General features: G+C 42.3%; 4 protein-coding genes across 5 annotated transcripts in view; 3 read left to right on the top strand and 1 right to left on the bottom strand.

The window, feature by feature from the left end:
• Positions 1 to 48,834: 48,834 nt before the first annotated feature.
• On the top strand, positions 48,835 to 53,360 carry LOC133715537 (putative disease resistance protein At1g50180). The gene is made up of 3 exons (XM_062142070.1): positions 48,835 to 50,256; positions 50,675 to 52,606; positions 52,725 to 53,360. The coding sequence occupies exons 1-3, from the start codon at positions 49,209 to 49,211 to the stop codon at positions 52,793 to 52,795; spliced, it is 3,051 nt and encodes a 1,016-aa protein (XP_061998054.1). The 5' UTR covers positions 48,835 to 49,208; the 3' UTR covers positions 52,796 to 53,360.
• A 1,365-nt stretch (positions 53,361 to 54,725) lies between these two features.
• On the top strand, positions 54,726 to 56,054 carry LOC133716501 (probable LRR receptor-like serine/threonine-protein kinase At3g47570; the record flags this gene model as incomplete). The annotated part of the gene is made up of 2 exons (XM_062143205.1): positions 54,726 to 55,311; positions 55,407 to 56,054. Coding segments are annotated over 2 exons (948 nt in total), but the record flags the coding sequence as incomplete, so codon positions are not given.
• Positions 56,055 to 56,386: 332 nt separating this feature from the next.
• Positions 56,387 to 61,069, bottom strand: LOC133717804 (protein TRIGALACTOSYLDIACYLGLYCEROL 4, chloroplastic). The gene is made up of 5 exons (XM_062144545.1): positions 60,743 to 61,069; positions 59,186 to 59,435; positions 58,144 to 58,525; positions 57,223 to 57,539; positions 56,387 to 56,842 (listed from the first exon to the last, which is right to left on the bottom strand). Exons 1-5 carry the CDS (start codon positions 61,012 to 61,014, stop codon positions 56,645 to 56,647), a joined length of 1,419 nt encoding a protein of 472 aa, XP_062000529.1. The 5' UTR covers positions 61,015 to 61,069; the 3' UTR covers positions 56,387 to 56,644.
• A 9,541-nt stretch (positions 61,070 to 70,610) lies between these two features.
• The window catches only part of LOC133717152 (putative invertase inhibitor), a 1,658-nt gene continuing 458 nt past the window's right edge, over positions 70,611 to 71,810 (top strand). Inside the window, exon 1 of one of the 2 annotated variants that reach the window (XM_062143809.1) lies at positions 70,611 to 71,257. In XM_062143809.1, coding sequence (XP_061999793.1) covers positions 70,718 to 71,257 — 540 coding nt within the window. In that variant the 5' untranslated portion in view covers positions 70,611 to 70,717. The remainder of the gene's footprint in view (positions 71,258 to 71,810) is intronic. The other variant, XM_062143810.1, reaches the window with a different exon arrangement.

Raw genomic sequence — 71,810 nt, 5'->3', positions numbered from 1 at the left:
GCGCCATTTCCTTAGTAAAACTCTGTTTAGGAAAGTTTCCATTCTTTGATTGGGAAAGTTCCTATTTGTAGAAAGTTTCCATTTTTCTTAGTTTCTATTTTCCATTTTTAGAAAGTTTCTATTCTTGCAGTTTTCATTTCTCATTTCTGGCAAGTTTCTATTTTTCATTTTTAGTAACTTTCTATTTTTCATTTTTTAGTAAGTTTCTATTTTTCAAATTAGGAAAGTTTCTATTTCTCATACTAGTTTCTATTTTCAGGACCTCCGAGCTAAAAAGTGGAAATGAACGCACGAATGGAAAGAGGAGCCTGCGAACATCAAGACGAACAAATATGAGAGATAACGGTCCACACAATTGAGCAGAAATGACGAAACAAGCTTTCCTAGTGCAACCAGGAAACCCTGCGAACTGGAGGAGAGCTTACCAATGAAGTTTCCAACGCAACTATGAAAAGAAATGAAAGAAATGAAGTGTTTTGCGTTGGAAAATATGAAGGCTTGAAGATGAAGCAACGTGGCCCAAGAACTCTCAAGATTGAAGTGGATTTTCGGCAAAATGGATCATGGCCCATCAAGGCCCAAGGGATTAGGGTTTGTGACGCATGGAATAAACCCTAGGGGAGTTTTGCCGTCCAAAATGAAGAGAGAAACAAGGAAGTGGCGTCCAAAAATCAGAAATTAAAGGGAGATTTTCTAGGGAGATTTTCTAGGGCTATTTTTATGGAAATACATCAAGAGATAAACCCTAGAATATCTTTTGCCGTCCAAGCCAAGAGGAAAAGGAGGAAGTTGCCGTGATATTCATGAAGAAACCCTAGAGAATTCGGCAAAGAGAGATTCTAGGGGAGAGTTTTAAGGAAAGCCAAAGTGTGGAGACCAAGAAACGGCCAAAAAGGAGTCTAGATACATTCCTACATCCCCTAAAGAGTTTTGGCCGAATTTAAAAGCAGAAAATCAGAAATTATCTCAAGAATTTCGGCCAAGATTATTTAGAGAATTAAAGGAGAATTTTGTGATTGGTTGGAACACCTCATAGGGCTGACTTGGCAAGATTCTATTGGAGGAAATTATGTGGAGTTAGCACATTGTTGCCGTGAGGATTCTTAGGGTTTACACGGCCTTGGAGACCAAGTTGCCGTCCCCTATATATTCTCTACTCTTCTCAACGCAAAAGGTTCCTCTCCTCATACAATTTACACTTTGAGAAAAATTTAGAAAAGTCTCTAGCCTAGCCGTGCTCCTCTCCATCCTCTAGGGCAACCACGAAGTGCAAGCAAGGCCAAGGAAGAAGAAGACAAGCCGTGAACACCATCCATCCTCCACCTTGAAGATTGCTTTCGAAATTCAAGAGACCACCACATCAATCATTCATCACCACCTCCATCTCTTGGTGTAATTCGATTCTTCCTTGTAACTTTGTTTGTATTTTCGTTGGTTATGCCCTAGTTGACACATATGTTTGAACAAGTATTGTTTTCTGAAATTTTATGATTAATTGTTAATTTTCAGATTCATGTTTTGCGATTTATGGTTGCTTATGTGTGAGTGTTTGATTAAATTTGCATGATAGAAATCTTTTGTATGTTAATCTTAAAGGGTTCGAAACTTTTAGGGTTTTTATATAAATGTTGCTACGAATTTAAGAACATGAATCAACTTTTTGGTTTTGTGTTCTTGAATCAATAAGTAGTAAAGGTTTTGTACAAAAACCGAATTTAATCAAAGAAGATTGCAATTAGGTGGACTTTTTCATACTAAGTTGCACATTTGAATTGATAGCCTTTCTAGATGCTTATTGCGTTAAACATGTATGATTGACTAGCTTTCTAGGGCTTGAATGCATGTTTGATAGGATTAGTCTATGTGCTTTCACTTAGATTAATTAGCGTTGAAAGTAAAATATGGGAAATTGTTTGCTTTGAACGTTTCACATGATCAATTCCTCTTGCATGACTATGATGAACAATGATGAACTTGAATCAACTTTAATCATGAGTTTCGACTTTGATCTTTGTTCTTGCATTCCATTTGTATTTTTATGTTTTTGCATTTTAATTATTTTGTTAACTTAGTTTTATTTTCAGAAAAACCAAAATCAAAAACCCCCCTTGAATTCGTAAATAATGTGTATATGTGTGAATATTATACTTTGTTTTAATTTTAATTGTTTAATTGTTTGACAATGACAGGTGTACCCTCAATCCCCGGAATAGAACGATCCCTATTTACTTTATATTACTAACGACATTTCAGGGTTAAATTATGCGCTTGCTTTGAGCGTATCAATTTTTGGCGCCGTTGCCGGGGATTGAAAAATCATTTGTTATATTGTGAATAAATGTTTTGTTTATATTGTGACCGAAAAAAAAAAAAAAAAAAAATTACTTGTTAATTATTTGTAATTGTCGAAATTTACGTAGATTAATTATTTAGGTTGTTATTTATATTATTGAACACGAGTTTAATTGTTAGTTGTAAATTAAAGAAGGAATAGGTGAAGTCGTGTTTATTAATATTGGCCTAAACCCCTTATTGGTACCTAGTTCAGGTCCCTTAAGGTTGAGGGTGGCCTTTATTAACATTCATTGAACTGTCTTCACACTTAGGACCTTTTATATCCAAGTAAGTATAGCCTATGTGGGGTGGTGTCTAGGAAGGGGACAACGTTCATAACGGGTTCTGGATTCAGAAGTGCTTACAAATGGGCGTAAACCTCAATGAGGGAGTAGCCTATGCCAAAATGGATCCTACCTCTTGTGTTCGCCCTCCCCTACCTGGCCATTTCAGTAAGGTTGCCCAAAGGATGTAGGAGGGACTTAGTGTCTAGACGATTATACTTGGGCCGCACGTCCACTTGATTTACCGCTTGGAATTAAATTTGATATCAATAATATTTATGACAAACGAAAATGTAAGAAATTGTTGTGACACTTCAGGTATATTGGATTAAACATAATCTCGGAAAGGAAGCTGTTACAGCCCATTGCACTCTGAGATTCCCTGTTCCCGTACCTAAGTGTTGAAAATAATTTTAAAAATAAAAGAAGAAAAAGAGAAAAGATTCAAAAAAAAAAAAAAAAAAGATAATTAGATGTGAATAGTGACGTTTTGTACTTGGTGTGAAAGTTTTGTGTTGTGTCTAATTATACTTGTAAAGAAACAGAATTAAAGATAATAAGAAAAATGGAGTTATAAATTTTGTTAATTACTTAATTGTTGTGAGTGTGTAAAATCGTATGAGTAGACAAGGGCCCTTTTGTTAATATTGGCCTTAACCCTTCATTCGTACCTTTGTAAGGTCGTATGAGGTTGAGGGCGGCTTTATTAACATTTGGAGAACAGTTTAACACATGAGTAATTTCCAAGCTGAGTAAGGGGCATTACAGATGGTGTCTTAGGTTGAGACCCTGGGTGATGGGTTCAAATTGGATCTCAGAGATACTACAGACTGTGCGTAAACCTCAATGAGGGAGTAGCCTCCGTAGTATCACCAAAATGAGTCCTCCCTCTCACTTACCTCTTAATCTGGCTATCTGGCCTTCTGAAACAAAGGAAAGTGACTTATGTCTAAGCGACTATCCCTATATCGTAGCTCACCAATAGTAGTGGTTTCTATTGGGCTCGACTTACAACTTGGAATCAATTGAGTTATTAACTTTGTTTATGACATTTCCATGACAAAAATAAAATACTCGTACATAACTTTCATTTGTAAATTGGTCTGTTTTCTTACTTCTCTTACTTGTACAAAATTTGTAAGTCTCTTTTGTTGCATTGTGAATAGTGACGTTTTTTGTATGAAAATATTAACTTGTATTTTGTTTATTTTCGTAAGTTACTCACTTTTGTACATCTTAATGTTGTTCAGGAATTCCATGAATGTCCGAGTCCTCTAAAATCCCTTCCATACAAGAGATTGAAGAAAGGCTCGCTCGTTTGAAAAATCCTCCTACACTTGAGTACAGAAGACCTTCTTCCTTGCAATTCAAAGAGTACAAGTTTAACGAGCAAGGGAAGAGAATCTATCCTTCTGAGGAATCTACATCACCTACACCTACCCCATCTCCTCCTTCACGTTCACCTTCACCTGTGGTTTCGTCTAATTCTACACCACCTTCACCACCACCTGAAGAAGTTCAAGAAGAGAGAATGGCATCCATTAGGGAACTATCCACAGCAACAGTTGAGGGAGGACCCCCTATAGGTATTGTGTACCCTGCCCCTGCTGCAGGAAGAAATGCAGAGTTTGAGCTGAAGAGTGGATTATTGCACCAACTCCCTAAGTTTCATGGGCTTCCTATGGAGGACGCCAACAAGCATCTTAGAGCATTTCAGGTTGTGTGTTCTAACATGCAACCACAGGGAGCAGATGAGAACATTCTAAGGATGAAGGCATTTCCATTTTCCTTAGCTGACAGAGCCAAAGATTGGCTATATGAGATTCCTGCTGGACGTATCACCTCTTGGGACACAATGAGGAAGGCTTTCTTGGAAAGATACTTCCCAGCTTCCAAGGTCATCACACTCAGGAAGAAGCTTAGTGGAATTGAACAAGCTCCAGATGAGTCCTATTCTGCCTATTATGAGAGGTTCAACTCCTTACTTGCTCAGTGTCCTCAACATCAGATGAAGGATGAGACTCTACTGACTTGCTTCTATGAGGGACTCTTACCCTTAGAGAGGCAAATGCTTGATGCTGCAGCTGGAGGAGCTTTTGTGGACAAGTCACCTGCAGATGGAAAGGAACTTATTGAGAATCGTGCCCTCAACAGTCAACAATATGAGGGTATAGGGCACTCCATTCGAAAGGTACATGAAGTGGGCAGGAATAATGCCATTGAGGATCAACTGAATAAGCTCACCTTGCTCATGAACCAAGTCATAAGTTCCAAAGGACCTAGTGCATCCATAGCTTGTGGGGTATGCTCTATGCAAGGGCATGTTACTGATCAATGCCCTCAACTCAATGAAAATGGAGGATGGGAATCTGCCAATGCTATTGGAGGATACCAAGGAGGATTTCAAGGAGGATATCAGGGAGGACCTCAACGTCCTAGACATGACCCTTATTCCAATACTTATAACTCAGGATGGAGGGACCATCCCAACTTCAAGTGGACCAACAATGACAATGTTCAGAATCCTCTTGGTCGGAACTTTCAACGTCCTCAAGGGCCTACTTTTCAACGTCCTCAAGCTCCTTACATGCCTCCTCCTCAACAGAACTCTGGGAATTCCAATTCCCATTATGATAAGACGTTGGAGGCCTTGATTGCTTCTACACAAGCCTTGACAAACTCTACTCAGGCTTTGATCCAAGGACAACAGACCCATACTAAGGACATTGCAGAACTCAAGAAGCAGATGGGCCAAGTTGTGGATTTCATGAGCAAGATTCATGAGAATGGGAAACTCCCTAGTGTCACAATACCTAATCCGAAGGGTAATGTGGAGAATGCATCAGTTGTGACTACACGGAGTGGAAGGCCATTTCTGGATCAGCCCAAGCAACCCAAAAAGGCCCAAATGAGCATAGAGATTGAGGAAGACCATGAACCCACAAAGTTGGGTATTGAAAAGGACCCTGCAACGTCCAAGGAAGAAGTCAAGGCGTCCTCACCACCAAAGGCAAAACCGGATATTCAAGGTATTAATTCTAACTTATCCAATTCGGTTATTACCAACCCTTCTTCTTCTTGCATGCCCTTTCCACGCAGGTTCGCCAAATCCAAGAAGGATGAAAGTGACCAAGCTATCTTGGACACTTTCAAGAAGGTGCAAGTAAACTTACCCCTCCTTGAGGCCATCAAGCAAGTCCCTAAGTATGTCAAGTTCCTTAAAGAGCTTTGCACTACTAGGAGAGTAAACCGTGAAAAGGAGGTGGTAAAGGTAAGTGAGAACGTTTCTGCCTTGATTCAGAGGAAGATTCCTCCAAAGTGTAAGGATCCTGGAAGCTTTACTATTCCATGTACTATTGGTAACTCCAGATTTAAGAATGCCATGCTAGATCTAGGTGCATCTGTTAATGTTATGCCCTACTCTGTTTATGAAACCCTAGGTCTAGGGGAACTTAAATCTGATAATGTTATCATTCAGTTAGCTGACAGATCCAATGCATACCCTAGAGGTTTGTTGGAGGATGTGCTTGTGCAGGTTAACCATCTTATCTTCCCAGCTGATTTTTATGTGTTGGAAATGGAGGACTCCCCTGTGAGTACCACTCCTTTGCTTTTGGGACGTCCTTTCTTAAGGACAGCTAGGACGAAGATAGATGTGTATGCAGGCTCTCTCACCATGGAGTTTGATGGTGACGTTATTGGCTTCAACATTTTTGAAGCCATGAGGTATCCTCTTGATATAAATGATTGTTATTCTATTGACATTTTGGATGACCTTGCCCAGAAAATGTTTGAGGCCATGAATGAGGATACCCTAGCCACAACACTCGAACAAGGAGTAGGGTACACAAAAGGTGGTGCCATTATCTCAGAGGAGGAATTGAAGGACACTTGTGAAGGAAAGATAATTGAAAACGTCTCCTTCCTTGAAGCATCCCCTTATGTAGGTAAGTCTAATTCTCTTTTGTCCATTCAGTTATCCACTAACAAGACTTTACCTTCAGTGGTCCAGGCCCCAGAACTTGAGCTTAAACCTCTTCCAGACCATTTGAAGTATGTCTACTTAGGGGACAAGGAGACCTTACCAGTGATTGTGTCCTCTGCACTTACGACTCCACAAGAAGAGAAGTTAGTGGAAATGTTGAAGCAACACAAGACCGCCATAGGATGGACATTGGCGGACATCAAGGGAATTAGCCCTACAACTTGCGTCCATAGGATACTTCTAGAGGAGGGGTCTAAACCCACTAGAGAGGCTCAACGTCGTCTCAACCCTCCAATGATGGAAGTTGTGAAGAAGGAGGTTATCAAACTCCTAGATTGTGGGGTGATCTACCCCATTTCAGACTCCAAGTGGGTCTCCCCAGTTCAGGTTGTGCCCAAGAAATCTGGGGTCACTGTGGTGAAGAATGCTGAGAACGAACTGGTGCCACAAAGGACAGTTACTGGCCACAGAGTTTGCATTGATTACAGGAAGCTCAACGCAACAACAAGGAAAGATCACTTTCCTCTTCCATTCATTGATCAGATGCTTGAGCGTTTGGCTGGCCATGATTACTACTGCTTCTTGGATGGCTACTCAGGCTACAATCAGATTGCCATAGCCAATGAAGATCAAGAGAAGACAACCTTCACTTGCCCCTTTGGGACGTTTGCCTATAGACGTATGCCCTTTGGCCTTTGCAACGCTCCAGGTACCTTTCAGAGGTGTATGGTAAGTATTTTTTCAGATTATATCGAGAAAATCATAGAGGTATTTATGGATGACTTTTCAGTCTTTGGAAAGAATTTTGATGATTGTCTTAATAATCTGGAAATAATTCTAAAACGTTGCATGGAAACTAACCTTGTACTTAATTGGGAGAAATGCCATTTTATGGTTAAACAAGGAATAGTTCTAGGACATATTGTCTCTGCTAGGGGAATAGAGGTTGATAAGGCCAAAGTGGATATTGTGCGTTACTTACCCTCTCCCACTTCTGTGAGAGAGATTCGTTCTTTCCTTGGCCATGCAGATTTCTACAGGAGGTTTATCAAGGACTTCTCCAAGATTTCGAGACCTCTATGCCAACTACTCCAGAAGGATGTGCCCTTTCACTTTGACAAGGAGTGTCAAGATGCTTTTGACAAGCTTAAGGAGTTGTTGACGTCAGCCCCCATCATGCTACCTCCAGATTGGTCCTTGCCCTTTGAGTTGATGTGTGATGCCTCTGACTATGCAGTTGGAGCTGTTTTGGGGCAAAGGAAGGACAAACGACCCTATGCCATCTACTACGCCTCAAGGACTCTGAATGATGCACAAATGAATTATTCCACCACAGAGAAAGAGCTCCTTGCAGTTGTCTTTGCCCTTGAAAAGTTTCGTTCCTACTTACTTGGTACCAAGGTAATTATTTATACTGACCATGCAGCTTTGAAGTACTTGATGACCAAGAAGGAGGCGAAACCAAGGCTTATCAGATGGGTCCTACTCTTACAAGAGTTTGACGTTGAAATCAAGGACAAGAAGGGTAGTGAAAACGTGGTAGCTGACCACTTGAGTCGTTTGGTCCATGCAGAAGACCCTCTCCCTCTGGTGGAGACGTTTCCAGATGAGCAGCTCTTTGGACTTCAGGTAAGTGAACCATGGTATGCTGATATTGTGAACTATATTGTTTCTAGGAAGATTCCTGATACCATGTCACGTGCTCATAGAGATAGGCTAAAGAAAACTGTTAAGCAATATGTTTGGGATGAACCTTATTTGTGGAAATATTGCTCTGATCAACTGATTAGGAGATGTGTGCCTGAACATGAACATAATGCCATACTTTCTTTTTGCCATTCTAAAGCATGTGGAGGTCACTTTGGGTCTAAAAAGACTGTTTTTAAGGTGTTAGAGTCTGGGTTCTTTTGGCCAACGTTATTTAAGGATGCACATGCCTATTGTTTAACTTGTGATAGATGCCAAAGAACCGGAAATCTAAGTTCTAGAGATCAAATGCCATTGTCTAATATCATAACTGTTGAAATATTTGATGTCTGGGGCATAGATTTCATGGGACCTTTCCCTTCTTCTTTTGGGTTTCTATATATCTTACTTGCAGTGGACTATGTTTCCAAATGGGTGGAAGCAAAGGCCACTCGAACTAATGACTCTAAGGTTGTTGCAGATTTTATCAAGTCTAACATCTTTAGCAGGTTTGGAATGCCTAGAGTTCTCATTAGTGATGGTGGATCCCACTTTTGCAATCGGACGATTGAGGCCTTGTTGAAGAAATATGATGTTACACATAAGGTTTCTACACCTTATCACCCCCAAACTAGTGGGCAGGCTGAAGTCTCAAATCGTCAGATCAAGGGGATATTGGAAAAGACTGTGAACCCTAACAGGAAGGATTGGTCCCTACGCTTGGAGGATGCTTTGTGGGCCTACAGAACTGCATACAAGACTCCCATAGGTATGTCCCCATATCGCATTGTCTATGGCAAACCTTGCCATTTACCTGTGGAGTTAGAGCACAAAGCTTGGTGGGCTGTGAAGCAGTTCAACATGGATATTGATGAAGCTGGGCTTCATAGGAAGCTGCAGTTGCAAGAGTTAGAGGAGATTAGGAATGATGCTTTCGAAAGTGCCATCATTTATAAAGAAAAGACTAAGGCATTCCATGATAAAATGATTCGAAGGAAGACTTTTGTTGTGGGTCAAAAAGTTCTTCTCTTCCATTCTCGTCTCAAACTCTTTCCAGGTAAACTTCGTTCTCGTTGGATTGGACCTTTTGTTATCACTAATGTGTTTTCCCATGGAGCTGTGCAGATAAAGAGTGAACAAACAGGTAACGAGTTCAAAATGAATGGCCATCGCTTGAAGCCTTACTATGAGGCCTTTGTGGAACACGAAGTGGAGGAAGTACCCCTCCAAAACGTTCCACCTCTTGAGGATTAAATGGAGGTACAAGTCTAGGCTGAAAGACTATAAACATTAAGCGCTGCTTGGGAGGCAACCCAATTCAGAAGTAGCTGTGGAGGAGCCTTCAACGCAGATTTGCTCTTTTTCCTCCCTCCTTCTTTATTTTATGCTTTTTGTTTTTCTTTGAACTTTCTTTTCGTAAATTTCATCCCTATATGCTTAAGTGTTTCATTGCATGCTTATGATTGATTACATTGAGGACAATGCAATATTTAAGTGTGGGGGCAGGGATTTATATTTTGAGTCTTTTATTTTTGAGTCATATATTGAAAAAATACAAAAAATCGAAAAATGTCAGAAAATAAAAAATTTCGTTGTTTTTGTTTTGAGTCTTAGGATGCCCTTTCAACTGTCTAGGATGATTCTATATCTCTGAAATTATGGCTAAAAGAGGATCACAATATTGAGATGATTTTACCATGGTATTCTTTGGTTAATTGAGATATATGAAAAATGTATGCATGTGTAGTGGATATGGATTTCGAAACCTTGGTACAGAATATGAGCATGTTAAGATGAGTTTTGATTTAATAAACCCATGTGAGATAATTGTGCCCATGTCCCTTTTCTTGGAGTGAAATGAAATATATTCTTAATTTCTTGGCGATGTTTTGATGATCTCATTATTCTTTCATCTTGATTGACTACTTGCCATAGATTAAGTTTGATGGACTAGAGAATGCTAGAATTCGCTCTTGTGCTTGTTGAGACGTTATATCAATACATGGCCCTGATTCTGGAAAGGATAGAGGCACCCTAGGAATTACCACCATTGCCAAATGAACCTGTGTCCCTAATTGTGCCCGTCGTGGGACTCCCCTAGATAAACCCCTTTGAGCCTACGTTAAGCCTTTTCTTTCATCACCCTTACAACCTTTAACCTAAGCCTTAGTATAGCTATAACCCTACCCTTTGTCCTAAGGACTTAGTGGAGCTAAATTGAAACTTTACTTGAAGATTTTTGGCGTCAATATTGAAGAATAAGAAGAAGTGAATGAAAAATGTATGAAAAAGCCGAGAAAAAGAAAAAGGAAAAAAATGAAAATATGTAAACGGCTAAGAGAAAGAAAAGAAAGAAATATCTATGGATTTTAGTCCCCCATACTTAGTGATTTCGGAGTTTACTTTAAATTGAAGGCCCACTACAGAAAAATTTGGCCTTTGTCCATTTCACTAGAGTTCAAGGGAAGTTTACAATGAAGATTGGGCCCAACATGAAGACATTAGGCCCCTTTATAACACCCCCATGGGACTGTGACGTTTTTGGCATACTTGGAGGATTTCGAGAAGTCTCTCTACACCAACAGGAGCTCTACTAGGTTTTTAGGACACTTTGTTAATTTCCTTACCCTTCGTTTCTTTAAACCTTGAGCCATGGCCCCATTACAACCCTTGAGAAGACCTTCTTGATCCTTAAGATGGGACAGCCCTTGATGTGGAGATGAGTTGCAAGAGTTGAACCTATGGCTTGGGTCCATCTGTGCAAGTAGTTAATATCCTTCATGAGATCTTTAAAGAAAATTATACTTGTGCTTTCGTTTCTTGCATTATGTGATATACTTGCTATCTTTCACATATGATTGAGTGTATAAGCTTTTAAGCATTGCCATGATCTGAGAGAAGAAAGAGTGGATATACCTTGTGAGGAATTGAATCAAACTTGTTTGAAGCATGCTTAACAGAAACCATCACCATTGTTCCAACCAAGTCCTACTTGTGTATATGTGAATTATGTGTTTTAATTAACTCTCGAATGCCTAAACATTGATTCTTGGTGAAATGCTAATCTTGGTGTTGTGAAAGTAAGAGATTGCTGAGACAAATAGTTGAAGGGCAATAGAGTCTTTGTTTGTTTGAGTCTTTAATTTTCGTTGAGTCTTAGTGTGTGTCTTTGTTTGATTTTGCTAAGGGACTAGCAAAAGCTAAGTGTGGGGGAATTTGATAGGAGCATTTTAATGCGACGTTTTAACTGCATTTCCTTACATTTCTTGCGCCATTTCCTTAGTAAAACTCTGTTTAGGAAAGTTTCCATTCTTTGATTGGGAAAGTTCCTATTTGTAGAAAGTTTCCATTTTTCTTAGTTTCTATTTTCCATTTTTAGAAAGTTTCTATTCTTGCAGTTTTCATTTCTCATTTCTGGCAAGTTTCTATTTTTCATTTTTAGTAACTTTCTATTTTTCATTTTTTAGTAAGTTTCTATTTTTCAAATTAGGAAAGTTTCTATTTCTCATACTAGTTTCTATTTTCAGGACCTCCGAGCTAAAAAGTGGAAATGAACGCACGAATGGAAAGAGGAGCCTGCGAACATCAAGACGAACAAATATGAGAGATAACGGTCCACACAATTGAGCAGAAATGACGAAACAAGCTTTCCTAGTGCAACCAGGAAACCCTGCGAACTGGAGGAGAGCTTACCAATGAAGTTTCCAACGCAACTATGAAAAGAAATGAAAGAAATGAAGTGTTTTGCGTTGGAAAATATGAAGGCTTGAAGATGAAGCAACGTGGCCCAAGAACTCTCAAGATTGAAGTGGATTTTCGGCAAAATGGATCATGGCCCATCAAGGCCCAAGGGATTAGGGTTTGTGACGCATGGAATAAACCCTAGGGGAGTTTTGCCGTCCAAAATGAAGAGAGAAACAAGGAAGTGGCGTCCAAAAATCAGAAATTAAAGGGAGATTTTCTAGGGAGATTTTCTAGGGCTATTTTTATGGAAATACATCAAGAGATAAACCCTAGAATATCTTTTGCCGTCCAAGCCAAGAGGAAAAGGAGGAAGTTGCCGTGATATTCATGAAGAAACCCTAGAGAATTCGGCAAAGAGAGATTCTAGGGGAGAGTTTTAAGGAAAGCCAAAGTGTGGAGACCAAGAAACGGCCAAAAAGGAGTCTAGATACATTCCTACATCCCCTAAAGAGTTTTGGCCGAATTTAAAAGCAGAAAATCAGAAATTATCTCAAGAATTTCGGCCAAGATTATTTAGAGAATTAAAGGAGAATTTTGTGATTGGTTGGAACACCTCATAGGGCTGACTTGGCAAGATTCTATTGGAGGAAATTATGTGGAGTTAGCACATTGTTGCCGTGAGGATTCTTAGGGTTTACACGGCCTTGGAGACCAAGTTGCCGTCCCCTATATATTCTCTACTCTTCTCAACGCAAAAGGTTCCTCTCCTCATACAATTTACACTTTGAGAAAAATTTAGAAAAGTCTCTAGCCTAGCCGTGCTCCTCTCCATCCTCTAGGGCAACCACGAAGTGCAAGCAAGGCCAAGGAAGAAGAAGACAAGCCGTGAACACCATCCATCCTCCACCTTGAAGATTGCTTTCGAAATTCAAGAGACCACCACATCAATCATTCATCACCACCTCCATCTCTTGGTGTAATTCGATTCTTCCTTGTAACTTTGTTTGTATTTTCGTTGGTTATGCCCTAGTTGACACATATGTTTGAACAAGTATTGTTTTCTGAAATTTTATGATTAATTGTTAATTTTCAGATTCATGTTTTGCGATTTATGGTTGCTTATGTGTGAGTGTTTGATTAAATTTGCATGATAGAAATCTTTTGTATGTTAATCTTAAAGGGTTCGAAACTTTTAGGGTTTTTATATAAATGTTGCTACGAATTTAAGAACATGAATCAACTTTTTGGTTTTGTGTTCTTGAATCAATAAGTAGTAAAGGTTTTGTACAAAAACCGAATTTAATCAAAGAAGATTGCAATTAGGTGGACTTTTTCATACTAAGTTGCACATTTGAATTGATAGCCTTTCTAGATGCTTATTGCGTTAAACATGTATGATTGACTAGCTTTCTAGGGCTTGAATGCATGTTTGATAGGATTAGTCTATGTGCTTTCACTTAGATTAATTAGCGTTGAAAGTAAAATATGGGAAATTGTTTGCTTTGAACGTTTCACATGATCAATTCCTCTTGCATGACTATGATGAACAATGATGAACTTGAATCAACTTTAATCATGAGTTTCGACTTTGATCTTTGTTCTTGCATTCCATTTGTATTTTTATGTTTTTGCATTTTAATTATTTTGTTAACTTAGTTTTATTTTCAGAAAAACCAAAATCAAAAACCCCCCTTGAATTCGTAAATAATGTGTATATGTGTGAATATTATACTTTGTTTTAATTTTAATTGTTTAATTGTTTGACAATGACAGGTGTACCCTCAATCCCCAGAATAGAACGATCCCTATTTACTTTATATTACTAACGACATTTCAGGGTTAAATTATGCGCTTGCTTTGAGCGTATCAGCGACTTGTCAACTCTATGTTTGAGGAGGTTATCGGTACTATCATGGAAGTTTACGTGGACGATATGCCGGTAAAAAGTTTAACTCCGGAGGACCACGTAACCAACTTGTCAATCGTCTTCACCATCATATTACGCAATGGTATGCGGCTTAACCCGCAGAAGTGCATCTTCGGGGTCGAGGTAGGAAAGTTTCTCGGGTACATCATTAGCCACAGGGGAATCGAAGCCAAGCCGGAGAAGGTGCAGGCTATATTAGACATGGTATCCCCAACCTACCGGAACGAGGTTCAATCTCTTACAGGCAAGGTGGCCGTCCTGTCCAGATTCATCTCCAGGCTGACGGACAAGTGTACTCCTTTCTTCAAACTGCTAAAAACCCAGCACGTCGAGGTAATAGCCTGGACAGCTGAGCACGAGACTGCTTTTATTGGCTTGAAGGCATACTTGTCAGAGGTACCTCTACTTTACAAACCTGTTCCAAGAGAAATGCTCTACATATATCTGGCAGCATCTTCAACGGTTGTAAGCTCAGCTTTAATTAGGAAGGACTCCGATTGTGAGTACCCGGTGTACTATGCTGGAAAAAGGTACACTGGTGCAGAATCCAGGTACCCGGACATTGAAAAAATAGCACTGGCCCTCCTGGTATCGGCCCGGAAGCTTAGGCTTTACTTCCAAGCACACTCAATCACCGTTTTCACTAATCACCCGCTGAGGCAGGTTTTGCAGAAACCAGAGACATCGGGCAGGTTAATTAAATGGGCCATCGAGCTGGGAGAGTTCGATATCAAGTACCAACCCCGGACAGCTATTAAGGGCCAGGCAGCGGCATATTTTATTTCTGAGGCGATTCCCTCCCATAACCCGTCCCTGGAATCACCTGAACCACTAGCCCCGGATCCACCCTCACCAAGCACTTGGCGATTATATGTTGATGGCGCATCCAACAAAAAAACAAGTGGAGCCGGTATCCTGCTAATTAGCCCGGACGATCAAGTCTACGAGTACGCCCTCAAATTTGCCTTCAAGGCATCCAACAACACCGCAGAGTACGAGGCACTCATAGCAGGTCTGCAGATCGCCCGGGAACTAGGGGTGCAGCACCTTAGTATATTCAGTGATTCCCAGTTAGTCGTAAACCAGGTCAGCGGTAACTTCGAGGCAAAGGAGCCCCACATGTCCTCTTACCAGGCTCTGGCTCGGGCATTAGTGCAGAGATTTACCTCCTACATTTTTACCCAAATACCAAGGGCAGAAAACGACAAGGCAGACGCCCTTGCTAAGATTGCATCAACTTCCCCAAGTCCTACCTATGGAGCCACTAAGGTCGAAATACTCGAGAGACCTAGCACTTCTAAAACGGTGTCAGAAATATTCGCTGTGGATCACACAGCTTCGTGGATGGACCCAATTTTGAAATACATGGTCGACGGCCTAGCACCGGATGATAAGGTCGAGGCCAGAAGACTGCAGTTAAGGTCAGCTCGATACACGATCATGAATGGCAAATTATACCGGAGAGGCCACTGCTTCCCCAGTCTGAAGTGTGTAACGCCGGAGGAGGGTCACAAAATAATGAAGGACATACATGCTGGTGTATGCGGTAACCATGCCGGAGCCCGATCCCTCGCACACAAGACCCTTAGGGCAGGATATTTCTGGCCAACCATGTCGGCCCTAGCCCAAACAATATCCAATTCTTGCCACAAGTGCCAAATGTATGCAAATATCCCAAGGGCACCGCCCATAGCCCTCTCCATCCTCCTTGCACCATGGCCGTTCTGTCAGTGGGGTTTGGACTTGATTGGTAAACTCCCCACAGCAGTGGGACAATTCAAATACGCCATCGTCGCTGTGGACTATCAAACAAAGTGGGTTGAAGCAGAACCTCTTGTCGCCATCACCACGGAAAAGGTAAAAAAATTCCTGTGGAAGAACATCTACTGCAGGTTTGGAGTCCCGGACACTATAGTCACAGACAATGGTACCCAGTTTGATAATGATGAATTGAGGGCTTACACAGAAAACCTGGGCACCAAGATCCTCTATGCATCCCCGGCTCACCCCCAGACCAACGGTCAGGTCGAAGCTGTCAACAAGATAATCAAGAAAATACTGAAAAAGAAGCTCGACGAGGCCAAAGGCCTTTGGGCTGCTAAACTCCCGGAGGTGTTGTGGGCTATCCGGACCACGGCAACAGAGGCCACCGGAGAGACCCCTTTCTGCATGGCTTTCGGATCAGAAGCGGTACTCCCTATTGAAACACAAATCCAGAGTCCCCGGATCGAATACTTCGATGCGGGTACCAACTCAGAAGGCCTACAGCTCAATGCTGATTTACTCGAGGAACGAAGGGATGTGGCACACATGCATAACTTGGCTAACAAGCGGAGGATAGCCCGCTATTACGATGCCAAGGTACAATCCCGGACACTGAAGTTGGGGGACAGGGTCATGAAGCAGGTCTACCCAGAGCCCCGGGGACTGGATCCATCATGGACAGGCCCTTACGAGATCATTGAAGAGGTAGGCCCCGCAACCTTTTTCATCCGGGACATGAACGGGGTTGTTTCCAGGCATCCATGGAATACCCAGCGCCTGCGGTACTATTACAAGTAGCTCCGGGAGCATCTTGTCCAAGCTTTTGCTTTTTGACCATACAGCTATGGCAAGCTACCCATCGGGTACTCATTTTGTATTTAACCACCATGTGGTATTTGAATGGAAAAATGAATTATTCAGACCATTTCTAGCATTTTTTTTTACCTACCCCGGACATTCCCGGACATAGCTATTGTCAGTTACTCTATTCCGGTAATAAGTGATGCAAGTAAATGCTCAAGGTACAAAATCCTAGAAATTTTAATTCCTTTCCAATTCCCATTCAAATTCAAAAAAATTTAATCCACAAAAGCCTGGACTACCAGGCACAGGAATCAAGAATTACGCCTTTGTTCAAGACAAGGATAACTTCTACTAAAAAAAATATATATATATATATCTATATATAAAAAGAAAGAATCCAAATACTACTGCTCGCCACCGGTACTCTGGGAACCACCTGCACCAGACCTGGCTGCCGCCTCCTTGTCTTTCTTCTTATTCTCAAGAAGGCCCCGCCTGAATTTGGCTTCATCCAAGTACCCGGCCGCCACCCATTCCTTGAACTTCATGATAACAGCCTTGTCTTGGGCAGCAGCCAGCATAGCAATGAGCTCTTCGGAGGCCTTGTACGCCTCTACGGCCTCGTGCTTCTCCACGGGAAGGCGCTCCTCCAGGTAGTCTGCTTTCTCCTTCCATGATGTGGCAGACTCCGCAGCCTCTTTTTCGGAGTCCCGGGCACTTTTCACCTCTTCCCGCGCTTCAGAGATTTCACCTTCAAGCTCCGCGATTCACTGCTTGGCCGCGTCCATCTCGGCAACCATGGGAGTCAAGGACTCAATCTTCTTCTTCAAGGAGTCTCGCTCCTTCTCCAGCTTGGCCTTCTCGCCATGAAGATACTTCACCTGCCCGGAGAGATTGCTAACCTCCTCCTTCAGTTGAGTATCTTCCTCGCTGGCATCCACCGCGTACACATTGAAGAGTGCCTGCAAGCGCACCGATTAAAATGTATATATAGTAATAACCAGCTACAAGGGTAAAGCAAACCCATACCCGCATCATGGATTCCCGGGCAAGACAGCGATTCTCTTTGGGAGTATTGTCCTTGGCCCGCACCCGGTCGAGGTCAATGTCCTTCAGGTCACTAAGCATGGACCGCACGAACTTCTCATCAGCAACCCCGTACTCACTCAGCAGCTGCTTGATGGGCTTCTTGGGGATTACCGGAAGGGCAGGAGACAACAAGGCAAGCGAATGCGACGACTCAGGTCCCGGGTGATCCTTCTTCTGTCTCTTCGCACCAGACCCCTTAACGTCCCGGCCGGTATACGTCACCTCATGCTTCTCACTTCGGTGCCGATGCCTGTGAGATCTCTTCTTCTCACCTGGAAGCAAGGCCTCATCGCTCCCAGTGGAACGGGAAGAAATAGACACCGAGGCTGGTGCTTTTTCCTTTCCGGTATCAGCAATGGTAACGACGTCAGCAACAGAAGGCTGCACGACTTGGGTCACGGCAGCCTCAGGATCAGGTTCCCCATATCCCGCATCAGTAAGCTTCAGTAGGGTCTCTTCAACGGACCGACCCGTAGTTTTCGACCCTAGGTCGACTTCGATATGAAGGGCGTCTTCTCCCTGGCCCATCGGCATATCCATCAACTGATTATCATCCATTCTGTCCTCCTCTTTGCCTTTCCGGGGTTTCCTCTTCGGTGCTTTCACTGCAATCAGTTCGAAGATAGTCAAGGAAAAAGGACAGGGTGACATGCAAAAAAAAAAAAAAAAAAAAAACTTTTTTTTTAGCCTCACTGGGAAGCCATCCTAGTCCTAGCCTATAAAGTATAGAGTGCCGGATGAATCTATAAGAGCTCCTCTCCTTCTCATTCCAAACGGCATATACCCGGGCTATCCTCTTCCTTTCTACCTCAGATAAGGTGTAGGCCTGGTGGGGATGGCTTGGAAGGTACCGGTCAGCTGCCACTTCTTATTTTTAATTTGCCACCGCCCCCCAGCTAGAAATACTTTATTCCTCCATCTTTTGCTCATCGAGGAAGGCATGTTGGTAACTAGTGGTTCGTAGTCCCTAGCAGCAAATGTCACCGTACCCGCACAGGACAGCTTCCTCGAGTACAGGACCCTATGCACCGCGCGGAATTCATTTACGGAAGGCCACCCTTGTTGGCACAAGTCCCACATGGCCAACATACTATATATTTGGCGAATTGCATTCGGGGTCAACTGCCCCGGTGACAGGTTCAGCATCCGCAGCAGATACTGTAGGCACCGGGGCAGAGGTAGCGATAACCCTTGGTGGAACTGGTTCTCGTACAGGGCCACCCACCCCGGGGCAGGATTTGCGGCCATCTCTCCATCCTTGAGAGGCCTAAGTTCTACTGCATCCGGTATTCCCCACTTCAGTCGCATGGCGAGAATCTCCTTCATCGTCATACTTCTCCCGGGTTCGTCGCATACGGTCCCGTCCGCAAGGGTATACCTAGGCTTCGGTATGCCCTCGGGAATTGCCACCGTGACTACCGGGGCCTCCGCCGACCCTCCCTCGCTCTCACCCTCGTCGGACTCCTCGCTGCTCTCCGAGAACACCCCAGTCGAGGATCCGGTATTCTCTGCTAACTGACTTACTTGCGCTAAGTACCGATCGATATCCACTTCAGCTTGCCTGGCAGAGGACTGGTACGACGATCCCGCATCCCCACCCTTGGTTTCTGATTCCATCCTAACTACGGTACCGGGAACTTCAAAACTCGATATATCTGGAATCAGAAGCACAAGGGTTAGCCTAGCCAGATCTAAGACCATGTTGAAGCGCGGATCACTCCCCACTTCAAGCGAAAACCCAGAAAAACCCAGAAACGCAAAGCAAAATCGAAAAAACATGCCAAACAGAAACACACAAGAGAAACCAAAAACCAAACCACTTTCTCTTACCTCTTTTCCTGCAGTCGCTAATCCGGCCAAAGCCTTCTCTATGATTGCACCTCAAAGCTTTCGTCTTCACTCCTCACAGCAACAGAAGCACACAGAGAGAAGGCAAAACGCAAAATTCGCAAATTCTCAGAATTTTGGAAAAAGTGAGAAGGGAAACAGTCTGTTTCCCTCTTAAATTCAATCACCAAAGAATCAGGGCCGGTGAAGATGAAAATCCCTCAACCACAGGATCACTACACGTGTCCCACGTCTCAAAAACCGTCAGTTGACGGGACGGGCATTTATTGCACACTCAGTCTGCCCAACGTGGCTGACATGCACCGCCTACCCCATTGGGTACCGGAGGCTCACATCCTCTACCCCATCGGGTATCAGAGTCCAATTCTCACATCCTACCCCATCGGGTATCAGAGCCAAGTCCTCTCTACCCCATTGGGTACCGGAGGCTCACATCCTCTACCCCATCGGGTATCAGAGTCCAGTTCTCACATCCTACCCCATCGGGTATCAGAACCAAGTCCTCTCTACCCCATTGGGTACCGGAGGCTCACATCCTCTACCCCATCGGGTATCAGAGTCCAGTTCTCACATCCTACCCCATCGGGTATCAGAGCCAAGTCCTCTCTACCCCATTGGGTACCGGAGGCTCACATCCTCTACCCCATCGGGTATCAGAGTCCAGTTCTCACATCCTACCCCATCGGGTATCAGAACCAAGTCCTCTCTACCCCATTGGGTACCGGAGGCTCACATCCTCTACCCCATCGGGTATCAGAGTCCGGTTCTCACATCCTACCCCATCGGGTATCAGAGTCAAGTCCTCTCTACCCCATTGGGTACCGGAGGCTCACATCCTCTACCCCATCGAGTATCAGAGTCCGGTTCTCACATCCTACCCCATCGGGTATCAGAGTCGAGTCCTCTCTACCCCATTGGGTACCGGAGGCTCACATCCTCTACCCCATCGGGTATCAGAGTCAAGTCCTCTCTACCCCATTGGGTACCGGAGGCTCACATCCTCTACCCCATCGGGTATTAGAGTCCAGTTCTCACATCCTACCCCATCAGGTATCAGAGTCGAGTCCTCTCTACCCCATTGGGTACCGGAGGCTCACATCCTCTACCCCATCGGGTATCAGAGTCCAGTTCTCACATCCTACCCCATCGGGTATCAGAGTCGAGTTTTCTCTACCCCATTGGGTACCGGAGGCTCAACCCTCATCCTATCGCAGCGCGTAGATTAGCTATCTACAGTGTAACCCGCTCAAGATATCCCTTGAACGGGAACTTGGGGGACTCCCTATAGGCACACTAGTGCCAAACTTCCGAGACAATAAGAATAAGTCCCCACCCAAGAAACATCTTGAACGGGAACTTGGGGGACTTGTACATACTAGGGAAGTCTCAACTAAGTTTGGCACTATCGGCTGGGCCCCATCGGTACTCCCATGTACTATGCCATTGGCCGGGTTCACGACCCACCATGGCGGGGCTCATTTGGGATGCCACCCCGGGCACCCAGGGCCCTGGGCAAGGCCAGCACAGCCCAACTATTTACACAACAGGAGGACTGATATGGCATCAGAAGAACAACTTGTGTCCCACATCGAAGATGGGGGAGACTCCTTTCACATGCTCGAGTATAAGGGCATTAGCACAACCACCTTTTACGGGTAATAACTCCTTTGTCCACTATTTACTTGATACACATCTATATTAGTTTCTCACTCAAGCATCGGAGAGGCGTAAACCGTCCGGTACGGTTTACCCCTCTAAGCGTTTGTTCTCGATACAGGGTTTAGAAGTTGGATCGGTACCCTAGACGGTATAGCATTCTGTGTGAGGTACCCGGAGAAAGCCACCAGAAACAGCAAGTCTCCTGCCTGTTCTGAACACAGGAGTATCGAAGGTTCGAAGTTCATAATTGAAAACATTTATTACTCCAGTTGGAATAGGTTTGCTTTTTGGCAAAGCAACAGCCGTCAACGGTCTTGATGAGCCTTTACCGTCTGCCGTTTGAGATGGGCTAGCCAATCCTTTACCCTGGGATTGATCAGTTGTGGCTAAGTCTTTTGTGCTTAGCAAGAATCTTTTGAGGATCTTTTCTTTGGGATCTTCAGGGGTTTCATGTTCTTTCCCAGCTCTTCTGCTTCTGGGATTGCGACCTTCGTCGTCTTCTTCATTTCTTTTGCTGAACATGGCTAATTCTCTTGTTAAGGCGTCTGGAAGATAGTTCTTATTTCCTGCAATTAATTCAACAACATAATCATATTGGTTAAGGAATAATTGCCAGTTAGCTAGTCTTCCTCTATCAGCAGCTTTATCAAGTTTGAAATTTTTGAAATTCTTTACTCTGGCACAAACGGTGCGAACAGTAAAGGGTTTTCCAAGGAAAGCTGGAGAATTTAAAATTGTTTTCTTAACAGCCAAAATTTCTTTTTCCCCTGTGGGATAATTCAGTTCTGCAGGGCTGAACTTGCCACTACAAAATTTGCAGATCTTTTCAATGTTAGTTCCAGGCGCTCTCGCCAGAACCACACCAGACCAATAATTATCGCTCGCATCTGTTTGGAGGATAATTTCATCATTCTCTTCAGGTTGTTGAAGAGGAGGGAGGTTTTTGCAGAGATTTTTTATCTGCTTCACAGTTTTTTCATCATCTTCTGTGAAGTTCCATTTTCTTTTGGAACTCGTTTTAGGAGATAACATTGCTGTTAACCCCGATATTTTAGGGATAAAATCTCTCCCATAATTAATGACACCAAGGAATCTCTCTAGACTCTTAGCATCAGGAATTCTATCTGGGAATTTCCAGATCTTCTCAAGGATATGAGGTTGGAGTTTTATCACCCCATTTTTGATATTGATTCCTAGGAAATCAACTTCATCAAGGATAAAGAAGATTTTCTTTTCACCTAGGATGATTCCATGCTGAACTATCAGCTTTACAACCTCATGGAGGTGTTTCATATGTTCTTCTCTGTTTTTGGAGAAGACCAGAATGTCATCTATGTAGACGACGCAAAACTCCGCAACATGCTTGAAGATATTATCCATTTTTCTCTGGAAGATTGAGGGAGCTTGCTTTAAACCAAAAGGCATTACCAACCATTCGTAATGTCCTTGTGGTGTTCCGAATGCAGTAAGAGGTATACTCTCAGGATGCATTTTGACCTGCCAAAAACCCGACTTTGCATCGAATTTCGAAAAGACTTTAGCTCCTCTGAGCTGGTTGATCAATACTCTTACTTGAGCGATTTGATACCCGTCTTTGACAGTCTTCTTGTTGACATCTCTATAGTCAACCACCATTCTAGCTTTTCCTCTTAGCGTTTCTGCATGGTTTCTTACGTAGAATGCTGGAGCATGATGAGGGCTAGTGGAAGGTTGAATTAATCTCTTGTTCAGGAGATCTTCAATATCTTTTCTGAATTCTTTTTTGTCTTCCTCTTTATATTGAGGAATGGCTTTGACATGACAGATGGCATTCATGTCATGCAATCTTAATTCACAGACCACTGGGTCTTTTTCACAAAACTTCTGAGGATCTACATCGATGTTCTGCTCGAGTAGTTTCTTGATTTTTTCAAGAGTGGGAATTTTCTGAGACTCAAGCTTATTCTGAAAGTGCTTGAGGTTATGCTCATGGATGAAACTAGCTTCTTCTTCTTCACTAGTTTCTGCTTCTTCTTCTTCTTCAGAAGATTCTTCAACAAGTAATTCTTCAACAAGTAATTCTTCTTGTTGTTTGATTTGGAGTATGGGTTCAAACTTGGGTTTGTAGGGGGTAAGATCACCACTATTCTGTTGCGATCTCTGATATTGGGTAGTAAAGTTTGGACCTACAATACTTTTGTCCTGAATAAGCCTATCAGCCCAGAACACCCGTTCTCCTTTTCTGAAGCCTATTGCTTCTTCATCCTGAATAAATCTCTGTTGGAGAATGAAATCATTACCCAACAAGAAATCTACGCCTTGGCCTTCAGATTGCCAGACGTTATGGATGGTAAATGTTCCTCCACCAATGGTGATATGAACATTTTTTGCTACTTTATTCATGGTGAGATGGCTTCCATCAAAAGTAACACCAGTAGCTGTTTTCTTTTCTTCTTTCCAGAGTTTTTCTATAATTGCAAATCTTTTTGCAACTGTAAATCCTGATCCATTATCTACAAAGGCATGTAGATGATATTTTTTGTGATCAGGAAATTTTAGTCCAATCTCTATGTAGTTGCTGTATCTACTCGTAGAGACGACTTTCGATTGCTGAAGCTCATTTTCTTGAGCTTGTTCCTTTGGAATGAATGGTTTACATTCTTCTGGAACAATTTCTGGTGGTTCAACCAGTTCACAATTTAAATTTTCATCGGTTTTTTCGATGATTTCTTCCTTTATTTTTGAGGAAGATGGTTCCATAATTTCTTGGAACAAAGTTTCTACTTCTTTCTCTTTTTGTTCAGAGAAATATTCTTCATATTCTTGTTCAACTAGTTGACTGACAAGACCATTCTTGGTTTTTCTTCTTGCTTCAGCTATGAAGCATTCTTTGTGATAAGTCTTTTTTGACTCTTCACAAAACATAGGGAGACCATTCTTTTCGTGACATAAGCAGTAGTCACAAACGAATGTACCAGGGTTCACCTGATAAGAAGACATTAAGGATTCTGTCTTGCTTTCTTCCCAGTTTTTGATTTTCAAAACATTCATTTGTCTGGATTCGAAGTACTCTACTTCGGAATCTGTCTCAGACTCAGATGAATCTTCTTCTTCGGACCAGACAGAGTAAACTGACCTGTCGTCTTCTTCATCATCAGAATAGGCTATTTCGTAGCCTTTCATATTTGCTATTTCTACTATCTGCTCATATTCTTCAAAGAGAGCCTTAGTAGATCTTTTACCCTTTTCCGGGCATTCATTGGCATAGTGCCCTTCAGCTTTACATAACCAACATCTGCAAGCTTTCTTGCTTGGTTGTTTATGTTGATGAGTATTCTTCTTTTTCTTGAAGAATTTCTTTTTTGGATCTTCATCCTGTTGTTTCTTGTAATTGGAACTTTTCTTCAATTTCCAATTCTTTCTTTGATTACTCTTTTTGAATTTTTTACAGTAATATCTTCCTTTCTTCTTTCTGTAGAACTTGGATTCATGACATCCCCAGTTGGTTGGCATATCCAGTATTCCGTAACAGAAATTTTCAACTCCTTTGAGTTGTTTCTTGGCCATCTTAGCTCTGAGATTGGCTTTGCATTGTTCTTTCAGTAATTGCCGGATTCTGTCGGCAATTCCTCCAACTGAAAATCTTTCAATTGGTTTTTCTGCTATGCTTTCTCGCACAGCTGTTCTCCATGGTTCAGGGAGTTTCCTGTGCAACAGGTTGACTAGATCAGTATTTTCTAGTTCACCAATTGTACAGTAATATTCTTGAAATTCATTCAAGTACTCTTCAAAATATCTCATGCCACAAATTTTGAGAGCATAGATATTTGATTTGGCCGTTTCTCTAGCCTTTTCACTCATATTTGCAAGATCTCCACAGAACTGATCATACAGTGGTGCTGCAAAATCATAAGGAGATTTTGAAGTTTTGATTTCTTCCAGCCATTCTTTTCCTCTGGCTGTTTCTTTGAAAGAATAGTAATACTTCTTGGCTACTCCTGTGAGAGTAGTTTCAAAGTACATCTGAAGATCGGGAGCTTCAAACTTTCCAAGGGTTAGAGCAGATGCCATCATCAGGCTGTCTACCCATTGGTCAAGAGTTTTTCTCTTGTCTAGAGCTTTATCTAAATCTAGCTAGATACCATAGTTGGAAATTGGTACTCTGGGTATCTTGTCCTCTAGGACAAACCTTTGAGAATTTCTTTCTCCATTTCTGCCCGTAGGGGCCTTCTGTATAGGGAGTTTCACTTTTCCCTTTTCTCTAGTGATGAAAGTTTTGGAGCTATCTCCGTCTTCCATTTCAACATCTTGATAAGGAAGGAGTTTTCTTTCCTTTCCTGGATTGAAGTTTTTCATCTCTTCGATTAGTTTTTCTAATCTTTCAGGATTTTCGCAAAATTCTGCTTCTTCATAGAGATCATAGAGCTTTTGTGCTCTAAGCATATTAACTGGTCTGTTTAGATCAGCTTCTAATTCTTCTTCAGTGATGGGCTCTGATGGTTCTTAAGAGTTTTTTGTACCACTAACACTAGCTTCTCTAGTGCTGTAGCTTCTTCTGAGAAGATTTTTGTTTATCCTGATATTTTCAGGACAGGCATCACTTTTTCTGTGATTTTCAAAATTTAGACTGATTTATCCAGTCTTTCTACTTTCATAAATTTTAGCTTTTGCATTTTCTGCTGGTAGCTTCGGACCAGATAATTTCCATTCAATAGGAAAAGTTACTTCGTTCCAAGTAACCTTGTGAATCTGTTGTGAATGGTTCTTCTGACTGGTGAGGAATCCAGTAGTAAGACCAGGGATGTTTGATATCCTTGTCTTTGGCTCTACTGTAGTACTCATCAGTTTATAGTATATCCTGTATACTACTATTGCCAATTCTTGCATATCATTTTTCATAGATATGCCATCTGTCTTGACTCTCAGTCGGAGACAGTGGGCTGCATCTTTCAAGCTTGTTGAAAAGTTGGGGAAGCAGTTGAAATATGTCACTTGGTTGCACAGAGATGCTTCAAGGGTTCCCAAAAGACTAGCTTGAAAATCTGTTAGTCTATTGTCTTGTAAGACGCATAGAACTGAACAGTTTATGCCTTCTCGAGCAAGAAGTTTTATGCCTACTTGGACTGCTCCAATATGCATAAATTGATAATTTTTTGCTTTTGCTCGGGCAACTTCAGCAGGAGTGATCAGTAGTAGATCTGTTTCTCCTGTTGTAGAGGGGGTTGTAAATTCCAGCAATTTGAAATGATGGCTGTCCATCAGGTCAAATGTTCCCCTTTTGTAGATTTGTTTGAAATCTAGCTTTGGAATTGAGGCGTTTTTTACCTCATGCTCGATTTCATTGTATTCAAATTCTTCAGCATTTAGGAGTTGTACTCCTTTCTTTTTCCCGAAGATGCTCATCATTTTGACATCTCGAGTTTCTTTCGGCTTTTCATACCGAATACTAGTAGAACTAGTTGAGGGATCCAGAAAAATCATGTTTGGAACAAGATTCTTTTCCGGTCTTTCTAATGGTTTGAATCCATTAGCCTTCTTTGGTTTTACTGTAGGCACTTTCTTGTCCTTCAGTATATTTTTCATAGAATCCAGCGTTTTTTGCTGTTCATTGATTTTTCTACTAACACTCGTTAGCTTTTCTTCTTCCGTTTTTGGAAGATCTTTGATATAATCCAGTTTGTTTTCCAATTTTTCTAATTGGTGGATTATAACAAGAATTTTTTCTAGATGTTCTTGATATCTAGAAATTTCTTTCTGCAGGATCTGATATTTTTCATCAGAAGATTTTAATAGAGAATTCAGTCTCTCTATTATTAAATCAGACATTGTCCCCAATGGGGATTCCCCTGCTGAGCTCTTTGCAAGCTCTGATACCAGTGATTTGCGGATCTAACCAATACTCAGATAATCAAGAGGTTTTTGTTCCTCTTCCAGAATATATAACAGATTATCAATATCTTCTTCTAGTTTATAAATTCTGGTTTGAAGCCTATAGATGATATCCCAGTTGGGAGTCTCTCTACTAAGACTTTCTCTATATTCTTTTAATTTTCTCAATTTTTCTCTCTCCTTATGCAATTCTTTGCTAGTATTTTTGCAGATAGCATTTAACTCAAGTCTGTCTATGATTGAAATCTTGAATAGTAAAGTGTACTGTTTACTTTTGAAATAGAGGATGATTGCAACGTCTGTATATATATGTAAACAAATAAACTCTGATGGGCCCACCACGTTTCATCAAAACTTTTAAATAAACACAGACAGCAAAGAAAACAAGCTGACAACGACATCTAAGAAAGGGTACTACCGGTAGAGGTTTTGCTAAGACGGGTAGGTAGGAATAAAAGGAAGAAAAAGTTATGTAAAGAGGAAGAAAAATAAGACACTGGGGTGTATGAGAAGTATTCTTGAGGATTTGGAGTGTATGAGCATTAACCCTTCATTTTTTCAGTTGTATAGCACGTACAAGCCATTTGATTCAAATTAATCTGATTTGACTGAGCTCCCCATTCTTTTGTCGACCTCACCAAACGTTTAACACTGCGTGTATTACATTGGTAATTTGGCATGTGCCTCACGTGCACGGCTCTTCCAATTTTTCAGAGGACAAGGAAGACCCAAGTCAATACGGCTTTTAGTTGCAATAGAACTGGGATTTACCTCCTAAGATGATCAATCAGACTTGGGAGCGTGGGACCATGCCCACGTGCTTCACAATTTTTCATAGAAGCTAGCTGCCTAGCTGCACTCCTAAGATCGTCCTTGTTGCTTCCATTAGTCTCTGATTCCATCTCCAAGGACCAGATCAGCGCTCTCCTTGCTTGTCATGGAGCTTTTCACCGTCAGTGATAGCATTCGAAAGGACATTGTTTTTGGTTTCAAGGCTTCTTTCCCGACTTCTTTTACTTTTCAGTATGCGCAGGCGTCTTGTTACTGTCTTCCCAAAACCATGGTTCCACTTCTGCAGAGTTCTTGGAAACCGTATTTCCTGAAAACTCTTCCAATGAACTTGCCATTTCAATGTCCGTCCTACTTCGAACAATTCCGACTTCGGAATCAACAAACTCCGGCGCTGAGATTGACCAAACTGGCTTCATGGGTTCAAAGAATTTCTGTTGTTATCAAAGAGGGACCGAATTGGTGTTGCTAAGAAGATATATAAAGGTAATGACTGTATATTTGCTTGATGTGTTTATGTACAGTAAGAGGCTATTTATTCAACAATTGATGAAGACCTACCTACTACTAGACAATAGATGAATAGATCACATGTGACATATGGAGTTGTCACTTGTCACACGTGATATATGAACTTATGAAGGAGTTGTCTGATCTACAATTCAAGTGTGTCGTTTGGGTGAAGTCTGAAGCTACTTTTATCATTGATTCAGGCACGAGTTGTCTCCTCTTGGGGGGAGGAATTTTGGACTGTTCCTCTTAGTAAAGGAGTGGCTAGGTGCATCCTCATTGCTGATGCAACTGAGGTTATTATCTTGCTGTGAGATATATCTAGTGTTATTAATATGGACATACATAGAAGGAACTGAAATTTAGGGCTGCAGAGTTAAACACTAATTTAGAGAGAGAGAGAATGGAGATTAGAAAAGATCATGATTAGGGGTGGCCAAACGAAACCGAAAACCGAAAAAAACCGCACCGAAAACCGAACCGTAGCCGAAAAAAACCGAACCGAAACAAAAAAACCGAGCCGAACCGATTATGTTCGGTTCGGTTTTCGGTTTCGGCTAGGTGAAAACCGAACCGAACCGAACCGAAATATTGTGAAATTTTATGACCACGGTTTACCAATCCGATCGGGTTCGAAACTATTGTGAAATTTGCTAAATTTTTTACCACATGCATAATTTATTGTAATCATCGCATCCAACGGTCAGTTTTTTTATTTTCTTTGAATTTATAGAGGTTTCTCTTTGGAGTGTATGATATATAAATATAGGTTTATAAGAGTAACTAAGTTTGATCTAGTTGATCGAATTCGAAACGAGAACCAAATTGGCCAGATTTTTTACAACCACCATAAAACATTACAATCTCTCCATCGAGTGGTTGGTTTCTCCAAATTTATTTTTCTCTTCATGATTGCTTTAGAATGAACCTCAATAATTTAAATACAATATATAAGTCATACTACTTTAGGAGACAAATTGGTATAGGCCAATGTATTGGTAATTAAAATTGAAATTTTTATTTTATGTCAACGCACATCCATCAATGAAATATTTACAAACATAATGTAAAAAAATAAGCACGTTTCGCGGTCGTCACTTCATTGGTCAACCAAGAAAACATACAAGTGACTACGGTTGACCAATCCGATCGGGTTCGAAACTATTGTGAAATTTGCTAAATTTTTAACCACACGCATAATTTATTGTAATAATCGCATCCAACGGTCGGTTTTTTTATTTTCTTTGAATTTATAGAGGTTTCTCTTTGGAGTGTATGATATATAAATATAGGTTTATAAGAGTAACTAAGTTTGACCTAGTTGATCGAATTCGACACGAGAACCAAATTGGCCGGATTTTTTACAACCGCCATAAAACATTACAATTTCTCCATCGAGTGGTTGGTTTCTCCAAATTCATTTTTCTCTTCATGGTTGCTTTAGAATGAACCTCAATAATTTAAATACAATATATAAGTCATACTACTTTAGGAGACAAATTGGTATAGGCCAATGTATTGGTAATTAAAATTGAAATTTTTATCTTATGTCAACGCACATCCATCAATGAAATATTTACAAATATGATGTAAAAAAATAAGCACGTTTTGCGGTCGTCACTTTATTGGTTAACCAAGAAAACATACAAGTGACTACGGTTGACCAATCCGATCGGGTTCGAAACTATTGTGAAATTTGCTAAATTTTTAACCACACGCATAATTTATTGTAATAATCGCATCCAACAGTCGGTTTTTTTATTTTCTTTGAATTTATAGACGTTTCTCTTTGGAGTGTATGATATATAAATATAGGTTTATAAGAGTAACTAAGTTTGACCTAGTTGATCGAATTCGAAACAAGAACCAAAGCCAACCATTTCATATAATGAAGCTTTGAAATTTGATTATAAACTACGAAGCAAGATTATTTTCTTGCCAAAAAACAAAAAAAAAATGTTTTATTGAAGAAAAAAAAACTGTTTTATTGAAAGAAAAAAAAAACCGAAAAAAAACCGAACCGAAACCGAACCGAACCAAAAAATACACAAACCGAACCGAACCGAACCGACAATTCGGTTCGGTTTTCGGTTTCGGCCTAAAACCGAACCGATCGGAACCGAACCCACCCCTAATCATGATGGAGATGATACACTAAGACTCTACCACGCATCACTGGAAGGATCGGTTTCATCCCTAAACACATTGATCCAAATGATCCACTACTTCTCAGAAGAGTTTCTCTGAAAAGTATTATTCCCTCAGAAGTCATATCTAGCATTCTATTATATACTCTAAGCTATGTTGCTCTTCTTTCATCAGTTTAATAACTAGAATGGATCATGCCTGCTCATCACTGTTATACGAATTGCATATTCTTTTGTGAGCAAGTCAAAATAGCAATATATATAAGAATTTCTCATTTTCAGTCACTTTCTCTACCACAATTAAAATAGATGTCTAGAAGACTATAGTAAGCAACCAATATCTAGAAAAACAGGAGTCAAGAAATCGAACATATGATTCCATTTCGAAGGAAGCTTACACCAACCATTTTCTCAACACTAGCTGTATATACCATACACTTAGTGGCGGAACTGTGTAGTAGGCTACTTGGGCTATAGCCCAACCGAGATTTGGGCTGAAAATGCCTTAAGTATAGGTATATCTGCTCTTACCCTTAAGCCCATACGAAAAAAAAAAAAAAAAAATTACTCGGTGACCTGCCGAGTGCAGACCGAGCCCTCGTTCTCAATCTTCACTCCTCAGTGCTTCGCTCGACTTCGTCCTTCAGTGCTTCGCTCCTCAAGACCTCAACGAGCCTTCGTTCTGACGGATCCTCAGTCCTCAGTCTCTCTCTCTCTCTCAAGTCTCATCTGAAATTTCGCAAACCCACTTCATTCAACTCAGTACAGGTACGAATTCTTCAAACAAGCAGTCAAATTTCATGAATTTCATATTAAAATTGATGGGTTTTGCTTGAAATTGAGTATCTTAGTATCTTACCTCTGTGTTTTGGCTTGAAATTGAGGAGCTCAGCCGGCAGCTACTCAAGAAGACAAGCAGATCGGACTATCGGAGACTCGGAGTCCGGACTTTGGAGGTCGACGGGGTTACTCGGTGAGTCGGTGTCTTGGAATGGTGACTGCTTTCAGATTTCAGACTGCGTCTGTGACTGCATCTGTGAGTCTTCCTTTGGAAATTGGAACGAAATTGCTTTGCTGTTTGATTATGTAATTTATGTGGCTTGTTGAGTTGTTGAGTACTAAAAATTAGCCTAACTCATTTTTAGATCCTGGTTCCGCCACTGCATACACTCATACAACACTCACAACATCCCCACAAATAATGCTCAACTGATACTTTAGAGAGCCAAACCAAAACAACAGTATTTCTTTGAAAGCTTTCTACGAATCAGAGAAGAGAAAAATTCAGCTACCGTCCCCAAACTATTGTGTCAAGGCCAATTTGATACTCAAACTCTCAAACGTACCAATGTGATACCCAAAGTCTTATATTAATATCAACGATGTGCCTCCGTCCAATTTCCGTGACGGCTCTGTCAAATTGATGACGTGGCAAGCATGTAATATTTTTATCAGGGGCAAAATTGTCATTCTTTACTAATTAATTTAAAAAAAAAAAAACAGATGTAGCATGAATAGTTCTCTCTCTCTCTCTCTCACTGGATCTTCTTCTTCTTCCCAATCCTCTGCAACTCACAATCCTACATCCAACTCCTCTCTTTTAATTCCGATAGAGGATTGATACCGGCGCCATAGGCCAAGTTTGTATAATCCTCAATTACCCCATTTGAAAGCGCATCTGATTGATCATTGAGTCCGGTTGATCATCTATTAACTTCAATAAATGGTATGCAGATAGGATCTGGGTTTTGGCTCTTCTTTTTGGGTTAATATTTCCTTTCATCAATTCAATTTTAAATCCTCTATCTCCGATTACCGGATCTGGGTTTCAATTTGAATCATCTTTAACTAACTCATCGTACTATTTATTCATACTAATCCCACATCTAAGAAACAATTCCTCATGTCATTAGAATCCGGTAGCATTCTTCTCCGTCGAGCCCAGGCTCATGTCGTTCTCCTCCCAAGCGCCGGCATGGGCCATCTGGCACCGTTTCTACGACTTGCCGCATTGCTATCCCAAAACCACCGCTGCCAGCTGACCCTCATCACCACCCACCCAACCATCTCGCTCGCCGAGTCTTCTTTCATATCTGGCTTCCTCTCACGTCACTCAAGTCCATTTCCACCTCCCCGAGTCTTCTCTTATATTTTCTTCACCTCCTCAACCAGAATGCCCTCCCTCTTTGCTTACTACCATGTCGTGGGTGTTTGGCTCCAAAACCAGTTGGCTTGCAAACTGTCTCTTTTGAGCGAGTGATTGCACAGGCGTGCCAGCACCGCGGGGTGCAGTCGTTGGGGTAGTCCCTTGACCTGACTTCTTCTTCAAGCGTTGTGGACGAGGAGAGCACCAGCCTCGTCACAGGGTTCTTCTCTAGCCTTTCGGAAAAGGACTTTCTGCCTTACGGATAAGGACTTTGGTTGTGATCTCTTCGCGTCACCTAATCGATACTTAGTATTGTAGACTAAGCAGAGCAATCATTGGGAAGTTTGGAGAAAGCACGGGTTGCGCTAAAGCGTGACTTTAGCTTCGCTGGGTTGCGAGGGCGTTACCCTTGCTTCGCTGGTAGTAACGGTGGCGGTTGCGCTCGCAGTCGGCTCCTGGGGAGACTAGGACTGGAAGTACGGTCGCCGGGTTGGTTTGGTGATGCTGACAGTCGGCTCTTGGAGAGACTGGGACTGGCGCACGGTCACCGGGTTCAACAAGGTTGAAGGTTTGCTCCGGGGAGGCTTTGTAATCGCTGGGATTGATTGATTTGAGAGAGCTCCTTAATTCGTCCTTGAAACCTGGTATATATACCTAGGGTTTCGACTGCTCCTTGTTGTAGAAGGATTATTGATTGAAGTTTCCTAATCAATCTCTGCTACCTGACTCCAATAAGGTTTCGTTTTCCTCATGGATTCCGGAATGGGCGAAGCTGTAACCCAAACCCCAGTAGGCTTATTTTTGGGCCGCAGGTATCGGCCCGCTGTGCTAGATCCACTAAAGGATATTGCCAAAATTATTTTTGGGCTCAAACATTGCCCCCAGGCCTCGAAATCAGGCCCATGAAAATGTAACTGATTGAAGGGGACTAAAACGACGCGTTCAATGCTTGAAACGATGTCATTAATGAGGGTTGCGTCATTTCGCTCGCGAAAACGCCTTTCTGTCGTATCGTTTCCCTCACAAAATCTCTTACTTAAATCCGCAGCCACTTCAGACCTGTCACATCAGAAACTCTTTTAGTCTCCTAAACCCAGAAACCCTCTTTTGCACACACCTTCCTCTTTGAAACCCAGAAATGGCTCCCCCGAAAAAGATAGTTATCGATCAAGAAGAAGAACTGAATGAACAGGCCGCCCATTCTTGGGGAACCAACATCGGTGCCAGCCTGGTCCTCCAGACCATTATCCAGAGACCCCTGCTCCTCAGACTCTCGAACAACCATGCCGGACTGGGTCCAACGCCGCGAGATTCTTTCTCGGCCGACGCCATCGCCTTCTATGGCTTACCTGTTCGCCGCCCCATCCCAGTCCTCCGAAGGACTTCTGGGGATTTTACCAGTTGGAGTGCCCCTAATCATCGATCAAAAATAGGGCATTGGCCATCTTTTATCAGTGCGGCGGAGCTTTCCTGGTATCGTGAAGCGCGAGCTCGAGATCTGGCTCGCTGGAACGCAGCAGGTATCACCCATACTATCGATCTTTGTTTTTGTCTTCCGCGCGGTGGCAATCGTTCGCCACTCGCTGCCTTTCTCTGTTTTTGGAACACCGCCACCAACACCTTCGATTTTCGATTTGGCCAAATGAGCATCACTTTATTGGACATTCTCACCATCACTGGCCTACCCATCGACGGCGAGCCTTATCTGCATGGCCAATTCGACTCTGATACTTTTACCTCCACCATGGCCCAACATGGTCGCAGCGCTCATAGCGGCTCCTATCCGCGGTGGTTGGCCTATTACCGCTAGGAGCACAATGCGACTGGCGGGATTTCTTTCTTGGAGTACTGGCTCTGTAAGTTTATCTTCTGCACTTCCTCCTGTAAGCCCACTGGTGCCTGGACCTTTCTGGCAACGGCCCTCTACAATGGTCGCCGCGTGGGGTTAGGACAACCAGTGCTGGGTGCCCTCTATCGCACTTTGTACCAAGCCACCATGCATCCCTTCGAGACTAGCATTTCTGGCCCTTTTTGGATTCTTGACTTCTGGATTCAAATTTACTTCCCATATTTTCGTCGCGACGACATCCCATTGCTTCCACCTACTGATCAACTCCTGGGACGATGGCTCAGTCGCGATGAAAGGTACACATCCCCTCCTTATTCTGAGTGCTTCACATACTTGTACCTTCTGCACGAGATGCCATACTGCGACTTAGTGCTGAGTAGAAGATTCCCGGCTCCGCTTGAACACGGATTTCTCCCTGGCGCCTCTCGCTACAATGATCGCGCGCGCTTGGCTTTTCGCCGCGCAATTTCCTGTTCAGACATCAGGATTGCCGCTGACGAACTCAGTTACGAGCTCTACGCTCCCAACCACTTCGCTCGCCAACTCGGCTTTGTTCAATTAGTGCCATTCCCTCTGTATGATGCTTGGAACTACAACACCTCTTGGCGTAGACTTGGGCCTCTTTCTGGGCCTCCGCCAGCACAAAGCACACTCGCACTGGTTGATCTCCCTGACTGGGCTAAAGAGATTGACTCTGTGGATGGGGCTGAGGAAGGATACGAGGCATGGTGGGCAGAAGTTTCTGTTAATTGCTGGAGGCAACAGCATGATGAGCTATTCGCTGCCATTTTCGGGGAACTGCGATACCCCTATACTGCCGACGTCGATCTACTTGCTCGCGTCCCTGAAGACGCTGCACAAGCTCCTCCTGCTGCTGCTGAGCCGGCTCCGCGACCCGCACGAGCCCCACGTCAGGCCCAGGCTGGTATCGTAATCCGCGAACCCCCTCAAGAGGTAAATATCCTGACTCATGTTTTGTCCTTTGTTCATTTGCTCTTCCCTTTTAATTCAAATTTTGCTATTCCAGGGAAATGCGCCATTTTCTGGCAGTCGCGCAGCCAACACTTCCCAAGCCACTGGCCAGTCTGGGAAACAAAAGGCAGTAATGACAGAGCCTGAAGACAAAGAATCCTCCTCTGATGATGATGACTCGCAGACGGTAAGAACTTTCTGTTTGAGTAAATCATACTTCCTCCACGAATCAAACCTAATCTTCTGACCCCAACAGATCGCCGCCCTCTCGGCTCGGAAACGCAGTCGCTCTGATCCTCGAACTGACCTATGGGCAGAAGATGAACCAATCGCTGACCGACTGGTAAGACACAAGCACACTCAGTACTTGTTAGCAATTTCTTTTCATTCTATGCGACCATGTAATAATCCTCATTCGCAGGTTCGCCACAGGTCCTCGAGACACACTGAAGAAGGATCTTCAGCTGCTGGTGAAGGCACATCTGCTTCCCAAGCCCAAGCGCCAACTATTGTGAACAACTCTCCACCTCCTGCGGGCGCTGCCAGTAATGCACAGTTGGCCTTGATCCCAATGCAGATCATAGATGATAGCTCGCCTGAGGCCAAAGATAGAGTACCGTTACCGGATGCGCCTCGCGAGGAACCAAGCGATATACCTGTCCTGGAACAGATAGCGCCTGACTCAATTCCTATTCCCAGCGAAGCTAACCCAGAGGCAATGCCAGCGGTCGTTGTGCGTGAGCCCCCAGCCGAGGAGGTATTTCCCTTAACCAACTAATTCATTATTACTTCCTGGCTTAAATATTCTGACAATACCTTCTTTCAAAATCCAAATGCCTTCAACACTGAGGATGCTGTAGCTGAAGCTGTAGAGGCAGAGGCTGCTGAGCCCGCTCTTAATATGGTTGGTCAGGAACTTCCTCCCCCTGCCCCCCAAGTCGCTGAAGCCGGAGAATTGGAAGACCTTCCTGAACCAGTGCCAGAGGCAGCACCTGTCGCTGAGCCTCCTAAGGCCCCTGTCGCTGAGCAACCAACTCCCTCCACTCTGGAAAGGTTAGCTCGCGTACTCGAAGTGACCCCTCCTGGGGTCGTAGATGAAGCTAGAGAAGGCCTTCGTCGCTTCCTGGGCCCTGATATCTTGATTCCTGGTGCGCCCGTGAGAGTCTTAGAATATTTGAGGGTACTTCTCCGCGAGGGAGCCATCACTGAAGATCAATTCCAAGAGGTCGATCAACTGCTGCAAAATCTTCCCCAAGGGCTCAATGAGCGAGCAGTCGCGAACGCGCAGGCTAGGCAGACCGAGACGCACTATCAGAACCTCACTCAGCACACAGAGACCGCGCGCGATTTCTTGGGTGACCAAGCTAACCTCATCAGGGAACTGACGCTCGAAAGGAACCACTTGAGGTCCCAGATTCAGGCTTTTCAAGCCCGGTTAACTGACGTTACTACCAGGCTTACTCATGCGGAGCCTCAGTTAGAACAACCCCTCGCTGCCTTCGAGACGCTATCCCAGGAACTGGCTCAGGCTCGTGTGGCAGCCTAACAAGCCGCACAAGCTGCTGTAGATGCTAGTTTTCGTTTAGATGAACTTTTCCTTCGCCTGACCCATGCAGGCCGCAGACTTTTGGGCCTCTAGAATTAAGCCCATGTTTCGTATGAACAATAATATTATTATTAACTTAATATTTAGCCCACATCGCTTGGCCCAAATACATATCAACTTAACTTCTCAAACTGTTCAGCGCTTTAATTTGTTTTAATGCTTTTAAAACTGTTTGAAAAGATTGAAAAGATAATCTCGAAATGGAGCGGTTACCTCCTTGGAGACTGCCCCGCTTCCCACGCGCTTTCAATTATCTTCATTTCCGAGATCTTAGCATTTAACACCAATTGATACGCTCATTGATGGCAGTGAAAATATCACAACCGCCCATCGTACGGTCGAGGCCACTGAGACTGGCACTATAAATACCTGCACTCTGGAGAGATGATATACACAAATGAATATGGGTTTCCCAGAAATAGTATCACAATCTCTGCTTCTCTTCCTCCAGTTTCTACAATCTTCTCCTCACGATATCAGCCTTAGCCTCAAATTCCTAGGCCTTATGGCTTAACCTCAATACTTGGGTAGGTCTTATGGCCTAACCTCAGGTCCAACCACATGTCTTTGGTCTCTGGAAGTCGCGGTGAAATCCACCGGTTTCATTTAGACTGAAGAACATGTGGTGCTCCCGACGCGGCGGAACCCGATTCTGAGGGGTCCCCTCTCTCAGATTGCCCGCGTGGAGCAGGAGGAAGAAAGGCGGAAGACCAATATGGGTCGCCTGTTCTTTTTCCGTAGCCTACCTCCAGGGTCTGACTGCGTGACTTATGTTTTTCCCCTGGAGGTAGATGTGGTTGTGAGTCGCACTCTCCGTGAAGACCATCTCCATCCCGGAGGATAATCCAACCAGAAGGGTTGCGATGGGTTATTTCTTTCCTTTTTCGTCCGGTACAGACGGTAGCGGCTGCAACTCAGATCAGAGGAGGCATGTGGGTGAAGAGAGGAAGAGTATGAATGCCCGAGCACAGCCCCCTCGCTGCCACAAGATCCAGAAACTCTTAGTAGATCTGTAACTTTATGGTTTTTATTCTAAGCCACTTCTGGCCTTGTAAACCGCAAATGTAATTATTTTGATTTGCACTTTGTACTGCTCTTGGCCGCAAAGCCACTTTATGAATGAAAGTTTTTAACACTTTTGCAAATCAATGTATAAAATAAAGCCTCAGGTATAGGCCATTACATGCATTCTTAACACCATAATGTCAAAGAAAAGAAAAATTGACAACAATAACAAGAAATTTGAAATTGTTGACCAAAAATAAAGCCTCAAATAAGGCCCGAACAAAAATAAAGCCTCAAATAAGGCCTGAATGTACAGAGTGTTGCCCCCCTAGTATTCGTAGATACTAAGGCCACAGAAAAGGCCTGAATATGGATGAAGCGAACCTGGGGAGACTAAGGTTGCCCCCCTGTCTGAGAAGAAGGTTGATCCGGTGGATCTTCAAACTCCCAAACACTAGGGTAGTATTTCTTCAGGAAACGCCCGTTAATGGGATTGCGGTGGAGGTCGCCATCCAAATCTTTGAGGTGAACGGCCCCGAGCTCCAGAATGCGATGAACAACGAAGGGTCCTTCCCATCGCGGAGACCATTTACCGCGACCGGTCAACTTCTCGCCAAAAGGCAAAACAGCCTTCCAAACCAAGTCACCCTCTTTGTAACTACGGCCACGCGTCCTCTTGTCATAGGCGCGAGCAATCCGTTGCTTTTCCAAGACCAAGTTGTCCAAAGCTGCCAAACGTTGCTCGCTGAGATCCTCGTGTTCTTGCCACATCGCCTGAACATAATCTTCCCCGATCAAGTGATGCTGATCTTGGACGCGCAAAGACTGGACGTTGATTTCCAAAGGTAAGATTGCATCATGACCGAACATTAGTGCATAGGGGGTCGTAGCAGTGGGATTCCTCTTGGAGGTACGATAAGCCCATAAGGTCTCATACAACGTATCGTGCCACTGTCTAGGGTTTTCAACAAGCATCTTCTTGAGCAAGGTGATAATAATCTTGTTACTGGCCTCTGTTTGACCATTGGATTGGGCATAATATGGTGTGCTGTGGACGAACTGGATGCCCAAGTCCTTGACAAGTTTCTCTACCTCACCGCCCATAAATGCTGCCCCCCTGTCTGAGACCAACACTTCTGGAATGCCAAACCTGCAAATAATATTCTGAAAGATAAACTGGCGAATGGTAGCGCCGGAAGCTTCCTTCAAAGGTTCAGCCTCAACAAATTTCGTGAAGAAATCAGTGGCTACAATGATGAACTTATGCTGGAGCGAGGAGTGAGGGTGAATCATTCCAATCAAATCCAAAGCCCAGCCTCGGGCAGGCCAAGGTTTAATAATGGGTTGCATGGGAATATTGGGAATGTGCTGCACTGGACCATGCGCCTGACAGTCTTGGCAGCCTTTCACGAACGCGATACAGTCCTTCAAAATGCTGGGCCAATAATACCCATGTCTTCTGATAAGCCAACGCATCTTGGGGCCTGCTTGATGGGCTCCACAGACTCCCGTGTGCGCTTCGCGCATCAACCTCTTGGCTTCGCGGCCATAGACACAGCGAAAGTCTACGCCATCTTCCCCACGTCGTCGCAGCTCGTCACCTCTGAGGAAATAATTCAAGGCAAGAAAACGAGTCTTCCTGCCTGTTGTAGGATCTGGTTGCTTGAGGTAGTCAATCAGCGGAATGCGCCAATCGACGTCAATAGGCTCGAGAACCGCGACGACTGGATCATCCGGTGGGTCAGGCCGCGCGAGCCACGAAAGTAGTGTGCGGCGCTCGACTTTCAGAATGCGCTCGCGAACGCCATACTTCAATGTAATGCCTGTAGCCAATTGAGCGAGCTCATTGGCCGCAAAGTTGCGCTCACGAGGTATGTGCTCCAAATCCGCATCATGGAATTGATCCAGAAGTTCAATGGCGCGATGCAAATAGGGTATAAGCAAAAAGCTTTCACACTTGTACTTTCCTTGGAGCTGGTTGATTATAAGCAAAGAGTCGCCGTGTACCTGAACGTCCTTTACTCCCAACTCTAGCAGAACCTCGAGGCCAATGATAAGGGCCTCATACTCTGCTTGATTGTTTGTACATTTAAACTCCAACTGGAAAGAATAAGAAAAACGATCGCCCGCTGGATTCTCCAGAACAATCCCTGCCCCTGCTAACGTTTCCGTTCTTGAACCATCAAAGTATAGTATCCAGGGCTGCAAGGAGACTGTGGCTTGATACCGAATAACGTATTCTGGGATGCGCGCTAAATCTGGCCGAGTTATGGTCACAGCTGCTATCTCCAACTCCTTCACTATGGGGATGTCCAAGGTAGGGTGGTGTGCTAGGAAGTCTGCGATAGCCTGTCCCTTTACTGCCTTTTGTGGCACGTATTGTAGCGAGAATTCAGATAAAGCCAATACCCATTTGCCAATGCGGCCTCTCAGAATAGGCCGCGACAGCATGTACTTGACCAAGTCAGTCTGAGCGATGATGCAAGTGGTAAAGGATAACATGTAGTGGCGCAGCTTGCATGCTGAGAAGTACAATGTGAGACACAGCTTTTCCATCGGAGTGTATCTTGTCTCGCAGTCTGTGAGTGTCCTACTAAGATAGAATATGGCATGTTCGACACCGTCCTCATCGTCTTGGGCGAGCAGGCTGCCAATGGAGGCCTCAGCTGCTGAAATATATAGTTTTAATGGGAATCCAGCCCTAGGAGGAACGAGCACTGGTGGGCTCGCCAGGTAGGCCTTGATTTTATCAAAAGCCTCTTGGTGTTTATGCTCCCAGACGAACTCGCTCTGGCCCTGTAGCTTCAGCAGAGGAGAGAAAGGCTGGATCTTACCTGCAGAGTTAGAGATAAAGCGTCTCAAAAAGTTGATTTTACCGAGCAAACGCTGCAGCTCTTTCTTCGTGCGTGGCGGAGATGCGTTGATGACTGCGCTCGCTTTGTCTTCAGGGACCTCAATTCCCCTCTGATGGACAATGAACCCCAGAAAGTCTCCTGCTTGAACCCCAAAAACGCACTTAGCGGGATTCATTTTAAGCTTGTGCTGTCGCATGCGCTCGAATACTTTCCTGAGATCTGTGATGTGATCCCCTCTTTTCTGAGATTTGACAACCACGTCATCAATGTAAACCTCCAAAATCTTTCCAAGGATGTCATGGAAGATTAGGTTCATGGCTCTTTGATAAGTCGCTCCAGCGTTCTTCAGTCCAAAAGGCATAACCATATATTCAAAAACGCCCGCGAACCCAGGGCAACGGAATGCGGTTTTGTGTCTGTCCTCTTCTGCGACCGGAATCTGGTGATATCCTGCAGTGCCGTCCATGAAGGACAATAATTCATGTTGCGCAACGGCGTCTACCAACATATCCGTGACCGGCATGGGGTAGACATCCTTAGGTGTAGCAGTATTAAGGTCTCTATAGTCTACGCAGACCCTCATCTTGCCATTGTTCTTGCGGACAGGCACTATGTTAGATAGCCACTGATTGTATTTGGCCACCCTGATAATGCCTGATTTATGCATTTTTTCAACCTCTTCTTTGACGAGGATTTGAGTTTCTGAATTCATTCTTCGCGGTTCTTGTTTCACAGGCCTCTTGTCAGGGAGTGTTGGTAGCTGGTGGCAAACCAAGTCCGGTGACAGGCCGGGCATATCCTCGTACTTTTCCGCAAAGCAGTCTTTGAATTCTAGCAATAAGTCGATAAGCCTCTGTTTCTCGCTAGGCTCTAGGTAAGCGCTGATAGCCACTTCCATAGGCTCATCTGCTGTCCCGAGATTGACTTTCTCGGTAGGGTCTCTGACTTTGGGAGGCGTGTCGTCCAACGCTGCCGGAGCGAGCTGAATTTCCACCTCATCCTCTTGTTCCTGATCAGAGAGTTCTTCTTCAACGATTTCCAAAATCGCGATTCTCTCATAGGCCTCTTTTTCCACTAGATATGATGATAATCTTTCGTACAGCGAGTGGAGGGCCTCTATCCCTTCCTCTGGAAGGTCGTAATCCATTAATCATTTAAGGGTTTAGGCACAGCGTGGCCAGGCCTTTCCAAGCCTTCTTTTGCGAGCGTAAGCCCCCACTGTGCCAGTTCAGAGGCCGTCACCCCTGTAGGGCGGCCTTTGTTATCGAGGCCACTGACTTGCAATGGAGCGATAGGCTCCAAATAGTACCTGGCATCGACATAGTTTGCGGATACTGGGAATGGACGAGGATCCGCTTTGATCACCTCAGCTTTATCTGTCTCCCTGTTCCACATAATAAGTTCATGATGGAGGGTTGACGGAACACAGTAGCTCCGGTGAATCCAGTCCCTTCCCAAGATAGCGCTGTAGGCCGCATAGCAATCTGTTACAAAGAAAGCATAAACTCCCTCTGCTGGACCTACCTTGATACGCAAGAAAAGTAATCCCAAGGTCTTTGTTACAGTCCCCGCGAAGTTCTTGAGAGTGAGAGACGTTGACTGGATCTTCTCCTTCTTGATTCCAAGCAAGTGCATGGTCCTAGTAGTAATGACATTAACAGCAGCTCCAGTATCAACCATGATCTTGCTAACTTTGGTACCGCCAACTTCTGCCGTGATGTATAAAGGTCTCATGTGCTGGACCATAGCAGGCGTTGGCCTAGTGAAGCTCATGAAGAATTCTTTACTGCTGGCGTCCTCTGTTTCCAGAAAGACAGTCTCTTCTACCGGTGTTGTGACCGCTGACGTGATCTGCAGGGGCTGTGTACTACATTCCTCAGCTTCTACGCATTCCTGAGCAGCGACCGGTATTGCATACCGCGCGAGGAGTACATAAACCATATTGTAGGACGTATCTAATTCACCTATGTCGTCCTCCAGGTTGAGCTTGGGTTCGTTGACAGGGATAGCCGTGTTGAACTGTTTAGCCAGTCTGTCCACTAAGGATTCCTCAGTGAGGCCTTTTACCTCACACTGCTCATGCTCCTGAACCACGGGAGCTTTTTCTGGGGAAACTGACTTTGGTTCCCTAGCAACGTCCGCCTCTAGGGAAGCAACTACTACATTCTGGACTTTCTTAGGTCTCCACTGTAAAGTGTCGGTAGTCCTATCCTTGCCCCCCAGTCTCTCGAAAACTGAGGATTTGGCTTCTGGTTCCTCGCGAAACAAACGGCGCCTGACGTGCGGTCGCCTGGACGGCGAGCTCTCCTTTCTGGCTGGCGGAAGTGTTCTCTCCTTGGTAATTCTGCAAAAAACACTGGGCTCAGAAGCCCCTGTTGCTGAGCTCGCTTGCTTTCGCAAACTGCGAGGGGCCACTAATGGCTTGGCAGCAAGTGCTTCCATCTCCTTCTGATACTGCTCAGGCGATTTGACCAATTGTGAAGGTTTGATCAGGCCCTGGTCTAAAGCCGCGAGCGCGCGTTTGGCTTCCCCAAACCTGCGCTGCAGTTTTCGCTTCTTGGAAGGACTTATCTCCACTGCCTTCCCCTTCTCCCTGGTGTACCACTTCCCTTCCTTGATGGTAGCGGTTGAAGCAGGTGGTATGTAGGGTTTGGTCAGAATGTCTTTGTGCTTGTTTGCAGCCTTCTCTTCTGTCTGCTGATCAACCGTAGCCGCCCTCAGCTTCTTGAACAGATTGGAGTCCTTTGGTGATGTAGGTGACCCCATTTCCTCCCTTTCTCTCGGGCTGGAAGGTTGATAGTTTCGCGATGGCGAGGCCCACTTGATGGGCGGGAGAGAGCCAAAACGAAATGTCTGCTCGACCTCTTCGTGCGACACTTGGATGCCACACTCTTCTTTGCATCGCGAGCATAACACTATGGGTGAGGCTTGACCAAATGGTTTAGCCTTCTTCTAGGCAGGGGCCTCGTTAGGCTCTCCTTCTCGCCCCTGTCTGTTCAAATCCAGGGTTGGTTTCCTCTGTTTCTGCTTGGTCCAGTTCAACTCGACCATGTTGATCCCAGTATCAGGAAAAGGGTTTAGGTCGACAAGCGCTGCTGCAGTTACTGGAGCTTCCACTTGAAGACTACCGTTATTGAGCCATACCTGAATCTTGTCCTTGAGCTTCACACAGTCAGCTGTATTATGGTTCCACAAGTTATGGAATTTACAATACTTCTTTCCTTTCAGCTGATCTGGTCGAGGGAAAGGTCCAAAGTCGGTCTTCACCATCTTCGCAGCGATCATCTCATCTAGAATCTCGTGTGCCTTGTTGGCATCATATGTATACGCCGCGAACTCAGGTTTAGTGAAGGCCATCGATTTGAGCTTGACAGGTTCCTTGGAGATTTTCAGTTGTTTCAAGGCTGGGTTCTTTCTCCCTGTCAGTTCATAAGCGGCGATGTCGCTCTCATCTTCCTCATCGTCCTCCTGAACCAAATCCTCACTGTGATAGTGATAGTAAGGATCATACGTCGCCGGCTGGTAGCTCAGGGCCGCTATGGTGCGATTTTTCCCTGGTACATATGTCCCTCTGGACGCATTCTTCCTGGCATCAGTTTCTCTGAGGAGATGTTCGAAACTTCCCACCTCTGTGATGAGCTCTCCCATTGACTGAATCATGCTTCCATGCTGCTTCTTTCGCTGGCGCGGCTCCAAGCCTTTGATCGCCAACTTGATCAACTCTTTCTCCGGCAAGATCACATTCAGTTTGGCCTTCTGAATCTGGAAGCGCTGAAGGTAGGCCACAGCGGATTCTGTGGGCTGTTGGGCCATCTGGGTGAGAGAAGCCAAGTCTACCTCGGGTTCTGTGGCCCCAAAAGTCTCTCGGAAGAGTTTCTCCATTGCAGGCCAATCTGCCACAGTTCCTGGTCGCAGTTTGGAGAACCACCTAAAGGCAGCCCCTGATAGAGAAGTGCCAAAGATCCTGCACTTGAGGATGTCATCATTCTGGTACTGGCCGCATTGTACCCTGAACCTGGCCAGATGAGTTACCGCATTCTCGGTATCCTCCCCTGAAAAAGTAGCAAATATGATGTTTTTATAACCCCTGGGGAAGGGCGCGAGCATTATGTGCGGTGGGAAAGGTCCCTCATAGACCCCATCCATCTGGGCCCTAGGATTGGCCAGCCGGATCATCTCCTCCACCTCATCACGTCTCACGTACTCAGGACCAGGAGGAGGAGGTATCGCCACATTCTGGCGAACAGCAGCCTGCAATGGTATGGCTTGGATGGTATTTGTTGTTGCTCTTTCTCCTACCTGTACAACGCGAGTTGTAACCGGCTGCTGTAGAGTCACGGCCGGCATGGGCATCTCCTTTGCCAGAGCTGTTATCCTAACCGGGTTGCCAGCCTGGTCAATCCCGTAGTAGCTGCCTGGCAACTCTTGATATACGTTCTCTGCCCCGTCGCTGTCGTATTGAACGAACGTAGAATCGGACGAGGTTCCAGCGCCCTTTGAGGCCTGGTGCTTCTGCCTGGTAGTCTGCCCACCTGAGGCAGTACCCTTCTCTTTGCTACCGCCGATAACAAGCGCTTGTTCTTTGTTCTTCAAAGGCGTGGCAGCAGCAGTTGCGGAAGGTATAGCTGTATTGCTGCTAACCCTCTCCCGCTGATTCGGTGGGACGTATTTGCCCGAACCGGATGGTTGGCCAAGAGAACCAAGGATAGCATTGGGATCGCCCAAAGTCTGATTCAATACCTCCTTAGCCTGGTTCAACTCGGCCCTTTGCATGGCAACCTCGGTTGCGAGGGTCTCTCCATCTTTACGGAGACCAGCCATATCAGCCAGTGTCTGCTTCGTATGGTTCGCAATAGCCTCCATTATTCGTTTCTGGCGCTGGTTTTGCTCTTCTGCGATACCTGAAGCATGAGCCATCAAAGCATTCTCAGTCTGTGAGATTCGCTGCTTAGTCTCCTCCGCTTGTTGGGAAATACGCTGGTTTATTTCGCGTGTGACCTGGTCGGCCCTTGCGTTATCCTTTGCAAGATCAGCAGCTATTTTCTTGCTATGGTTTTCAATGTTTTCCAGGATAATCGCGAATACGACCTCGGAGGAGGCTCCCTCTGGGATAGGCTTCGGAACGAAAGCCTCTCTTTCTCTACTTGTCGCTGTGTTGGAGACAGCGGCAGTGTCAACCGGCTCGTTGGCCTGGTTGTTGGTGACAGTTTGACCCTCAGCATGTGGTCGGGCGATTCTCTCTTTGTTCAGTCGACATGTCGGCTAAATGGGAATGAAGAGCGAATCTTTGAGTCACTTGTTGTTCTGAAAGACCACGACAATCCGCGCGAGGATGTAGTTTGTAACTGGAGGTCTTATGCTTTGGGCAGTTAGCGTAAACCTTTTGGTAAGGGTTTTCGCTTAACTTCCCAATGGCTAATGTTCACGAAAAGACACTAAATAGGTCCCACTGGGCGTGCCAAAATGTTTGGCTCCAAAACCAGTTGGCTTGCAAACTGTTTCTTTTGAGAGAGTGATTGCGCAGGCGTGCCAGCACCGCGGGGTGCAGTCGTTGGGGTGGTCCCTTGACCTGACTTCTTCTTCAAGCGCTGTGGACGAGGAGAGCACCAACCTCGTCACAGGGTTCTTCTCTAGCCTTTCGGAAAAGGACTTTCTGCCTTACGGATAAGGACTTTGGTTGTGATCTCTTCGCGTCACCTAATCGATACTTAGTATTGTAGACTAAGCAGAGCAATCATTGGGAAGTTTGGAGAAAGCACGGGTTGCGCTAAAGCGTGACTTTAGCTTCGCTGGGTTGCGAGGGCGTTACCCTTGCTTCGCTGGTAGTAACGGTGGCGGTTGCGCTCGCAGTCGGCTCCTGGGGAGACTAGGACTGGAAGTACGGTCGCCGGGTTGGTTTGGTGATGCTGACAGTCGGCTCTTGGAGAGACTGGGACTGGCGCACGGTCACCGGGTTCAACAAGGTTGAAGGTTTGCTCCGGGGAGGCTTTGTAATCGCTGGGATTGATTGATTTGAGAGAGCTCCTTAATTCGTCCTTGAAACCTGGTATATATACCTAGGGTTTCGACTGCTCCTTGTTGTAGAAGGATTATTGATTGAAGTTTCCTAATCAATCTCTGCTACCTGACTCCAATAAGGTTTCGTTTTCCTCATGGATTCCGGAATGGGCGAAGCTGTAACCCAAACCCCAGTAGGCTTATTTTTGGGCCGTAGGTATCGGCCCGCTGTGCTAGATCCACTAAAGGATATTGCCAAAATTACTTTTGGGCTCAAACAGTGGGCTCGTGGCAACCACAATGAATCTGGGATTTAGTGATGATGTTATTGAAATTCCTAGCATTAATCCTGCAGTGCCCATATCTTCAGTCCCTTTGTTAAGATTTAATGGGATTTTGATCAAAATTGAGTTGAGAAATTTGGATCAGATGATTCAGATTGAAGGAATCCCATTAAAATTTGGTAGACGTGGAGATGATTGAAGAAGGATCAGATTGGAAGAGAAGATGGACAAGGAAGAGAGAGAAAATGGTTGAGAAATTCGTAAAAAAAAAAAAAAAAAGGTTATTTTGGTCTTTTGTCTTTTTTTTTTATCTCCACGTGCTTGCCACGTCATCAATTTGACGGAACCGTTATGAAAATTGGACGGAGGCACCTCGTTGATATCAATATAAGACTTTGGGTATCACATTGGTACGTTTGAGAATTTGGATATCAAATTGGCCTTGGCACAATAATTTAGGAACGGTGGCTGAATTTTTCTCATCAGAGAATGATGACTGAGATTGAGAAGTGATAGAGAATCTCTGGTATCAGAAGATGAGCTCAAACGCCAAAAAGAGAATCAAATTGTTTATGTACATTGGACCATACAAATTGGGTTCCATACAAATTTGATGCCGGAACTGTAACATTCATATACGTACCATGGTGTGGCTGTGGGGCAAGTGCTTATTCCAAAGAGCAAACAGGAATGCATTCTACCAAAAGGATAAATGTCGTGGTGAGTTTAAATTCCAGTGGATCGCCAAATAGTTTCAATATTGGACTGAATTAAACAATGGGATCCTTACTCTGACTAGCCAAGCTAAACTGACCGGAAAGGGTGAATTGAAGAAGAAGAAGAAGAAGAAGAAGAAGAAGGGATTCAATTCAACATTTCAACCTCCCCAGTTCATTAGCTGAGAAAATTTCAAATTTCCCTCCAATGCAATTTCACTTCCCTCTCTTATACCTAAAACTAAGTTATCTTTATGTAAAGTAGCTAGAACGTTAACTTAAAAATTGCTCACACAAATCAACTTGATCATGATCAAACAATACAAGAGGTCAGTCTAGTAACTAATTATGCTATCTTTATTTTAACCTATTTGGCAAAAAGAACTTGTCAGCCTCTTGTTAAATTGTACATTCTTTTGATTTAAATAAATAGAATTACATTTTGAGCACACTTGCAAATAGAATTGGGACAATCTCTAATTTAATAATTTGTTCTCCAAATCCCAAATGCATTCGTACATACTAGTTTATCTTTATCACATACCCTTTGGATTTATGCATGAGATATCCAGAAATCAATATGATGTAATCAAGCCGACAAAAGGTGGTACTAAAATTCTTTGACATAAACAAAAAGAAAATGACGTTACGTTTCAAAAATGATTAGCCATTTAAAAAAAACTTTAGTTTATTCTCTAATTAGCAGGACTCGATTACAAGAATAATGCAAATTTACAAGATCAGGAATCTCAGTGCTACAGAGATGTCGGTTTTGTGTATTGGATTGGACTATTGGAATGACCGAGTGAGTGAAATTGTTGGAATGGTTTTATGTGGATTGAACTCATTGAAGTGTAGATGGACAGGATTGGTGGGGGTACATTTCGGTAATTTGGTATTGGTAAGTGGAGAAGTATGGAATTTCTGTTTTTCCCATTGGTTCGACAACAAAAATTGGTAAGAAATGGTGGTTGTTACAGTGGGTTTGGGTGAGGAGTGGGTTGGGATGGGCAAAAGTGTTTGGGGCCGAAATGTTTGTCGTTTATTTGCAGGAAGTCGACAAAGCAAGCTGCACCTCACTTTGCAACGAGGTGGAAGGATGCTCGTGTTAGATGCTTGTGTGGAAGGACAGATTTCCGCTGTAAAGCTGCACTCTCGATAGTGACTAGTCGGGGCTCATCATAAAAGAAAAAGGAATAGTACCCCCAGACATGAGTTGGCTCCACCTTTCAGCCTTCTTTTCACGTTACAATGTCGGATTGCATTATTGGAGGTAACTCCTCAGAAGCATCTTTGCATATAGAAGGACTTTTGTTTTTCATCCACTGCTAAGAAGATTAATTTCACCAATTTGAGAGAGAGAGAGAGAGAGAGAGAAGCGGAGAAAGAAGATCAGAAATATGGCTGAAGGTGTTGTTACAGTAGTGGCTGAAGGGATCAAGCCACTGGGAGAGTTCATCATTCAGCAAGCGAAAATCTTGAGTGGAGTCAGCTATCAAATTGAGCTTGCGCAGATTGAGCTACATTTGATCCGGGGATTTCTAAAAGACGCAGATACGAGGCAACAAGATGAAGAACTAGTACGCATTTGTGTTAAACTTATCAGAGATGCTGCTTATGATTTGGAGGATGTCATTGAATCTTTTGCCTTGAAAGTGGCTTCCAGGAGGAGAGGAGGTACTGTGAAGATTGTTCTCAAAAGGTTTGCCTGCATCTTTAACGAAGGACTTAATCGATACAAGATTGGGTCCGAAATTGAGGATATTATGACCAAACTTTCTCATCTGAGGTCAAGTTTGCAAAGTTATAACATCAGGCAAATAAGTGGGGCTGATGGTGTCGCTTCTTCTTTTAAGAGGCAACGAGACCGAAGGCTAACTTATCCTCATCAAGTTGAAAATCACATTGTTGGGTTGGAGGAAAGCACGGAAAGACTGGTGAAAGAGTTGGTAGGAGAAGGAAACCGTCACCCTGTTGTTTCTATTTGGGGGATGGGCGGCTCCGGAAAAACCACTCTTGCAAAACAGGTTTTTCTTCAAAATGAAGTTAAGCGTCATTTTGATTGTTTTGCTTGGGTCTGTATATCTCAACAATGGGAAGGAAAGGATGTATTGGAAGATATTTTAATTCAACTCACACCAGATAAAAGGAAAGAAATTTCCAAAAAGGGAATGATTGAAATAGCAAGGGAGGTCTATAGTATCCAACGAGAACAGAGATGTCTGGTGGTCCTTGATGACATATGGACTCAAGGGGCTTGGCATTCGATAAAAGCTGGATTCCCAATCAATGAGGAAACAGAGAGCCGGATATTACTCACTACTCGCAAGAAAGAAGTTGCCGTGCTTGCATCCGGAAGTGATCATCTCCATCAACCTCAACAATTAAATGACAAACAAATCTGGGAACTGTTTGAAAAGATAGCCATATGTGGAAGCGACAAACCAGGTATTATTTTTCATCCAACTAATACTGTACTTTTCTAGCCTAAGGAAGTGTTGCATTCTATAGAACACAAAATCTCGACACCCTGGTGGTTTCATATGCAATTGTTACTAACTTTTTGTTTCAACATCATATGCATGGTGTAAATGTTAGAAATCATATGCAAGAACAACAATATTTTTATGTTCAAGCACATGACATTACATCTACTTAAAAGTAAATATTGGAAAGAAACACTGTGAAAGGGCTCTTTCACTTGTTCTTCAAGCACATGATATCGATTAAAAATGGTTCATTGTATATGAAGATTCTTGATTGGAGGAACTTTTACTTTGATATATAATGTTACCACTGCGAATTAATCAGTTTTCAGTAATGACTAAATCTCTCTTACTGAAGTACTGTTTCTTTTCTTTTCTAGACAGACTTCCAAATGAAGACCGGGAAGATTATGAAAAGAGGAGAGGGAAGATCTTGGAAGTTTATGAAAAGAAGAGAGAATTAGGGAAGAAGATGCTTGTACATTGTTCAGGTTTGCCATTAGCCATCAGTGTGCTTGCTGGTCTTCTAAGTAGACGAGAGAAAGTTGAGGAATGGGAAACAGTACTTAGAAATGTTGATCATTACATAATGAGAGGCGCAAATGTCCTTGAAAGAGAAAACACAAGTGAAGAGTATGGTGTATCGAGTGTCTTGGCATTGAGTTATGATGACTTACCATCTCACTTAAAACTCTGCTTTCTGTATTTAGCCCAATATCCTGAGGATCATGAGATACAGGTAACAAGATTGACTCAATTATGGATTGCAGAAGGGTTTATGCCTTCAACATCAGAAATACATGGTTCAATTGAATTAATGGAAGATGTATCATATGGTTGCCTAATTGAACTGGTGCAAAGATCTATGGTTCAAGTTGGAAAATATAGTTCAAGTGGGAAGGTGAAAAGTTGCCGTCTCCATGATCTGATGCGGGACTTGTGCTTGCAAAAGGCAAAAGAGGAGAACTTTCTCGGTATTGTTAACTTTTCTGTTGGTTCGGTATCTAATGCAACTCTGATTGGTAAGGTTCGAAGACTTGCCCTCTATTTGGACAAAAATAAATATGAGTTCAGTAGTGAGAATGGAAGAGATGGCCACATTAGGTCTCTATTATACTTTGCCCCAGAATACTTCGACCAAAAATGGATCAAAAGAATAATACGATCAGTATTCAATGACTTCAAATTGCTTAGAGTCTTGAAGTTTGAAAATATATGTAGAGAGTTTGAGTTACCAAAGACGATTGGGAATCTAGTCCACCTGAGGTTTCTGAGTCTGAAGGATAGTGCATTTCGTGCGTTGCCGTCATCTATATCTAATCTGGTACTTTTGCAAACTCTAGATCTGCGGGGTCATATTGTTGGAGGATATGAAACTTGTTTTGGGTTTGGGTGGTACAGCGTGACCAAAATCAGAAATGTGTTTCGGAATATGGAGCAACTGAGGCATTTGTATTTACCTAGTTGGTACATGAGAGTCTGTGGAAAGAAACTGTCATTTGCAAGGCTGTGCAATTTGCAGACGTTGGTCAATGTTAGAATTGAGAAGTGTGATTTGAATGGTCTTGTTCAATTAAGCAATCTGAAGAAACTAAGCATAAAGCGATCAGAGACTAGTGAGTTGGAAAAGCTGAAGGACATGTTGATATCAGGGAATAGAGCATATAAACATCTTCGGTCGCTATCTCTGCAGGCAGACCAATGTGGTGATATTGGGGATATACCAAGTGATATAATATTAAGGTGTCCTCATTTATACAAGCTGCGACTGGATGGGAGTATGACAGCGTTACCGAAAGAGCTCCCAAACCTCACCAAGTTAACGCTGATAAAAACAGGACTGAAGGGTGACCAGATTGAAATACTGGAGAAGCTGTCCAACTTAAGGGTGCTTTACCTTGGTTGGCTTTCTTTTGAATCAAAAACAATGGTTTTCTCCCAAGGAGGCTTTCCTCATCTGGAGTTTCTTACCCTTCATTACTTGCGTGATTTGAATGAGTGGAGGGTGGAGAAAGAAGCCATGCCTAGTCTTCAGAGATTGCGCATTGATTGGTGCGAACGATTGCGGGCAGTTCCAGATGGGCTTCAGGAGATTACTACCCTCAAGGAATTAGCAATCAAAGACATGCCCAGTAGATTCCGCAGTAGGGTTGGGGAAGGAGGAGAGGATTTCTACAAAATCAAACATGTGCCTTCTCTTATAATCACAAATCTCTACGACTCCAAGAAGCCAGAAATGGAGGAAGCTGCAGGTGCGTCCCAAGTAGATACGGGTCCAGTCGGTGACTCTCATCAGGAATTAACTGTGGATGGTATGTGACTAATTGACTCGATCCCGTATTAATTATTGTGTGATCAAATTAAAGATTTTATTTACTGATTAGTGATCACTCCTCTAAATTTTATTAATATATTCTTGATTATGACCAGCTGCTCCTCCTGCTCCTGATGAGAAAACAGAGGAAATACAAGTTGCATCCCCTCCTAACGTCCTCAGTTAAAATCCACAAGATGCTGGTGTTGGAATTGTATCAATGAATTGAAAATATGCTTCTACAATATATAAGTAATTACAACAATAATTTATACAATAATATATAGATTACAATACACAACGTGTATCTGAGATAAAGGAATTGTAATTGCAAGAGAAACTGACTTGTGATTCGATAGAGGCTTGCAGATTGGCAATGTCCTTTAGACAGTGCTTGTAGTTCGTTAGGCTTCTGTCCACCAGGATACAACTATCGATAATCCAAGAGCCTAGCACCAGACTTTGGATTCTAGCGAACGTACTAAGTGTTTTTCTCTCTGAAGGAAAGGAAGGAAAAATAAATCTATATTTTATTTGGAGAGGAAGACCTGTTGGGTTTATATAAAGTTTGAGACACCACTTCAGTTTAAATTGAAGAGGTAAGTTGCCTTTCAATAACCTCTTTAGTTCAAATTCAAAAGGTAAGTTGATCAGACTTGTGCTTTTGAATTCAACCGTCAAAAACTGAATTCTATTCCACCACCGTTTGGAAATCTCATTGAGGAAGATCCAAGTGAGGTGAAAATCCCCTTGAGATGGATCCGAGTGAGGAAGAAAATCCATTTGAGATAGATCTAATCCTCCTCAATAGAAACCGATTTCTATTCAAACTCTAACAGCTGGTTTATCAATATTTGGGCTAGCCCGTTCTATGTTCTTTGGGCTTTATCTTATATGGCCCGCCTATAATTCTTTTTCACCTAATTCTTCATTCCTCAGTCCTTCCCTAAGTCCCCTCACCGCATCACAGTTCACACGGACGTTGAAGAAGAATATGAAAAATATAAACGTGAAATGAGAATTATTACCACTATCCAACTTTGAATTAGATAAAAATATGATAAATTTTATTCAATATACTTGACAGAACAACTGGCTCAGGCAAAACCAAATGTACGCGAAATTTAAGAAGTGCAATGCCTTAGGTAGAAGGGAACTGTTATAGGAGGAGTGCAAGCTATGCTTCTACAGGTACTCCCATTGTGCTTGTGTCTGTTTTGCATAAAACAACAGAATATGAAATTGGTGTAGGGCTAAACACAGAATATAGAATTACTGATTTAGTTCGGCATACATCTAGTTTCCAATCTGCAGAATATAGTTACCTTGGTGATATCAGGCTCTTGATGTTAGGTCGGGCCTAATAGTCTGTCAAGTTCAGTCTGGATTGTCTTTGCAGCTCTAGTTGTTCTTCCAATTAAGTAGTTCAGTTCTTCTTACAGTAGCATTATCTCTGTTGGTTTTTTCAAGTGTGAATCCTTGGAAGCTAGTGTTCTGCATAAAATCAAACATACAATAGGCTAATATAGATAAGTGTGTCTTTTCAGGCTGAATTAATTGTCAAAAAATGACTCATATACTGTATTATTTAAAATAACGGATTATGAAAATTAGAACAGTGAATCAACAATCATTTCAACATCTCATCAGATCTTGTAGTAATAACAATGAAAACAGGTCTCTTTTACTGTGATTTTCAAATGCAAATACAACATCATTGATGTAGTGTTTCAAACCAGTTCTCAATGCTTAATCCTAGTAATGTTTTGCTGTACATGCATCATGGTATTGGACTTCATATTGAATCAACTTTTTGTTTTAGATTTTTATAAAAAATGAAAAGCCAAAGTATCACACTCTTCAGTGATGCATTCTATTCATTAATTTTTCCAGTTCAAGCAAACATATAAACATAAGGACCAAGAAAGCTTTCCAAAGTAATATGAGCAAAATTTGAAAACTAACAGCATATATGAAAAAGTCATGGAAGATTTTATGCACACTTATAAATTATAGCAAGTTGTTTATTTATAGTATAACTGAAGTAAGGTTATTTAGTATAACTGAAGCAAGCAGAGGGTGGTAAATTTAGGAGAGTTGAGTGCTTCCAGATTTGAATTGAGTGCTTCTACCTTATCATTCAAGTAATTTCAGAATGTCGTATTCCTGTGAAGCTGTTATATATACTTATTCTGGTTGTGTTGTTAAGTGGTGAGACAACAATTGCTGTCAAAGTTCTCAACCTTGTTCATCGTGGAGCTTCCAAAAGTTTTGCAGCCGAGTGTGAGGCCCTGAAAAACATTAGACACCGTAACCTTTTGAAGGTGCTGTCTGGATGTTCAGGTTTTGACTATCAAGGTGATGATTTCAAGGCCTTAGTCTATGAGTTCATGGCTAATGGGAGCTTAGAGGAATGGTTGCATCCACTTCAGAGAATTGGTGTGACAAATGAGAGACCAACGAGTTTAATGTTTTCTCAAAGGTTGAACTTTGCTATTGACGTTTCTATGGCATTGGATTATCTCCATAATCATTGTGAAACGCCAATAGTTCACTGTGATCTCAAGCCGAGCAATGTTCTTCTCAATGATGATATGGTCGGGCATGTTGGTTATTTTGGCTGGGTAAGATTCCTTCCCAGAACTTCTGGAAATCAATCAAGCTCTGTCGGAGTTAAAGGAACAATTGGTTATGCTCCTCCAGGTGACTACTTTCTTTCATTATTCCCAGTCTTGATTTTCTAGTTTGAAGCTAAAAAGTGTTAACTAGAATATGCTGTTTTGAATTGTAAAATGCAGAGTATGGTATGGGCAATGAAGTTTGGACACAAGGAGATGTGTACAGTTTTGGCATCCTGCTGTTGGAAATGTTCACAGGAAGAAGACCAACAGATAACATGTTCCAGGGAACTTTAAACCTTCATAGCTTTGTCAGAAAAGCTCTGCCTAAGCAAGTGAGAGAGATTGTCGATCCTGTTCTAGTTCCACGGAACATTGAAGCAGAGATTAGCGCTTGGGTAAAAATCGAAGACAGCTTGATTTCAATTTTAGAAGTTGGTGTTGCTTGTTCTGCAGAGCTGCCTAGAGAACGGTTGGCCATTAGTGATGCTATGGCTGAGATGTGTCGGATAAGAAACAAACTTCATGCAAACTTGATGTGAATAGATGCGTATTTGCAGCTAAGCTAAGCGAATTGCAGGTTGCAGTAGCTGCAGATTCTTTTGATGGCTTGCATGCCGACCTACTGGTGTTGCATTTTGGTTGCCTGTCTGTAACTTGAATCTTTTTGTGTTTATGGCTGGATTTTAAGACCTGCAGCTATTTGCCTGCTTCTTTATTCCTTTCTTTTCCACTTCTTTCAATTTTGTTGTTGGTTTGTGGTGTCAGCCCCATCTGTTTGTTTTCAGTCCTCTGGTTTTTTTAATGAAACCGATACAGTCAATGTGTTACAGAACATGAATTCCATGGATTCAGATATACCTAATAGGTTTGCATTTGACTTCAAGGAATAGGTCTGCACAGAAATTTGGGCATTTACCTAGAGGAATTAACATAAAGTGGTCGAACCAACGTTTTGAAATCGCAACTCGCAGTTCCACAAAGGCATGCTGCATGTTCTCTGTTATGCTGTTAACGAACTCAAATAACCCAGTTCTCATTCAACTTACCTTTTTACTGTTCTCATTTTGTATCTAGCAACAGGTATCACGGCTGAATGAGAAAAGTATTTTGACCCCAAGGAAAAAAAAAATGAGGAATGTATCACGATCAAGTAGTCATGAGGAATCAAACTCATTTATGCTATATATAACCAAATAACCACAACTTAAGCCACAAGTATTGCTTCAAATCCATTTGATAAATGCTACAACAGTAATTAGCTCTAATTAATGAGTGCACCTCCATCTCTATACAGAATATATAGGGACTAGAAGGCACTAAAACATGAAAAGCTTCTTTCACTCTCTACTGTCTAATTTCCTCTTAGAAATAGGCTTCGGAATCCAAAGAAACATACCGAGACAAAAAATCAGGAGCTAAAACTCAAACACCCGCAACTCAATCATTCCTTCTTTTCTTTTCGGGGAATACCAAGCAACAACCTTGCCTGACTGTAAAAGCCTCAAGGAGTAGCTCAAGCTGTAAATGAAATCCTCAATATGTGGACCACGTTTCCCAGGCAAAGAGGCTAGTGAAACCCTTGAATCCACTCGAAAGACAATTGGCCCCACAACCTACAGGAGTATAGTATCATTAGAATTGGCTAATTGCTTCAATAACCAGCACAAAAATAAGAACCTCACATTTTTAAAGACAATCTATCAGTCATATATTGTAGTATATAGGCACTAAACTGGAGAACAGATGCCCACCAACAGAGAAAATGGCAATTAGATATTAATTACCATCACCAGGTTATAAGACTGAAACTAGACCCTTTGGCCTTCCACAAATATAACACTTTATACTAGTGTGTTTAGTCCAGTTATCAATGTCCAAAACATATATTCTTTTCTTTTCTTTTTTTAATTTGACCTATGCACTGCAATAAACAATCGAGTATACAAGTTCTCTTCTATCTAGGTACAAGGCAATAAGCTATATGCAGACATACCTGCTGTTGAAAGATTAGATTGATCCTAGGGGAGGACATAGGATCTATAGCACTATTAGCAGAGGAACTCTTGAAGCCATTCACAACCCTTTTAGCAAGAGCTGAAGCTGAACCAATATCCAGGTGGGCATCTATCCTGGTAAGATCCCCATAAAGCTCTCGAAATTTCCCATGCTGGAAGCGATAGCAAATTGAACCAAAAAAATCAGCACTGACAGGACTTCTCTTCTTAGTACTTGAAGAAGTGTTCCCATCTCCTCTAAGTTCAACAGCCACTGGGCTGTGCCCATCCTGAAACCAGGCTGCAAAGCTCCCACCTAAAATGTAATGCCACCATGGTAAGGCAAAAAACCAAGTGAGAAATGGCATTACAATCGAAACATGGTAAGCAAAAGAAAATTAGATACAATGATCCTGATTTAAACAAAAATTAACAATTAAAACAAAAAGTTTAATTGAGCCTTGTTCACTGAGAGTCTATGCTTCTATTATTGCTGTTTGTCATGCATGCATGAATGCATTTTTCTGGTCGTCAACAATAAGCTCATGTATTTTATTTACACAGATTTTATTTTAGAGAGAGTAACATATCTTGTAATTACCGGACTAAATTTCATTCTAGTTATGATGCTTCTTTTAATGAGCTGCGCGCACATGCTACAGTCCTCAAACGAATTTTGAGGCTGATGTCCTTAAGGAGTTAAAATCATGGTTCAACCCCAAACATGCACTGAAACCCATCGAAAAATATTTTACAAGGCTAATGCATAGATCATTAGCTTTAGAACATATATATATATATATATATATATATATATATATATATATATATATATATATATATATATATATTTCTTACTGGAAACATAACAAATTAATGATTATACATAAATTGAGCAACTTCTAAGACAGTAAATTTACCAAAAATTCCAGATACTGCAGCATGAGGTTCTTTGAGACGCACATCATATGATGGCCGCCAAAACCAACCCCTGTCTTTCTTTACCATGAGATCATTCTGTGTCTCCTTCTGCCTCCAAAGGTCTCTGCTCTTTTCATAAGAAAAGGCAGCCTTTGCACACAATCCAGGCATCAGAGAAGTAGGTGCCTCATCATTTACGGCATTAACTGCCTGGGGATGGCCACTATTTTTATGTATACCAACCCGGTACCGCAATCCAGATTCAGAAACAAGTGATGACAGATCTAAGGAAATTGACTCCGGTACATCCCAATATTGTCCTTTATGGTCAATGAACAGCTCAGGCCATGCAGCCTCTAGTGTGATGTCATGATAAGGTAGCTGTAAACATCTTAGAAGTTGAGAAAAATCATTCAGTAGCACATACCCAATATTAAAACAGCAAGATAAATGAAGAATATAAAGCTTCCAGACATGAAATTTGTCACAATTAGCCATATGTTCAGAGTAATCCACATGTTCAAGGTTATTGACTAGCATAGTCTACATAAAAGACAGATGTCTAAACATATAAAACTTGTAGTTAAGAATTTCTGAAGCAAGTTCGATATATAAGCCAAACACAACTTAAATTTCAATTTCTGAACACTTCAGAAAATCAGGAAAGTAATACTTTATAAACATACAGTCTGTAAACCTACACTAGAAATATGACCCACCACCCACCAAATTAATGGCCAAATCATCTCCAAGTGATTGATCATGGCTCCTGATGATTATTTACATTAAACTTTAATCCGCATAAGAAGGAAACTTGTTTCAGAATGTGAAACAAGTTAGAAGTTGAATAGTTGAGCTACAACCTGGTATCAGCAAACCATAAAGATAACATTACATCTAAAACTACAATCAATACCAAATCACCATGCTACCTAAAATATCTCCACAGTAAATGAAACAGAAGACAGAGAAATTGAGATGCTCCCAAATTACTGTTTAAATAATCTAATAAAATCTAAAACTGTGAATTCAAATCCATGCCTCGTGAGAGAGCATCACTTTGCTGCGGCGTCCTTTTTTCTCACCATCCCCTTCTGTGCTCAACTTTACAGATGATGCGGGAGTCAAAAGAAACTCTGTGCATAATCCAACCGAATAAAGGGATTTGTCCAAGAAATGCCTTGCTGCATCTTTGAATGTAGGGACCTCCAACTCATCATTAGTGAAAAATTCAGCTTTAATAGAGGAAATCAGTTTCTTCGGGCGGATCTGCCCAATTACGCCAAGCCACCTATATTTATGCATCATGGAATCAAAAAACTGAGAATGTACACATAGTTGATAGAATGAAAGATGATCTGGTTTAAGCAATAATAACTCAGAACGCATTCTCCTTTAGCAGGAGGCATGCTCAAAGAATTGGGACATCGCCTCCATCTTTTGATATATTAGATCAATAATTTTATTAGCCTGATAATATATACGACAAAAATATGATCAGGTATAATAGTGAGAAACATGTAGGAACGGTTCGATGAGTTACTCTAATATGCAGATGTCACTTTAATTATCAATGCAAACATCATATTTGTGCCACAATGAGAGAAAAAATAAGAGGGTACATGGTTTAGGTAGGATGTCGTTCAAATTTCAGAACATGAAAACCTTTTTTATTTATTTAAAAAGGTCCCTACGAAATATAATCTTTGTAAGATACCTAACTCTTTCCAATAAAACCCATTAAGAATGCAACTGTAACATTATAAGATTGAATCAAAACCCAGTTTCTGTTAAGAAAAGATAAAATAAAATACATCATTGGATCACACAGATGCTGTTCAATAAAGCAGTCTCTCCCTCTATATACAGCATGCAAATGAGCAAGTTTTTGTGAAATAGTAGGTTCTAACCCCACCATTGCTCAAAAGTCAAAACAAAACATGCTCTCATGCAGATATTGAGAACCACCTCAAAACGATGACAACCCATAGAAGAAAGGGTTAGCTATAAGTAGCTAAAATTTTATAGTACTTTTTGTAAATCTCCCATTACAACAATCAGATGGTACTTGATTGTGCATCCTTGAGGGTCGTCACATAAAAGATTGGCCTAAAGTGATGGCAAACCAACCTATAACTTGTTTTAAATATAAAATAAATCATAAGTTATTAAGACATCTATTACATGAACTAATGCAAATCCATCAAAACATCTTGTTCTTATTCACCAACTCTCAACAACAATATTGAATAAAATCATCAATAACCCAAGTATACTAGTTTAAAAGACAAGCCTCATTCTCCTAGATACCAAACACATAGCACAAACCAAGCCTAGAAACAGAGATAGAATTAGACTCTTCAGAAGTTGGTCACACAAAAACCACTGACAAAACACAGACTTGCAAAGCAAAAACCATCAAAACAAAGTCTTTTATCCTTCTCTCACAACCCAACTCACTTCCACAACTCAAATCCCAAGTACCGTTTTCTCCATACTTCCCCAATTTCAATAAACCAAAACAAACACAAACAAACACAGAGACAACAAAACCCTGAAGAAGAAAAAACAAGCAAAAGGGTTTAAGAGATGGTTCACCAGTTAGAAGTGGCCGGTCTGAGCAAGAGGGACTGAAGTGAGAAAGAGCCCGAGTCCTTGTGGGAAGCAGGAGAGTAAGAAGGAATAATACCGAGAGGAAACCCAGTTCCCAGGAGAGAGAGTTGCTGAATTCTGAGGGCTCGGCTGGCGCGGGCGCCGTCGAGAGGAAATGGGTCGCCGGGAATGGCCTTGGCGGAGCCTTCGAGGGTGTGAGGTGAAGAAACGTTGAGGTCCCAGAAGGCGGAGTCCATTGCCGTCCTCAGGTTCGCCATTGTTAATGGGGGGAGGGAGGAGAGTGAGGAGAGTGGGTATATTGTTTTGGGTAGGTTTGTGATGGTTTTATTTGTCTCCTCTTTTGGGTCCTTATCTGTCCTGAAAATTTGAATACGAGAGCCCTCTGGTTTTTTTTTTTTTTGGGAGAATAAAAGGCTTGTACGGTTACTTTCAAACCTTGATTAATGAAACTGAATACAAGAAGGGGACGTTGAGCCTAAACTCCTTATTACAATAAGCATCTAGAGAACGTCCCGAAATAATATCAGGAGTCTCTCCAAAAGACATGTATTCTAATAAACACCAATTAGCAAAGAGTGCACTATTGGCTACTCCATTTGCTTTGACATAGCGATGACATACCGAAAAGATAACTCGATTACAACGAAGCATAATTACTAAAATCTTAGCTTTCCCACTATTTTGGAGAAAAATGGTTCCTATTATCAAATATTACATATCCCTTATTCAACAAAAAAAAAAACAAATATTACATATTCCTTTCGAAACTTACCGTTGCAAAGGAATGGGTAAAATTCAAATTGTTTAATTATTGTCTAAGATTTAAAAAAAAAAATATCTCTCTTAAGAAACCCTAAAGCGGCGGCAGCGAACCTATCTGGCCGGGAGATCGATCTCGTCCGGTGGCGCTAGGACAAGCCTATGGCCACGCCGGCATTTTGCGGTTTGCAGCCAGACGGGTATTAGATGCTATTACTTGGTGAGTTTTACGGGGAGTTGTTTGGGTTGGAGTGATGGCCAAACCAAATTGGGGACAGGTTTCAGTGGGTTGTCTTTGAGACGCAGTGGTTGTGGTGTATGGAGGCGGTTCGTGGTGGCGCTGATTCTTCCCGGTGGCGTTTCGTGGTGATGCGGTTTAGTGCCGGCATGGTTTGTGGTGATGTGCGACTCTGGACCATGGAAGCACAGAATTGAGGCGGTGCGGATTGTGGCAGGGCGGGCTGTGGCGGCGCCGAGACAGTATCGGCTTAGACGACGCAGATCTTGAGCAGCGGGCTCAAGGCGGCACAGGTCGTGTCAGAGTGGATTGGTGCGACCTCAGCTTGAGCGGGCGATGACTGGGTGCAGAGATGGCCATTGGGTTTGGGCCTGATTTGTTTTGTTGAACTTGGACCTGGACTTCTTTCTCTTGGAGCTCATTGGGCTTCTAATTAGTTAGGTTTTTTTCTCTAAATAATTCCCTATTTTGTTAGGGAACTATGCTTCAAGGTTTTTAGTGAGCGTCATTGAGTCTTGTTTACTCTGCCTATTTACTATGTAGTTTATTAGTTTATAGGCTCTTTGTGCGGGCATGGAACCATCAAATGATATGACATAATCTATGTATCACTGTGCTACTACCACAAACTCTTTATTTACCCATAGATGGTAGAGGGAAGATATGTAATGGTCTTTTTTGGCTTGAGTTTTAATATATATATCGATATGATATTCTTTAAAAAAAAAAGATTTAAAAAAAACTAATAATAATAATTATTATTATTATAAATAAAAAATAAAAAACAGATGAATGATCACAGAGTTGTCAAAGAGATAATGATTATAATAAGATTTTTTTTTTTTTCAAGGAGATAGAAAATTTTATTAATTAATACTACTAACATCGTACATGAGGGCATTCAGTATTAGTTCTGGAGCAATTACAAATCAATCAAGATTAACGCTTGAATCAAAACTATTGCTAACAAGTTTATGAGCTACTCTGTTAGCCTGTCTAGGGACATATTGAACACAAAATCCCTAGTTTGCACCAAGTAAACCCTTGATTTCAGTAATTAACGCACTCAGAGGAGAAATGTCACTTTCCGTGGTACTAAGAGCTTGGACTGCAAGCAAGCAGTTGCTTTCAACCAAAGCCTAAGTAACATCCAATCCTTGCAGCAGTTCAATACTAACCTTTAAAGCCAACAACTTAATATGGAGAGGAGAGCTTACAAAGTTTATTATGTGGGAGAATGCAGCAACAAAATGACTATGAGAGTTTCTGATTACACCACTAGTGCCTCCAAACTGGACGTTAGGGAGGAAAGAGCCGTCCACGTTCAATTTCAAAACCTTGCCATCAGAAGCAGTCCAACAATTGCTCCTGTTCTATCTAGCAAGAGAAGATACGGTGGAACTCTTATTTGCTTGCAAATACTCTTCATACTATGTCATAGAAGAAGCAATCGGACTTGGACTAGTTTGGGATTGATCATTCCATAGTTTGTTATTTCGATTTCTTCAAATAGCCCCAACCAAAATAAGCAGCTTATCAAACAGATTTTGAGGTAAAAAAGTAACCCTCTCCAAAAGCCAATTCTTCCATTAAAGGTCTGAAGAGCTAGTAGGAGGGCTAGAGAAGGGTGGAGCACCCAAAATCTCCTTAGCAATGTTACAGGCACAAAAAATATGTTCTATTGTTTCAACTATAGCAGAACAAACAACGCATTGTAACTCACCTAAATACCCTTTAGTAGTCAAAGCAGCTCTAGTGGGAATGAGATTGTGAACTGCTCTCCACCTAAAAATAGCTACTTTGTTGGGCACTTTGCTCTCCATAAAGCTTTCCAAATAGGAGCATAAGGGTCAACAGTAGAAGTTGAAGCAAAGACATTGCCAATGGACATATCCTGCGCTATTCTGTAGGCAGATTTCACTGAGAAACAACCTCTTTTTTCAAGCTTTTAAGCAACTCGGTCATCTCCATATCGCCTGCTCAAATGAATGGATAGTATTTGAGCTGCCACCTCAGATTGGAAAAATGCGTGAACTGCAGCAGTATCCCAAGATAGAGATCAAGTACAGATCATGTTGAACACCAATTCAAAGACAGTATCCGGAGGTCTATTCAAAGAAAGAGCCAAGACACTAGGGATCCATTCATCTTCCCAATTCTTTACAGAAGTACCATTGCTAATTCTCTAAAATAAATCGGCTTGTAAAACCCATCTTGCTTCTACAACGCTTATCCAAGAATAAGAAGGCCTCTCCCCATATCAACAGTGAGAAAAGAACAGCTGTAAAAACTCGAGCCAATAGAGAATCAGGATTGGTAAGAAATCTCCACCCCTGTTTTTCTAACATTGAAAGATTGTGAGCATGTAAATGCTTAAAATCCATACTTCCAACCTCTTTAGGAAGACACATCCGCTCCCAAGATCACTAATGCATCTTTCTTTTTTCATTAGTACTACTCCAAAAAAATTGAGAGCACAACTGTTAGAGATCATCACAAAGGGATTTTGGCAACACATAAGAATTCATAACATAATTCGGTAAAGCTTGAGCTACAACTTTAAAAAGCAATTCTTTAGCTCCTACACTAAGAATTTTTTACCTCTAGCTGATAAGCTTCTTGATGAGTTTCTCTTTCAAATAAGCAAAGGTAGCGGTCTTGTTATGGCCAATATGAATAGGCAACCCAAATAAAGACCATGCTACTTCACACACTTAACTCCAAGGACCGCAGCTAGATGATTTTTGATTTGTAAGCTGACATATTACAGCTGAATACCACACTAGAGTTTTGAAGTTAATCAATTGACCTAAGGCTCTGGCATAAATGGATAGAATATTCCGGAAAGCTTGGCATTCTCTAACGTACACTAGTTTCTCCAAAAAGAAAACTATCATCCGCAATTAATAGGTGATGAATAACAAGAGTTGAGGGTGACATAGATAAATCCTTTACAGTACCATTCTAAACAAAAGCAGAGGATAAATAGATAACGAGATAAGGGGTCACCTTGTGTACATACATGACACTATTGGCCATAATCAGCACCAACTAGACTCCACCTCCCATTATCGGAATGGCTAGGCAAGTATAACCCCCAGGGTACGCTACAAGCCAACCTTCTGCCTGAGCCAAGCCTCAAGCCAAAATGTGTTTTGACACGCCTCCATACGCCGCCACGCGTCACTCAAAGTCGACCTCTCAGGGAGGTCCGAAAGCATCAGATTGAAGCATATCAGTCCCACATCAAAAACAAGACTGAGGTCAGCTTCCTCCTCACCTATAAAATGTCAATTCTTATCTCTTTATTGATTACGCATTCAATACATACCTACTTCTGATCTATAAACATAAATACATTCATTGACTTTAGCATCAGAGGAGCGAAGACAGCCAACCATTGTCTCCCCTCTTGAAGCCAGTGTAATATTTCATTTGACAAGTAATGACATTATGCTACTCTACCAAGATATCTGAGAATCCGGACTCCTGTTCGCGTTAACGGAAGCTGACACCAAGTGGCGGGATTCTGAGCATTATCACCTTGTCTAATTTCCCTTGTTGGAAGAATAAAACCTGTTAGTGCGCCATTAATCATAATAGATTAAGGATTAAATACTTGTTACTCCTCAAACTTTTCCCTGAAAAACAGTTTAGTCCCTCGCCTTTCAAATTAAACTGGATAGTCCTTATTCTTTCTAATTCTCACACAGCAGGTCCAAAACATGTCTAAAATGACTATTCTACCCCCAAGATCCTTTTTTTATTTTTTTCTCTCTCTTTTTCTATTTTTTCTCTCTTTTTTTTTCTTCTCTTTTTTATTTTTATTTTTTTTCTGGTTCTCTCTCTCTCTCCAAGCTCGTATCCAACCTCTACTTGCGGCCCACACTTGCTCCGTCGCCTCTGGCTCAAGTGCACCTCTGCCTCTCCTTCATCACCCACTGCCTCCTCCCCTTTCTCTCCCATTTAATTCCTGGTCCCCGATTAAATGGCCTCTGACTGCGCCCCCGACGACTCCTACTGTCCCTCCCCAGCCCAAAACCCGACTCCGACTCCTACTCTTCCCCCGGCCCAGCTCCTCAACTTCTCCTTCAACCAGGACCACAGCTGCTTCGCTGCCGGCACCGACCTCGGCTTCCGCATCTACAACTGCGACCCCTTCCGCGAGATCTTCCGCCGCGACTTCGGCCCACGCGGCGCCGTCGGATTGGTCCAGATGCTCTTCCGCTGCAACATCCTCACCATCGTCGGTGACGGCCCCGACCCCCTCTACTCCCCCAACAAGGTCATGATCTGGGACGACCAGCAGTCCCGCTGCATCGGCGAGCTCTCCTTCCGCTCCGAGGTCAAAGCCGTCAAGCTCCACCTCAACTGCATCGTCGTCGTTCTGGTCTAGAAGATCTTCGTCTACAATTTCGCTGATTTGAAGCTTCTCCAGGTGCAGCGCCGCCTTCATTTTGGACATTTATGGCGAAAAGAAGAAGCCAAAAAGAGATGGGAAATTATAGAGAATAGTGAGGAGGACAAGATCGATCTGTGGAGAGGGAGAGAGAGAAAAGCAGAAAAATAAATAAAAAAAGAGAGAAAAATTAGAAAAAGAGACAGAAAAATAAAATAAAAAAAGGATATTGAGGGTAGAATAGTCATTTGAGACCTGTTTTGGACCTGTTGTGTGAGAATTAGAAAGAATAAGGACTATCCAGTTTAATTTGAAAGGCGAGGGACTAAACTGTTTTTCAGGGAAAAGTTTGAGGAGTAACAAGTATTTAATCCATAGATTAACTAACAGATTTCATGGTAGCTAAGACAATGTCCACCCATCTTCTGCAAAATCCTAACTTGTACATAACTGCCTCAATATATTGTCATTCAAGCTGATCATAGGCTTTACTGATGTCCAACTTCAAAGAGAAAAAACCATCAGCCTGTCTTCGATGCTTCTTTATAAGATGAGCTACCTCAGTTGCAACTATAATAAGATTTGAAACTCAAGATATTCAAAATACTAACAAGTATGACACCCAACAGATCCAGACTTAATTAACGAGTCCACACTTCATAATTGCCGACCAATGGCCTTTCATTAAGGGACGAATTAATAGACCTACAACCACCTAGATGGTTGGGCCACATAAACCAGGCTCGATATCTGACGTCCACTGCCTACGAGTAGCATCCCCCGCATCAAACAATTGTCGACAATTATAAAGACTTTTCTTACTTAGGGAGTGGGGGACTTCTGGAAGGTCTACCCTAGGCCCATTCAAAAGGGTAAAAAGAAAGTGCCCGAACAAGAAATATGTGGTAGCCACCTCATGCGCACTATTTATACTTGATGCTATAGCACAGAACAACGCTCTAGTGTTATCAACACCCAACTAAGAAAACCCTCCTTGACTGATGACTTTGGGACTTGTACATACAACCTACCACCAAGCATAAAATAGAACACATCTAGAGACTGTTCCGGTTAGGCTCAATTCCATCGGAGTAACGCACAGTTACTCAAGGAATAGGACTTCGAAAGACAGATAAGAAGAATTACCCCAACGTCTCTACATAAGGCGTCCTCTTTCCTCATTTATGGTAAGCATTCATTACTCACCTAACGTTACTCTATCAACATTAAGACATTGACTGACATAAACATCGGAGGAGTGAAGACCAATCATCTCGGTCTACCTCTTCATGTCAGTGTATTGTATTTGACAAGTTACCGCTATATACATCATCATATTGATCAAACACCTGGCCTCAGCCAACCGTAGAGTATCTTTCCTCGATCCCTCAAATCTAAGCAAAAACATCATAAAAGAGAACTTAAATAGTATTGGAAAGCCATCTCATATGTCAAATTGACCAAAAGACACCATCCAACACCTGGAAAGGTTTCTTACTAGACAAAAAAGGCCTACAAGTACAACCTAGCAAAAAAAAAGAAGGGGGTGAAATTCACACTCCATGTTTCCTTTCAGTTACTAAGAAAAAAATGCAGTGTGGATTGTAAAATGCGGAGTGTGGATTTCATTCTCCAAAGGGAACTGTAATAAATTTTACGTTTTTATCACCTATTTATATATTGAAAATAGAGAATATAGATAATGACAAGTAACCGATATAGTTTCGACATGTAATCAATTATTTCCTTTTATGTTGCAAATTAGGGAGAATATCACAAATGGTCACTCAACTTTTACCTATTTGACACTTTGGTCACTCACCTTTTAAATATATCACTTTAGTCACTCAACTTTAACTCGGTTATTCACTTTAGTCACTTCTTTAATTTTTTTCACTAAAAAAATTATTTACCACAATATTAATGATATTTTTGTCCAACCAATTGTGAAAAATTGAGAAATATGTATTAAAATGATTGGGAGAAGTGAACAAAGTGAGATAAAATGCCTCTTAGGGGACTAAAGTGATTGACAGTGTAATAGTTGAGTGATCAAAGTGATATATTTGAAATTTAAGTGACTAAAGTGTCAAATGAGTCATAGTTGAGTGACCATTTATGGAATTCTTCATTGCAAAGACATTCCTTGCAAATGAATTTTTTAATACTTAATTCAAATATAAGTAAATTTTAAATAATATTGTTGGAGCATATTTTTAAAATTTGTTAGTTAAAATAATTTTAAGGTATATTTAAAAAAATAAAGTAATATCGTTGGAGATACTCGAAAGGGTTTTTGTCTATTTACACCATTTTTAAGGATTTTTTTCTCACTAACCCCATTAAGTTTTTTTAATTCCCTCTTACCCAATACACTCTAAGGGAGTCTTCCCTAATACCCCATTAAGATTTTTTTTTTGTTTTTAATTTTTTTTAATACCATTTTACCCCTCACCCCTTTGTTACTTAGAGAGAGAGAGAAAATGAAAAAGAGAGAAACCATAGGAGACTTCGCCGGATTCCGGTCACCGACCGCCGCCCACCGGATTTTTTTGAAAACCTCTATTGCCCCCAATAGAGGAGTTATAGACGTCTATTGGGGGCAATAGACGTCTATTGGGGGATAGACGTCTATTGCCCCCCAATAGACGTCTATTGCCCCAGCAGTGTATTGTCCCCTAATAGATGTCTATTGCCCCCCAATATAAGGGCAATAAAAGTCTATTTCCCCCTAATAGACATCTATTGCCTCTCAATAGACGTTTTGACTACCGAAATGGGAACCAATCTTCCTCAAATTACACAAATAAAACTTTGATTAAAGAAAAAAAACGAGGAGATTATATCAATTCAAAACGTCTATTGCCCCCCAATAGACGTATATTTCCCCCAATAGACGTTTCGGTTACCAAAATGAGAACTAATCTTCCTAAAATTAGACAAATAAAACTTTGATTAAAGAAAAAAAAGAAGGGATTGCATCAATTTAAAAACGTCTATTGCCCTCCAATAGACATCTATTGCCCCCCAATAGATATTCAAAACTTTTTTTTTCTTTCCTTTTGCCCTGCCAAGTTTCATCAGCCGTAGCAGAGCTACTGCTTCTTCTACCATGCCACATTTTGCATACTTGCCTACCAAACAATTCCACAAAACAACATCCGTCACAGCAACTCCATCGAAAATCCAACGTGCCAAGTCAATTTCCCCGTTCTTTGCATACACATAAATCAAAGCAGTGACCACATGTAAATTATAGGCAAAATCCCATCTTAATGCAGTAGCCATGAACACTCTCTCCTCCAAGATAACTTCCCAACTCACTAATGGCTGATAAAAGATACAGAACAGTGGTTACACTAGCTTCAAAACCACCAATGCACATTTCCTTAAAGTCTTAAACAAGTCCACAACACACGAGGTTGCGAAACATGAAGGTAATCATCCATCAAAGTATTCCATGAAATCAAATCATTTCTCTGAGGAAATTCATCGAACAAGTGGTGGGCATCCTCAATTTTCCCACAAACACAGTAACAATGCAGAAGGGTATTCTTTACAGTGATAAATCCGCCATGCCCAGACCTCATAACAACCCCATGAATCCCCTGGCCTTCCTCCTCGACCTCGGCGGAACTCCGGTCGTCGCAATCGTTGCAGACCCGGACCCGGCACCGGAGTCGACTTCAAGCCGCCACACCGGAGCTGCACGACTCTGAGTTACATGAAGTTGCCGCTGGCTGCATGATCCGTGGCGCCGCCTCATGACGATCGCCGGCTTCTGGGCTGCAAACGAATTACCATCGACTGCCGGCGCTGACGACGTGCAGGCCATGGCGGTTGGAGGCGTGGTCCTGGACAAGCCGGCATGGAGAGAGAGAAAGAAGAGAGAAAATTCACATCGGAGGAGAGAGAGAGGGAGGGAGGAGAGAGAGCGCGTGTTGCAGATCGGGGAGAGAGAAGAGTGGCATACAATGTAAATTATTAATTAGTCTTACGGAAAAATCGACATTTTATTTTAAATTGGGTTAGTGGGAATTAAAATCTGTTGCTGGGGTAAGTGGGATAATTTTTGCTCATTTTGGGGCTTTGGGTCAAGGTCCTTCTCTCGAAAGGGTTTTTGTCTATTTACACCATTTTTAAAGATTTTTTTCCCACTAACCCCATTAAGTTTTTTTAATTCCCTCTTACCCAATAAACTACTGTTGTTTAATATAAAATCTAAACTGACCAATGAGTCATTGAATTGCATCGAAAAAGCGTCACCCGGTGATCAAAGACTTCATCACCAATTTTAAATTTAAATCAATTAAAGTATTAATCTCAATTCTCATAACAAATTCAACAATGAGTCACCATATAGTTCTTGTCACCAACAAACTAGGTCAACCTTTATATTCATTTTTCATGTTATTCATTCCATTCTGTTTAGATAGTTGTTCGCTCCAAGTCTCCCACATTACGCTCCTTCCCCACAATCTCACAGATATGGTACTACGTGCTTATCCAAACTACCTATAAATATCCCAACCCCGCAAAACTTCATAGTTCTCATCCCCACAAAATGACAACTCCCATATTCACCTTCACGTTCCTCCCTCTCTTCCTCCTCATCTCATCAATCTTCACTCCCATAACTGCCAACAATCTCATCTCTGAAACCTGCAAGAAATGTGCTCGGAACGACCCCAACCTGAGCTACAAGTTCTGCGTGACTTCTCTCCAAGCCGCCCCAAACAGCCACGGCGCCGATCTCCGGCGACTCGGCCTCATCTCCATGAAGCTAGTCCAGCACAACGTGACCAACACAAGGCACTTCATCAAGCATCTTCTCAAGAACAAGAAGCTTGACAAGTTCGTAAGGGCGCGTTTGGATGACTGTTTGGAGCTTTACACAGACGCCATACCCACCATCAAGCAAGCCATCAAGAATTACAAAAAGAAGCACAACAAAGACGCCAATATCGAAGTGAGTTCGATCGTCGATGCCTCCACGACTTGCGAAGATGGATTCGAGGAGAGACCAGGGTTGGTTTCGCCATTAACGAAAAGGAACAAAGAGACGTTTCAGCTGTGTATTATAGCGCTTTCGATTATCAATATGGTCAGTTCGTCGTTATATTAAATAAAGAGGTGATAATATGTATGCATGGCTGGCTGTGGTTAATGAATCTGTAATCTTATTATTGGGTTATTGTGGTCCATTGTTTGCTTCTTGTTTGCTAGGTTGTTTCTGATCGAACTCGGGTAGCTGTAACTGCTGTAACATAAACAACAATCTAGTTAGTCATAGAGAAATAATTAGAAAATTCCTAATTGGTGAGATTTGAAGCTAATATCAAGAAAGATTAGCTTCTCATTAATCCTATTATATTAAGTTCTCTTATTATAAGAAGTATTGATAACTATAAGCTTGTATTCAATAATGTTGTGTTGGAATTTTGTTCATCAATATGATGTGTTAGTATCAGTATCGATATGATAGTGTTATAGATGACTATCAGTTGTACTTTCGTGACAGGGTTTATGAGAATCTAATTAAGTACGCGCAATTCTTGAAAACAAATCTTTGAAAATGATGAGGTAGAACCTTGCAGCATAAGTTCTTTATGAATTAGTAGATTGCTTCCACGATTAAAATCTGGCTGTTGATACAA

This window comes from Rosa rugosa, chromosome 6 (assembly GCF_958449725.1).
Source record: "Rosa rugosa chromosome 6, drRosRugo1.1, whole genome shotgun sequence".
Taxonomy (NCBI): domain Eukaryota; kingdom Viridiplantae; phylum Streptophyta; class Magnoliopsida; order Rosales; family Rosaceae; genus Rosa; species Rosa rugosa.
Note: the sequence above shows the minus strand (reverse complement) of the source record. Positions and strands in the feature narration are given on the sequence as shown.

What these genes read in the sequence shown, in the direction of transcription:
- LOC133717804 (XM_062144545.1), bottom strand. Translation starts at nt 61,014, where the DNA reads ATGGCGAACCTGAGGACGGCAATGGACTCCGCCTTCTGGGACCTCAAC. An exon ending in AGACCGGCCACTTCTAACTG is followed by an intron (nt 59,436 to 60,742) that starts GTGAACCATCTC and finishes GCATAAATATAG; the next exon opens with GTGGCTTGGCGTAATTGGGC. An exon ending in ATCTAATCTTTCAACAGCAG is followed by an intron (nt 56,843 to 57,222) that starts GTATGTCTGCAT and finishes ATACTCCTGTAG; the next exon opens with GTTGTGGGGCCAATTGTCTT.
- LOC133715537 (XM_062142070.1), top strand. Translation starts at nt 49,209, where the DNA reads ATGGCTGAAGGTGTTGTTACAGTAGTGGCTGAAGGGATCAAGCCACTG. An exon ending in ATGTGGAAGCGACAAACCAG is followed by an intron (nt 50,257 to 50,674) that starts GTATTATTTTTC and finishes TTTCTTTTCTAG; the next exon opens with ACAGACTTCCAAATGAAGAC. An exon ending in TCAGGAATTAACTGTGGATG is followed by an intron (nt 52,607 to 52,724) that starts GTATGTGACTAA and finishes GATTATGACCAG; the next exon opens with CTGCTCCTCCTGCTCCTGAT.